Source organism: Bidens hawaiensis, unplaced genomic scaffold, assembly GCF_021521415.1.
Source record: "Bidens hawaiensis isolate Kalapana, Puna unplaced genomic scaffold, B.hawaiensis_p1.1 tig00009451_1, whole genome shotgun sequence".
Taxonomy (NCBI): Eukaryota; Viridiplantae; Streptophyta; class Magnoliopsida; order Asterales; family Asteraceae; genus Bidens; species Bidens hawaiensis.
In genome coordinates, this window is record NW_027491702.1 from 85,682 (window position 1) to 157,770 (window position 72,089).

Sequence of the window (72,089 nt, forward strand, 5' to 3'; positions counted from 1 at the left end):
CGAAAACAATGGCACTTCATGTTTTAGATGTGGAAGTACAAACCACTAGGCAAAGGCTTGTCGCACAGCTCCACATCTGTGTGAATTGTACCAAGCCTCTCTAAAAGGAAAAGAGAAAGAAGTGAACCATGTTGATAACTTTAATAATATCAATGCTGAGCTGAACGTTGAAGACTTTGGGGTAGAACTTTGAAACAAAGTTGCTCGACTACTATAATTAGATGCAATTATTAAGTGTGTTCTCATTATCTTGAATTATGTAGTTCCTCTTTCATGTACTACTTGTGTTTCAATTAAATAAAGTTCTTATTAAAATATCATATGTCTTCGTTATACACTTATTTTTTTTTCTTAATATTTTTCAAGATTTAATATGAAAATCACCGGAGCACAAGATCAAACAAATGAAGAAGATATATGTATAGCGGATAGTGGAGCCACGCATACTATACTTAGATCTAAAAAATATTTTTATAAACTGAAACCAACAAAAGGGATCATCAATACAATATCAGGTCCTACAAACTTGATAGAAGGAGTGGGAAAAGCTAATTTAGCATTACCAAATGGTACAAAGCTCAAAATAGAAAATGCTTTATTTTCCCCAAAATCAACAAGAAATTTGTTGAGTTTCAGAAACATATATCATAATGGATATGATACTCAGTCAAGGACTGTTAGTAATGAAAAATATTTGCATATCATAAGCAAAGATCGAATATTGGAAAAATTGCCAATGCTCCATTCTGGTTTGCATTATACATATATAAATGTGCTTCAAGCACATATGGCAGTCAAAGAAAATTGTTGCGATTTTGGTATCATAAACTTATGGCATGACAGATTAGGCCATCCAGGATCCACAATGATGAAAAGGATCATTGAAAATACACATGGGCATCCACTGAAAGGTCAAAAGATCCACAAAATAGATAAAATGCCTCAATGTACATCTTGTTCTCTTGGAAAATTAATTACAAGGCCTTCGCCATTAAAAGTCGATAAAGAAAAACACCAATGTTTCTTGAAATAATTCAAGGTGACATATGTGGACCAATTCATCCACCATGTGGACCATTTAGATACTTCATGGTCTTAATAGACGCATCCAGCAGATGGTCTAATATCTCTTTATTATCGACTCGTAATGTTGCTTTTGCAAAATTTCTTGCTCAAATTATCAAATTACGTGCACATTTTCCGGATTATACCATTAAAAGAGTAAGGCTTGATAATGCGGGAGAATTTACATCACATGCTTTTGATGATTATTGCATGTCTGTGGGGATTGTTGTAGAACACCCTGTTGCTCATGTACACACACAAAATGGCTTAGCCGAGTCGTTGATCAAACGCCTACAGCTAATAGCTAGACCATTAATAATGAGGACAAAACTCCCTGTTTCTATTTGGGGTCATGCAATTATGCATGCTGGATCATTAATCCGCGTGAAACCAAGTGCAAATCATAAATACTTTCCCACACAACTTGTTTCTGGAAATGAGCCAAATATCTCTCATCTTAGAATTTTTGGTTGTGTTGTGTATGTTCCTATTGCACCACCACAACGCACAAAAATGGGTCCCCAAAGAAGGTTGGGGATATATGTTGGATATGAAACATCTTCCATCATAAGATACCTTGAACCTTTAACAGGTGATGTATTTACAGCACGTTTTGCTAATTGTCATTTTAACGAGACAATGTTCCCGACATTAGGGGGAGAAATGAAAAAGCAAGAAAGAGATATATCATGGTGTGTGCCATCATTGTTACACCTAGACCCAAGATCAAAACAAAGTGAGACAGAGGTTCAAAAAATAATACATCTACAAGAAATTGCAAATCAGTTACCTGATGCATTTACTGATATAAACAGGGTCACTAAATCTCATATACCAGCTGCTAATGCTCCAGCTTGAGTTGAGATTCCAAGCAAGCAAAACCATAATAATGCAACTCATGAATCTCAAAAACGTTTAAAACGTGGAAGGCCAATCGGTTCAAATGATAAAAATCCTCGAAAAAGAAAGGGTTTTGAAAAGGATACTGACCCTAAGGAAGGAATGATTGACAAAACCTTCCCTCAGGAAAGAATAAATGATATAACATTTCCTCAGGAAGGAATAAATGATTCTAATAAAGAATTGTCAATCAACTATGGTCAATCACATATAATGTGGGATCGAGATGAAATGGAAAATATTGATGATATATTTTCTTATTCTGTGGCAAGCGATATCATGGAAGAAAATGATGACCCTGAATCAAAATCTATAGATGATTGTAAAAATCGACAAGATTGGAACAAATGGAAAGATGCTATGCAAGCTGAATTAAACTCACTAAACAATCGAAAGGTTTTTGGACCTATTGTCATTACACCAAAGTCAATGAAACCTGTAGGATATAAATGGGTTTTTGTGAGAAAACGAAATGAGAAAAATGAAGTTACAAGATATAAAGCAAGACTTGTAGCTCAAGGTTTTTCTCAGAGGCCAGGAATTGACTATGAAGAAACGTATTCTCCTGTTATGGATGCTATTACGTTTAGATATTTAATCAGCTTAGCAGTCTCTAAAAAGTTAGAGATGCGTCTTATGGATGTTGTCACAGCTTACTTGTATGGATCACTAGATAGTGACATCTATATGAAAATTCCAGAAGGATTTAAACTCCCCGAAGCAATAAGCTCAAAGCCTAAGGAAATGTATTCCATCAAATTACAAAGATTCTTGTATGGACTGAAACAATCTGGAATGATGTGGTACAATCGTTTGAGTGATTATTTGATAAGCAAAGGATACACAAATAATCTTATTTGTCTATGTGTCTTCATCAAGAAGACAACATCAGGATATGTGATCATAGCTGTGTATGTTGATGATCTAAATTTAATTGGGACACAAAAAGAAATTAATGAAGCAATTGCTCTTTTAAAGAAAGAATTCGAAATGAAAGATCTTGGAAAAACCAAATATTGTCTTGGTTTACAAATTGAGCATATGCATAATGGGATACTTGTGCATCAGTCAAATTATACTGAGAAACTCTTAAAACGTTTCAATATGGACAAAGCAAATCCTTTAAGCACACCGATGGTTGTTAGATCACTCAATGTTGACAATGATCCATTTCGTCCTTGCGAAGATAATGAAGAGATTCTTGGTCCCGAAGTACCATACCTCAGTGCAATTGGAGCACTTATGTATCTTACTAACTGTATAAGACCTGACATTTCTTTTGCAGTTAATTTATTGGCAAGATTCAGTTCATCCCCTACTAAAAGACATTGGAATGGCATTAAACATATTTTTCGGTATTTAAAAGGAACTGTTGATTTAGGTTTATTTTATTCTAACGATTCAAAAGAAGGGTTAGTTGGTTATGCAGATGCAGGTTATTTATCTGATCCCCATAAAGCAAAATCTCAAACTGGATACGTATTTAAGAATGGAGGAACTGCGATTTCATGGCGTTCTCAGAAACAAACACTCATTGCAACATATTCAAATCATGCTGAAGTCATTGCATTGCATGAAGCTTCAAGAGAATGTGTATGGTTAAGATCTATGTCACGACACATATTGATTTCTTGTGGTCTAGAGAAAGATCGAATCCCAACTCCTATCTATGAAGATAATGCAGCTTGTGTCTCGCAAATGAAGGAAGGGTATATCAAAAGTGACAGAACAAAGCATATACCACCAAGATACTTTGAGTATACTCGGGACCTTATTAAAGAAAATCAGGTTGAGATGAGATATGTCAAATCCAGCAACAACTCAGCTGATCTTTTCACAAAAGCACTTCCCACGACAACATTCATAAAACATGTCCATGATATTGGCATGCGCCATGTATGAACAATGTAACGACCTGCAACTTGAGGGGGAGCTATCTACTGCACTCTTTTTCCCTTAGCTAAAGCTTTTTCCCATTGGGTTTTTCTTTAGCAAGGTTTTTAATGAGGCAGTACTTCAAGACCCCGAAGTTTTGAAAATGTGTCATCCAAGGGGGAGTGTTGTGAAACCACCGACGATTTTACAAGTTGTATAACACCTTTTCACATTTGTCAAAAGTCTTGGCCACATGAACACTCTACATAAGTATTATGAAAGTGTCGGTAAGACACATCCATGTGATGGATGCCAAATTTTCAATCCCAACTAATGAACATGTCCCCTAAATAGTATTACCTTTTTGTATATATATCTACCTTTGTAATCTAAGAAGACACCATCAAAAAGTTACTGAATCATACATTTTCTTATTCTATTGTTTTGTTATCTTCAAGTTCTCATATTACACTAATAATATTGTTATAGTTAGAGCTAATATTATAACAATATATAAAAAAAACACTAAGAAAAAGGTAGAATTTTGGTCTACCACAAAAAGTTGTGATAAAGGGGCTTCTTATCCAGAAAGTAGGGATCAATATAAACCATCCATTTAATTCCACATTACAAGAAGAAAAAATAGAAACAAATTTTAATTTTTTTTAACGACAAACAAATAAAAGTTTATTGAACCAACAAAACGATATAGCAAGAAACTAACCGGATCAGGTACACTCTACCTCCCGAAAGAAAAAACACACCAAGAAAGCAAAATAAACACCCCAACAACACCTCATTACAAGTTAAAAGATCTCCAATTCTCCCACGTAATTTCCGTCAATTTTGATCTATTCTGCACCCATAAACAGCCCAAAGCTTTTATATTTCCCACTACAATTAAAGTTAAATAACTATTAACAAAAGTTAATTACTACTCAATGTAAACAAAAATGGAGAGCGCTTAACACAATCATGTTATTGTTTCAAACAATGTTTATAGTTCTATTTGTAATGTGTTTAAACCACTCTTATTGGTAAATTTTTATGAGTTTGTAACACTATTTGAAAAAAAAAATAAAAAAACTTTATTTTACACCAAACCGTTTGTTTGAACAAACTTGTTTGCAAACTTAGTTTTGATAAATGTCAATATATGAATAGATGTATCTTTAATTTCTTTCTCTTTTTCTTTCATAACAAATAATTTTAGCTTAAATCTTAATTTTTTCTAATAATTTAGTTTTTTAAAAAATTTTAAAAACACAATCGTGCTAAGTAATTTTTCATAAATACACCGATATAAATTTTATTAAAAACGAAGCTCGTTTAAAAAATGTATTTTTAATATAAAATAAATATTAATTTTAATAATTCATCTTGTCAGCATTTGTTATCATATTGATATGTATGATTGTTTTGGATAAAACTTATTTGTTTTAAATAAAATATTTTATTTATTTTTGAAATAAATTATTATTTTTGTATTTCTAATTACTTTCAGTTAAAAAGCAACAATTATAAATAATATTTGTTTAATAAAGAATAAGGAAGGTTGAGCTGCTACTGGGTATGAAAAGTTTGGGTTTGATTAGGTTGGATAGATATAAAGAGATAAAAATTAATTTTATAATAAAAATTGGGTTATAGTACCGTATTAAAAACAACGAGATAATTCTAGGATGGTTAGGGAAGACCGAAAGAGGTTGGGTAAAAATATCTAACTTTTCTTTAGATTCTTAGTTAGCACCTTTTCATAATCTATTTATTTAATACAATACCATCATTACTTTTAAATAGTTGTCAAGTAAATTGACTTAAATGAGTTCAATTTAACCTTTTTGTTTTGTCTAAATAGAAGTATCTTTTTTTCAATTTACTTTTAACTCTTTATTTTGTCTGAACAGAAGTATCTTTAGTATAAACTTAATCCTCAATGTCAAGTGGTAGAAAGTTTGGTTTCTTTCAGTAGAGATCCAAGCTTAATCCTTCCTTGTGTCATTTTTAGAGATTATAGCAATGAATGATTTGAGCTAAACCTTTTAAGGTGGTAAATTCGAATCCTGAGGCCACTCGGCTTTTAGTCTCACCGTGTGTTATGCCAGAGAGTTATGCTCTTGTGGTGACACAACGATTGTCAAGTGGCAACTGGCGGTTTGGTTTCCCAGGTAACGCCCAAGCCAAACTTTAAAACCAGCGTGATCCAAGTTAAGACAATATTGTCTGGTCAGAGTAGGGCAACGTGACTTTATAAATTTGGAGAGTGCATTGACCTAACACACAAGAAAGTCGCCGTTCTAGGCAAAAAAATATAATCATAAGCCTACTTTTTTTAAATAACAGGTAAAATTAATTATCATAATTATTAATATACTAGACGGGTATCCGTGCAATGCAGGGAGAAACGCAGACCTTGGTAATCAAGTAATAAGTTTATGGGTATTTATTGTTCGGGTTGAAACCGTAAAATCGCAACAGTTGATTTTTTTTCATTAACTCTTGGCCGGTCGTTTTTCAATTTTCAAAGGTTCTGTTTTGGTTTTCGACAACAAAAAACCGTTAGTAACAGTTTAACTTAAAACCCAAAACCAGACTGCAAACGCTCATACGTAAAATGTTATTTTTTAAACTGAAAAAAACTATAACCATATCATACTATTAGATAAAAATATGTTCGGTTTTTATGGTGTTTTTTTTAATATTAAAGTATAAAAAGTTATTAACGTTTAAAAATCGGGTTGGGGGAGGGGGGTTTAAAAGTGAAAATTAAAAAAAGATATGTGTAGCAATATTTTAACTATATTAAATAAAAGTTGTGAGACAATGACTTTTTTACCCCATTCAAACTTGTTCCATTTGCAATATTGCTTGTAAAGCGTCTTAATTTGTCCACCTCTAGTATATTATATACACTATCTAGTATAATAATTGAAGTTTGGTGCCACTAGGCATCTTATTGGGCCAAGTGGTGGTCTGGCATTGGACAACATTGGTTTTTTTATGTTTTAGTTTCTGTATCGTAACGAACGTAATTGAAACAAATTAAATTCGTATCGTCTTACTGCCACAAAGCCCAAGACCAACAACACTCACGTTTTACCGACTCACCACCGCAACGCCCGGGTTTTACCGACCCTTTTGTTTTAATTCTGGTACCGTAAGTAGCGTAACCTAGGCCGACCGAACTTGAGTGGACTTACCACCACAACGCCCGTGATAGACAACGCTCAGATTTTACCGCCCCTTTTGTTTTAGTTTCAGTATCGTAACGAATATAACCGAGACCGACCAAATTCGCGTCGGCTAACCGCTGCGACACCTAGGACCAACAACGCTCGAGTTTTATCGACGCCCAGATTTTACCGACGCACCTCCTGATACCGGCAATGTTCTGATTTTACCGACCTTTTTTTAGTACTGATACCATAAAAAATGTAACCGAAACAATCGAATTTGCGTTGACTCACTGCCGCAATGCTCGGGACCGACAACGGTGTTACCAATGTTTGGGTTTTACCGACCGAATAAACTTTGTTTTAAATACATATTTTTTAAATGTTAATTTTCAATATGTTAATTTGAAGAATTTATTTTATGTGTTTTAACGCTTGTGCTTCACCAATGTTGTTTATACCGTACCGTAGCAACCATAACCGAAACTGTCTTATTCGCGTCGACTCACCCCGGCAACGCCCGGGACCTACAACACTCGTTTTTTACCGACGCCCTGAGTTCTACCAACCGAATAAATGTTGTTTTGATATTTTCTTTGTTTATATTTAGTCTTTTTATATGTGAATTTGACGAATTTATTTTTTAGTTTTTACGTTTGGTTTTACCAACATTTTTATACCGTAATGAACTATTGACCGAATTTGCGTCGACTAGCCGTCATAACGCTCAGTTTTTACCTACCAGGGTTTTACCAACGTCCGTGCTTCAACGCTTGAATTTTACCAGCCGAATAAATGTTGCTCTTAGGTATTTTAATTTTTTTACATGTTAATGTTTTTATTTCGACAAATTTAGTTTTTTGGCTTAATTATGGTACCAACCAAAACAACATTAGCACACCGCTGCAATACGACGGGTACATGAATATATTCAACAGCCCGGCACAACGCGTCTGGTTGAACACCAACTACATATGGTATGGATATTCCATAATTCAAGAATAAATTCTTAGTGTGACATTGCGGTCGAATTGTCATGCCTTAGCGTGAATTTTTATGAGCATTAGCCTTAGATGATGACTTTCCTCGTATCAGAAAGCAAGTATAAGCCGATATACTGAATTTAGCTGAATTTAGCCGGTTACTCGTTTGAATGATTCAGTCGGCCGTAAAAAGAGAAAAGAGAGAGACCTCCAAATGCTTCTAGAAACACCTGACGTCATCATCTATCCCCCTAGGCCCACGTATAAGACCATATATAACGACAGAACTATTCCATTTATCACGTGTGAAACCGGTGGCGTATATTGTGACATTTGATTAAAAACAAATAACTATTAATCACAGCTACCATCACAACACATGTTCAATAGGATCTATGCATATATATGTGGTTTCAAAATTTAGAGATTATATCTATCTTGCATGGTTTTTATCTCTAAAATTTGAGTTTTATAAATACTAATTTTCTAATTATATGCATTCATTCATCTTTATAAATATTATGAGTATACATAAGAAAAGAAGAAATAATGAAATAAGTGTTTGCGACTAAAACAAAAGATAAAATGAAGCGAGGGGTAAGAAAAGAAGAAATAATTAAATAAGCGTTTATGAGTAGAGTAAAGATAAAATGAAACGAGGGATGTAAACCAAAATTTAGAGAAAAGTTACATATAGTTAAATCATATAAATAGATATGAAACGTGGCATGAATGCGTTTCTGTTCAATACGTTTGGGCCAAATGCCCTGTTTGTATTGTGTTGGAATAATTGGCCTGCTACTGAAAAAAAAATTTGTAAAGCAAAGATGGATCGGATATCAATTTGGGAACCTTTAGTGTCACACCCGGTCCTGAGCGGCGGAAACAGCCGGGCGCGCGCGCTGTGGGGATTGATAATTAAGCACGGGTCATTGCAAACATTCAAAGTAAGATTTTCATTGCGCATGAAATGTTTAATACAAATACATTACATTGTTTAAAAATTACATAAAAACATCCAAGTATAAAAACTGTTGAAGATTTCCACGCCATATCCCCTTGCGCGGCGGGAACAACCACGCGCATCGAAGGGATAGAACTAAAATCTTCCAAAAAGCTAGTTTTAGATGTTCAGCGTGAGGTGCTCTAAGTGTGACTCCATGCGCTACCTAGTTATCTCCTGAAAGACGTAAAAACATTTGAATCAGTATAAACTGAGTGAGTTCACAAGTTTTAGTAACTTGATAAATCGTATCGCGTCATAGTCTTGATAAAAATCATTCTATAACATAATTCTGATAGCATCATTGAAACACATGCTTAGTAAAACATAGTTCTGATAACATAATCTGGTAAAATCGTTCCGCGGGTTACGCGCGAACATTTCTGGGAACTGTGCTCGTCTGTGTAAGTGGCGTTGCCACTACGAGCGAAACAAGTAATACCGTCCCGCGGGTTACGCGCGGACACATCTGAAAAACCGTGCTCGTCTGTGTAAGTGGCGCTGCCACTACGAGCGAATAATACCGTCCCGCGGGTTACGCGCAGACGTTGTGCCGGAAAACAAGGCGCTCGTCTGCGTAAGAGGAGCGACCTCTACTAGCGGGCTCAATCCCATAGTACTGCCCCGTGACACGCTAGGCACTCGTCTGCGTAAGAGGTGCGACCCCTACGAGTGGGTGGATCAAACCAGCAGTCCCTACCCTTAGAGTTCCAATGGTAAAGTGATCACTTACTCGAATTCTAGCGCACATACATCGAAAACCATAGATAACCGTTCGCATTGCTCATCATGAAACATAATTTAAACACATAATCGCTTGCATAGCTTGTAAGTATACCATGATAAAACATTATTTAATTACGTGTCCCTCGCCCCGAAAACAGTTTAAAAGTAGTGAAAACAGTGAAAATAGGGGCTGTGAGACTCACCTGTGGTTCTTGTTAAGGGATTAATCGAGATTCGGGTTTTCTTGGTGTTGGCCTCGGAATTGAAGGTCTAGAACACGATTAAATAACAAGAAGTATACATATTAAGATCAAGAAATAGGAGAATATAAGGGTTGGAAAGTAGATCTCAAGGTTATATTCTCGGCTTACCTAGTAACAGGATCGGAAATGAAAACAACGGATGCTTGGGAGATGATTAGTGCAAGTTTGCAGTTCTTAAGAGAGAAGTTTGAAGTGTGTTTTGGGTGATAATTTAGGTTTACATATTTATAGGCAAACTCAAGGGAACACAATCCCTTGCTTTAGGGGATTGTAATCTTTTCATATCTAGGTGTAATGATGATAAAGTATGGAAATTTTTATTATTTATTTAAAAGTGGAGTAGTGGATAAAAGATTTTGATTTGATTTGGACAGGACATGCAGGTCTGTGGTTGGTGGGAGTAGGGTGGCTGACAGTTGACTTTTCATGTTACAGTGTGCTTTTTCAGGTACTTTTGTCAGTGTACAGTAAAAAGTGGAAAATCTCTGAAACACGCTACTGTTTCCTTTTGGGCGGGAGTAATCTCCTTACATCTGGAGAATAGACTAAGTGTTCTGAGCGTATAACTTTGTGCGCATAGCTTTCTGCGTAAAGAACATTTCTTTGCTGCGGGTAGGTGCGTAACCTTCTCGCAGTCAGGGACATTGAGTTTCATTTGTAGATTCTCCAGGTGGTCTTGGTATTTCAACATAGTGATCAGTTATGTTGAAGTCAATTCCATCTTGGAGCTTCAGACAAACTAGCTCTCAATGTTCCCGCCATGCGGGGAGGTTAGTCCCCTTTCCGCACGCGCATAAACGATTTGGGATGCACCCGCCTTAGCATCATGCGGGACGGTCAACCCATCATAAAGTTAAGTTACATGAAAACATAAAGCCAAAACACTCGCGCATGGCGCATATAACATATGCCCACGCTGGTTCTTATCATGGCGCGCTCGCGCAGGGCGCACATAACAAATGCACGCGCTGATTCTAATATGGCGCGCTCGCGCAAGGCGCATAATTACCTAATATTTAGGTTGATTACTTGGTTTAAGGGATTGAGAAATTACCAGGTGTCACATTCTCCTCCTGTTAAGAGAATTTCGTCCCGAAATTTAGGAGACGTCGCTGGCAGAAGTCATGTTCTGAAAGAGGTGTGGGTATTTCTTGCGCATTTGATCTTCTCTTTCCCAAGTGAATTCAGGCCCACGCCTTGAGTTCCATTGAACCTTTACTAACTTGATTTTGCTTCTGCGTAACTTTTGTTCTTTCCAATCGGTTACGGCTATAGGCTCTTCTACGAAGTGCAGTTGTTTGTCGATGTGAATCTCTTCCAACGGTAAAATCAACGTTTCGTCAGACAAACACATTTTGAGGTTGGATACATGAAACGTATCATGAACTCCACTGAGTTCGGCGGGTAAACGGAGTTTATAAGCAACCGGACCGATCCTTTCCAGGATCTCAAATGGTCCAATGTAGCGTGGATTCAACTTTCCTCGCTTGCCGAAACGGGGGACTCCTTTCCATGGAGAGACTTTCAAAAGTACTCTATCCCCTACTTGAAACTCCAACGGTTTCCTTCGCACATCAGCGTACCTCTTTTGTCTGTCGCGCGCTGTCTTAAGGCGATCCCTTATCTGAAAAATCTTGTCTGTTGTTTCTTGGATCAATTCTGGACCAGTCATTTGCTTGTCACCCACTTCAGCCCAGCACAGTGGGGATCTACACTTGCGCCCATACAAAGCTTCAAACGGCGCAGCCTTGATGCTTGTGTGATAACTGTTGTTGTATGAAAATTCAACCAATGGGAGATGAGTATCCCAGCTACCACCGAAATCGATTGCGCATGCGCGCAGCATATCTTCCAATGTCTGGATTGTTCGCTCGCTTTGTCCATTCGTTTGGGGATGATATGCCGTACTCATGTCGAGACGAGTACCTAAAGCCCCTTGTAACGATCTCCAAAACCTTGATGTGAACCGACTATCTCTATCAGAAATGATGGACACTGGGACTCCATGTTTTGAAACTACTTCTCGAATATACAATCGGGCTAACTTTTCCATCTTATCGGTTTCCTTGATCGGCAGGAAGTGCGCTGACTTAGTTAGCCGATCTACAATAACCCAGATTGTGTCATAACCCCCAGGTGTCCTTGGCAGTTTGGTGATGAAGTCCATAGAGATTTGTTCCCACTTCCACATGGGAATTTCTGGCTGCTGAAGCAACCCTGATGGTTTCTGGTATTCAGCCTTTACCTTTGAACACGTCAGGCACTTACTGACATACGTCGCGATGGCGCCTTTAAGATTGGGCCACCAATACAGCGCTTTAACATCTTGGTACATCTTGTCTGCGCCAGGATGTACGGAATACCGCGTCTTGTGAGCTTCGTTTAATACTTGCTCGCGCAATCCTCCCTTGAGAGGGACCCATATGCGGTTAGCGAAATATAGATTGCCGTTCTCTTTAAGTTCCAAACTCTTAATCATACCCCCAAGGGATTCGTTTTTAGCAAACTCTGGTTTCAAGGCTTCTTGCTGAGCGTCTCAGATGCGGGTAGAGAGATCTGCGCGAATGGTCAACCTTAGAGCCTTGACTCGTAGCGTTTTTATTCGCTCTTTCCTACTTAGCGCGTCTGCTACCACATTCGCCTTTCCAGGGTGATACCTTATTTCACAATCATAATCATTCAACAATTCAACCCATCTTCGTTGCCTCATGTTTAAATCCTTTTGATCCAATATATGTTGAAGGCTCTTGTGATCCGTAAAGATTATACACTTTGTACCATAGAGGTAATGACGCCAAATCTTTAGCGCGAAGACAACCGCTCCAAGTTCCAGATCATGCGTTGTGTAGTTCTTTTCATTGGTCTTGAGTTGGCGCGAGGCATACGCTATGACTTTGTCTCGCTGCATAAGGACACATCCGAGTCCCTGATGTGAAGCGTCGCAGTAAACGACGATGTCATCCGTCCCGTCGGGCAGAGACAAAATTGGCGCACTACATAACTTCTGTTTCAACATTTGAAACGCTGCTTCCTGATTTTCGCCCCAAACAAACTTCTTGTCTTTCTGAGTTAGCGCGGTCAGAGGTAGAGCTATCTTGGAGAAGTTCTCAATGAAGCGTCGATAGTAGCCAGCTAGTCCTAGGAATTGCCTCACCTCAGTTGGGGTTTTTGGCGCTTCCGAGTTTTCGATGGCCTTGACTTTGGAAGGATCAACGTGTATTCCTTTCTCGTTTACAACGTGACCGAGAAAGTGAACTTCTCTAAGCCAAAACTCACACTTGGAAAACTTCGCATACAACTTTTCTTTCCTCAACAATTCCAAAATCAATCTCAGGTGTTGCTCATGCTCGGTCTTGGTCCGAGAGTAAATCAGAATATCATCTATAAATACAATCACAAACTTGTCCAAGTATGGTTTGCACACGCGGTTCATCAGATCCATGAATACAGCCGGCGCATTAGTTAGCCCGAAATGCATCACTAAGAACTCATAATGGCCGTATCTAGTTCGGAAGGCTGTTTTCGGCACATCTTCCTCATGGACCCTAAGTTGGTGGTATCCTGACCGTAGATCTATCTTTGAATAATAACTGGATCCCTGCAACTGGTCAAATAAGTCGTCAATCCTCGGTAAGGGGTACCGATTCTTGACTGTCAGCTTGTTCAGTTCCCTATAGTCAATACACATTCTGAACGAACCATCCTTCTTTTTAACAAACAGCACTGGAGCTCCCCAAGGTGAGAAGCTTGGGCGTATGAAACCCCTATCCAATAGTTCCTGTAGCTGATTGGATAGTTCTTGCATCTCAGATGGAGCTAGTCGATAAGGCGCTCGAGCTACTGGCGCAGCTCCTGGGACTAAATCAATACGAAACTCGACTTGTCGCGGCGGCGGTAATCCGGGCAAATCTTCAGGAAAAACTTCTGGAAATTCGCGCACTACTGGTAAGTCTTCAATTCTTCGCTCATCTCCTTTCTCTACTACATGCGCCAGGAAGGCGTAGCACCCTTTCCTTAGGCACTTGCGCGCCTTTAGGCACGAAATCAGTTTTGTCGCAACTCCCCTTCTTTCCCCTTGAATTACCAAGGTCTCTCCGTTCAACAGTGGGACCCGAACCTGCTTCTCATGGCAAATAACTTCCGCGTGGTTCTCGACTAACCAATCCATACCTATCACAATGTCAAAACTTCCCAAGTCTATTGGCAACAAGTTAATATTGAACCCGTGACCTCCCATGACTATTACACATTGTTCAGTTCTTTCGTTCGCGCATAACTGCCTACCATTGGCTAGTTCTATAGTATAAGGTGTGTCAAGCCTACTGGTTGCTAGGCCTAGGGAGTCTTTAAACTCAGCGGATATAAAACTTAGGTCAGTGCCAGTATCAAATAAGACAGATGCAAAATGGCCGTTAAGCAAAAACGTACCGGTTACCACATTCGGCTCTTCTTTAGCTTCGCCCGCGCCGATCACAAAAGCTCTCCCGCGAGCTTGGTTTCCCCTTTGCGGGCAATCCCGACTGAAATGCCCTGGCTTTCCGCATGCGTAGCAGTTGTCACTGGCTCCAGCTTCCTTAGCACGGCAATTCACCGTTTTGTGCCCTGGCCTGTTACATTTGGCGCACATGACGCTCGCGCATTCACCCCCGTGGTGAAACTTGCATTTGTTGCACCATGGGTAAGGCCCACTGTATCCTTTCCTTGTTGGCTCCGCGGCTTGGATCGCGTAAACCCTTGCGCTCTCCTGCTTCTTGAACGGTGGCTGCTTGGAGTCGGACCCTTGGTGGTGAGAGTTCCATTTCCTCTTGGAGTCAGGGGTTCGCTGTTCGTTTCCGCGCGTAGTCAACATACCCGCACGGACCGTATCCCTTGTAAGGGTGATGGCCCGCGCTACCGCCTCATCAAAGGTTGGAGGCGCTGCGGCGTTGAGCGGAACCCTAACAACAGGAGGTAACCCAAAGATATACCTCTCGATCTTCTTTTCCTCCGTGTTTGCCATGTCTAGCACCAACTGGCAAAGCTCGTTGAACCGGTTGTTGTAGGCGTCGATATCCGTTCCTACCATGGTGTGGTTCCAGAATTCCTGTTGCAGGCTCTGAATTTCTGCGCGAGAGCAGAACTTTTTCATCATCATCTCTTTCAGCTCCTCCCAGGTCCTGTGGAGAGCAACTTCTCGCCCCAATGTCTTCACTTGAAGCTTCCACCAAGACGAAGCTGCTTCTTGGAACATGCAGGTCGCGTAAAGGACCTTCTGGTTCTCACTACATCCGCTAATGGAGAGAACTGTCTCCATCTTGTCAATCCAGTTGTAGAGCCCAATGGCCCTTTCGGTACCCTTGAATGGCCAAGGCTTACAGGCCATAAATGTCTTGTAGGAGCATCCTTTGTCCAAGGCTCCTGATTCGGGTTCTGGGGTCTCATTCTGACGACCCTGACTTGATTCGGCCTTGCTGGCCTCGTGTGTTGCGATCGCTTGCGCGATTATTTCCGCGAGTTCCTCGGGTGTCATGGTAATTCCCTTGGCTCTAGTTGGAGGCATTCTCGCTTTAAAAGAGTGAAAATATAACAACTTAGCGCATGTATTCTGAGCACATAATGTTTTTATCTTTATTTACTAGACACTGTGTGACCCGTGTTCCTAAGTGTGTGTATAGTTTCTTTTGAAAATATTTTCTTTGAAAAATATTTCTTGCGATTTCCCCCAACGGTTATAGTCTAGGTTAAAACTTCTTTTCCTAGTTCGCTATAACCAGTGCTCTGATACCAATCTGTCACACCCGGCCCTGAGCGGCGGAAACAGCCGGGCGCGCGCGCTGTGGGGATTGATAATTAAGCACGGGCCATTGCAAACATTCAAAGTAAGATTTTCATTGCGCATGAAATGTTTAATACAAATACATTACATTGTTTAAAAATTACATAAAAACATCCAAGTATAAAAACTGTTGAAGATTTCCACGCCATATCCCCTTGCGCGGCGGGAACAACCACGCGCATCGAAGGGATAGAACTAAAATCTTCCAAAAAGCTAGTTTTAGATGTTCAGCGTGAGGTGCTCTAAGTGTGACTCCATGCGCTACCTAGTTATCTCCTGAAAGACGTAAAAACATTTGAATCAGTATAAACTGAGTGAGTTCACAAGTTTTAGTAACTTGATAAATTGTATCGCGTCATAGTCTTGATAAAAATCATTCTATAACATAATTCTGATAGCATCATTGAAACACATGCTTAGTAAAACATAGTTCTGATAACATAATCTGGTAAAATCGTTCCGCGGGTTACGCGCGAACATTTCTGGGAACTGTGCTCGTCTGTGTAAGTGGCGTTGCCACTACGAGCGAAACAAGTAATACCGTCCCGCGGGTTACGCGCGGACACATCTGAAAAACCGTGCTCGTCTGTGTAAGTGGCGCTGCCACTACGAGCGAATAATACCGTCCCGCGGGTTACGCGCAGACGTTGTGCCGGAAAACAAGGCGCTCGTCTGCGTAAGAGGAGCGACCTCTACGAGCGGGCTCAATCCCATAGTACTGCCCCGTGACACGCTAGGCACTCGTCTGCGTAAGAGGTGCGACCCCTACGAGTGGGTGGATCAAACCAGCAGTCCCTACCCTTAGAGTTCCAATGGTAAAGTGATCACTTACTCGAATTCTAGCGCACATACATCGAAAACCATAGATAACCGTTCGCATTGCTCATCATGAAACATAATTTAAACACATAATCGCTTGCATAGCTTGTAAGTATACCATGATAAAACATTATTTAAGTACGTGTCCCTCGCCCCGAAAACAGTTTAAAAGTAGTGAAAACAGTGAAAATAGGGGCTGTGAGACTCACCTGTGGTTCTTGTTAAGGGATTAATCGAGATTCGGGTTTTCTTGGTGTTGGCCTCGGAATTGAAGGTCTAGAACACGATTAAATAACAAGAAGTATACATATTAAGATCAAGAAATAGGAGAATATAAGGGTTGGAAAGTAGATCTCAAGGTTATATTCTCGGCTTACCTAGTAACAGGATCGGAAATGAAAACAACGGATGCTTGGGAGATGATTAGTGCAAGTTTGCAGTTCTTAAGAGAGAAGTTTGAAGTGTGTTTTGGGTGATAATTTAGGTTTACATATTTATAGGCAAACTCAAGGGAACACAATCCCTTGCTTTAGGGGATTGTAATCTTTTCATATCTAGGTGTAATGATGATAAAGTATGGAAATTTTTATTATTTATTTAAAAGTGGAGTAGTGGATAAAAGATTTTGATTTGATTTGGACAGGACATGCAGGTCTGTGGTTGGTGGGAGTAGGGTGGCTGACAGTTGACTTTTCATGTTACAGTGTGCTTTTTCAGGTACTTTTGTCAGTGTACAGTAAAAAGTGGAAAATCTCTGAAACACGCTACTGTTTCCTTTTGGGCGGGAGTAATCTCCTTACATCTGGAGAATAGACTAAGTGTTCTGAGCGTATAACTTTGTGCGCATAGCTTTCTGCGTAAAGAACATTTCTTTGCTGCGGGTAGGTGCGTAACCTTCTCGCAGTCAGGGACATTGAGTTTCATTTGTAGATTCTCCAGGTGGTCTTGGTATTTCAACATAGTGATCAGTTATGTTGAAGTCAATTCCATCTTGGAGCTTCAGACAAACTAGCTCTCAATGTTCCCGCCATGCGGGGAGGTTAGTCCCCTTTCCGCACGCGCATAAACGATTTGGGATGCACCCGCCTTAGCATCATGCGGGACGGTCAACCCATCATAAAGTTAAGTTACATGAAAACATAAAGCCAAAACACTCGCGCATGGCGCATATAACATATGCCCACGCTGGTTCTTACATGGCGCGCTCGCGCAGGGCGCACTCAACAAATGCACGCGCTGATTCTAATATGGCGCGCTCGCGCAAGGCGCATAATTACCTAATATTTAGGTTGATTACTTGGTTTAAGGGATTGGGAAATTACCGGGTGTCACATTTAGTTTATAGAAATATCCCAGTTAATACGGTCAATTGTACATTCTGTGAGGAAGGATTAGAAGATGCAAATTATTTCCTTATCTTTGTCATATGGCTAACGCATCTGGCAGTTCATTAGGTCTTGGTGCAAGATCGCCCTCTTCTCCTTCTATGTTCGTGATCCTCTTACAATTTATAAAGTCATTCTTCTTTGCAACAAAAAGAATAGGGTGATTCAAGGTATTATTATGACAATATGTTGGTGCATCTGGAGAGTGAGAAACTAAGCAATCTTTGAAATAAGGACATCTTGGTTTCCAAGATGATTGGGCTCTAGTTTTTTTGTCAGTTTGGCTTGTTTAATAAAAGTGATCAGTCGAGAAAAGAAAAAAGAAAGAATACAAAAGGAGATATGGATGCACATGTGAAATGTGAATGCCTTTACTAGAACAACCTAAAATTGTACCAGAAAATAATAATAATAATAATAATATGAAAAAAAATCAAATAACATAAATAAGTTTGTGAAGGGAAGTTAATGGATAATCAGTATTGACAAGTAAATTAACAATGAAATATAAATTACAACATCATACACCAGTGTTTACATATATACAGTGATCTACAGATTCATAAATTTTCATGAAAGAAGATAGAAAATAGGCTAGACTAATAACTTAAGAAACTAAAAAGTATACTTCTAAATATTTGTAATTAAGGTGATAAAAGTTACTACATATCTTACTATACTAATAAACAAAAATCTACCTATTCTAATAAAGTAAAATAGTTATGGACACTTGTCATGTTTTGGTTAATTATCCACAATTCTTTTCCCTCAAAAACTAATACCTTAATTAACTCTAATATATGTAATAGATCAATAATTATTCATTTTCCTTTTATACTTATTTATATTATATTTATACATTTTTATAAAAATAAATATTAACATATTCTTTTACTATATATTCCAAAATACTTGGTGAAATCTAAAAATCAACAACAAACCACGTTTGTCAAATATTGAAAAGAATATAATTTCAGATGTTATCATTAACATATTGTACTATGTATATTGTAGGAAATTGTAAAGAAAAATAAACTCGAATATGCTTTCATTTTATAAAGTTATTTTATAATCATTAAATTATAAATATATGCTTAAAATTCGATCTATTTTTTTAAAATCAATCAATTTATCTATTATTGTTGTTGTTGTTGTTGTAAATTGTCATATAAATTTATAGATTAAAAATCTATACTTTAAATCTATCCATTTATTTTTCGGTTAATTTAGGAAACTCTATATATGTTAAAATGTAAGGACAGTATATATCAATCACTCTCAGACATAACAAAGTTTATCATATTTAATTTCTTATTTATCAAGGATTGTTCCGGGTTTTTTGTGTAACTTAAATTTGATTTTTATGGGTCAAAAGTTGGTAAATATGTTGTTCGGTACAATTGTATTTAGGATCAAAATTTGTTACAGGTCAGAAATGGGAAATCTGTGTATTTTTAAAAATTTGAGAATGCAAATAGATTTATTATCAAATTTGTTACGGGTTTAAAGTGTTGACTTGAAAATGTCAAACGGATGAAAGTTATAATTTTAAACATGACTTGGGTTTCATAATTACGATTGATGTGAAACTTAGCTCGAAACGGTGATCCAGACGACTTGATTTTTGTTAATTTAGGTTCAAAAACCCGAATTGAAGCATTATTTCGTCGTTTTGGAGCACCGTTTCAAACGAAGTTTTACATCAATCGACTCGTATCCTCCTTTCGATCAAAAACCCTAAAACATTAGTTTGAAATTCGGAAAAAAGTATAACGCCGTTAAGTCATTTTTAACGGGGGACCATTGGGGGGCAACTTTTTTAAATTTGGGACCGCCAGTGGTGATAAAATGAATAGTGATTATTATCGGCCAATGCCAGTCAATAAGGATTATTAAAATCCAATAAACCTTTTGGAAATAATCAAAAGGTTCGAGATTTGGCAAATTGACTATTTTTTTCTCGACTATTAAAATTTAAGAAAAGATTGTGAGCACTTTCGACATGCCACCCCCAGACCTATCACTGCTTCTAACTTTTATCAAATTTGAAATAGTTGTGTAAGCGTTAACTTTTCCTTCAATTGTGATCAAAGCGTTGTATGAAAAGCATGTCATGCAAAACTATGTTCAAATAGAGCAAAATAATCACAAAATTGAATGAGTTAACATGCTACCTTTTTATGTTGTCATTATGACAAAGTCGATATGTTCCCTGAAATTTATTGAAATCTTTTCATGGTGTAGCTCAGAAAAACATAGTTCATAAAAAACATCTGTCGTTGCAACTTATGTTCTCTTTTTCTTTGATGGGTGGTAAATTGATAAATATATCAATAAATGTAACACTTATTTTGCATTTAAGCTAAGTTGTTAGAACTACTATTGTATGAGAACTCTTATTCCTGAAATTAGTTAATAACCAAAATTCTTTCAATTATACATATGTGGCACTGAGAATGAAGTTTTCAATAGAAAGAGCGTTCTCGGATACATTTCTGCACGTGCATTTTTTTTTATTAAGTTCATTAAAAAAATCATTTTGTGATTTAAATAAAATTAATTTATGTACACATAGTATACAGACAAGCATAGATATAATACATTTTTTCATATACGTTATGTAATAATTTGCTTTACTTGTAATTTTATAATTTGGATAATCCCGTGTGTGACACGAGCTTTAAAACTAGTATACTAATAAACAAAAATAATGACAATGATGTGTCATAGCTCGGCTGGCTCAAGGGTAAGCCTACTAAGGCAACTGCTTTGGGCCTCTCATTTATAAAGGCCTCATTTTTTATGGATACTATATATGCATATGTTAAATTGAGTCTCCTAGTGTCACACCCCGACCAAAAGCGGCGGAACATGCCGAGGTGTAACGATTGTCCATAAGCACATGACACTAATTAAAGTGACAATATTTAATAAACTCATTTCATTTCACAACATCGAAAATGTCACATAACAATTATCCATAAAATAACCATAAACAAGATATCACAAAATATGGCAAATTGATATTGTTCATTTTTACTAATATCCTAAGGTCTTTGATGTCGTTTTATTCACAATCATAAATCAACCAAGATGTAAACCTGCAACATTTCATAAAATAAAGTTTGTCAACACAAAGGTCGGTGAGCAATTCATAAGTTTAATCATATTAGTATATAATAAAGATAGCCACAAAACTTGCATACGAAACGATAAATAAAAGTGGTAATTTGGATAAATAGATATCGCTAAACACATTAGCGACACCTAGCTATAAGGAGATGCCAAATAGTCTAGGATTTTATAGTTATCGTTAATTGCATTACGTTAACGACACCTTGCTATAAGGGGAAGCCAAATAGTCCAGGATTTTATAGTTCCACCAACCAAAAGCGATAAACACATAGGCATATAAGCATAGAACACCAAATCGAGCAATTATTTAGGTAAAGTATACAACTACGTTTGTGGTTTAAGATTCAAATATAAAGCATTTTGTTGAATAAGTATGAAATGTCACCCCCAAAATAAAAGATGAAAAATGGGGTATGAAGTACTCACCTTCAAGTGGTAAACTTGAAAGATGATAATTTGGAGATTTGTCGGAACGACGAGTTTAACGCACAATGCCTAATAAGAAAAAAAGTCTTGAATTTAGAAAGGTTGTCTTGAAGGTCTTTAAACAAAATAAATGTTGAGAAATGTAAATAATTAAAGTTCAAGGTTTAAAATGTGACTATTTAAAATTTATAATAATAACCCTTTAAAAATGTAAGTTTGCTCGAAACCGGGTTAAAGTATCTAACCTTAATATTTACTCAACCTATGTTAAGTAATAAGGTGGGTAAAATGCAAGAATGCAAATCCCTTTGGAATAAAGATACTAAAACGAGTTTTTTTTTATCGAGTGTTCGGGTTGTCGGTTCGGGTCTTGATAATTGGTCAAACCCAAAGTCAACTTTCCAAAATATTGAATGTTATGAGATAACTCAATAAAATTTAATAAGACTTAACCAAGTATGTAGTTCCATTGTTTTAGAACTAACAATGCACGTTAAGCGAGTGTTCGGTTTTGTCGGTCCAAACTTTGTTATGAGATCAAGTTGGATCCAACATTTCCAAGTACTTAAGAAAATATTTAAAAATCAATTTGTAACTATTTTTAAAGAAATATACAAGTCTTGATGGCTAAAAAAACACACTTGTGTGTCTTAAGCGAACAAGAATCGTTTTGGTTCGGTTTCCATCTCACAACAAGTTCATAGATGGTTTCCACATGTCCAAACACTAAAGAACTTGTATAATAATGTACAAATAAAAAAATACCAAAAGTTAACAATAAAGTCTTTAAACAAAAGTTCGGTTTTCGGTTCGGATCGTGTTTCGGGTTATGACCGAGGTAAGATTCTACAAACCCATAACCATAGAATTTGTAAAAATGATTTTAGAAACTTAGATCTAACACTAAGTATGTTTAAACAAACAAAACTAGTAACAAAGTTCGGTTTACGGTTTAGAGCTATTTACGGTTAAACCGAAGCATAGACTTTTAAAAACCCATAACCATGGAACTTGTAAACATGACCAACAAACTAAAATAAGCAAGATTAATACGTATGAACAAGTTATATAGATGTATATATATCAAGGACACGAAGTCCTCCATGAAGCCTTGCCTTATGGGGTCCGAAACCTCACCGACCGGAATCGGAGAAGTAACTACCAAAGGTAAACAAGGGGTGTATATTATATATATGTTGCACAACCATAAACAAGTATCAATAAGGCTACATAAACTAATTAAGATGAAAAACCAAAATCCTTCAAGAACACTTAAGAAGATAACCTTGAATATTTGATGTTTGAGAGAGTTTTTTTTTTTTTTTGGAGTTGTAGCAAGGGAAAATGAAGAGGAAATGTGGTGTATATATAGGGTAATGTTGGTGGTCAAATATGGGTGTGAGACACAAGAGTTTTCATGCAAAATGGATTAAGACAAAAACACAAAACAACAAATAAATAAATAATAAATAAATAAATAAATAAAAATAAAAATAGGATGTTTTCAAGCCCCAACAAGTGTGAAACAATATTGTAACATAAATCCATCATTTTGATTATAACATAAGCTTCGGTTTACAAATCGGGTCGGTTTACATAATAAACAAATACAAAAACGAATACAAACAAGACCCGAAATTGACGAATGTCACACATAGTTTTTTTTTTTTTTCAATGTATTAGTTAGTTTGTTGTTTCTTTTGGATTATTCTGTACCTTTGAATAAAAATAATGTTTAAAATAGGTTAACTTTTTCAACTTAACTATATATATTATATTATTTTGTTATCCATAAACATATTTGACTTTAAGAGTTGGTGCAACCAAGTGAGTTGAAATTATTAAGGCAGACTCACAGTTGCGGATTTGAGGTATTCTATATTTACTTTTCACTATCTAGTCGAAATTCATAAAATTAAAGTGTTTATATTCTTGCCCACTATAATCAATATTTTTGAACAAGCCAATATCAACTTACATTTTTACGCTAAGTAAGGATATTAGTTGATTGTTGTCGGTTCTAAATCCAAATAAACAAAGAGGGATTACAATATTGAATTTTTAAAAAGGCCTCGATTTTAAGTTTCGCTTTAAGCCTTCACTACGGTTGAGCCAACCCTGACATAGCCATATTAAATCATAATTTCTAATTTCTATTCTCCTTAACCATTCTATTCATGGGTCATGGGTTGAAATCATTTTGGTAATTAGGTTATAAAATAGTTAATTTTCTATTCTAATATTTCATCTCATTCATACTAGCAATCAATGGGTCATGGGCCAAAACCATTTTGACAATTGAGTTATAAAACAGTCACAAAATTAAAAGTAAAATATTGATTGAAGATAACACAGATAGAAACATGAAAAACAAATAGAAAATAGTAAAAAACAATCTTTTTCTAATGTTGTTTTATTCACTCGATGTCTAGTTTTTCCTCATGAACATGGTCTAAATTTGTTTATATTAGATGACGATTTGTATATCATTATGATAAAACAACAAATGCTGTATATAAAGAGATTTTATCCAATTTATAAATTTGATATTCCAGACTTCTTATTGTTTTTACAATAAATTTCATTTCTTTTTTACCTTAACTTTGTTCATTTATTTCAAATAGCAAACCTTATTTTTTATCATTTAATAAATCCCGTGTAATATATGGGTTCAAAAGCTATTAATCTTTATATATTAAAAACTCAACATAAAAACTCAACGTGTATAACTGTCATTAACACAAATACAAAGAGTAGCACAAACCACTTGCTTTCATGTCAAGTTAAAAATGTGCCAGTTTATTTTGTTTTATTTTATTTTAATTAAGTAGTTACTAAACGCTAAAGTAGATCAATAGTGCACAGTACAGGTCTACAGGAGCCTGCTTGGGCACTGGCCGGTTGATTACTTGATGCCACATATTGGGCTTGGTTATGCATCACACTCGCATTTATAAGATGAACCCAGTTTAGAGGGACAACGCTGTTAAAGTAATACTCTTTTATATTTTTTTGGTTAATGGCTGGCAAATTAGTTATTACGAGCCCTAACAATTTAAGACCTAAATGTACTAAACAACCAAAAATTCAAGCTTAAAGGCCGACGTTTGCTACACATATGGGGTCACGAGGCTTGCCAAAAAATTACTATTTTTTACATGTTTTTTTAATTTGTAGCACACCTAGCGACCTACCTATCACTTGGGCCACCAATGCGTATGGTATGATAATCAATTTGATGATGTGGATGCCTTGGTGATTTCCTTGAACTTATCGACGTTGATAAGTTGTGAGGCCGATCAATATGTTATGAGTGGATTATGGAATCAAGGTGACTTTGGATTTTCTATGAAGTTTTCATATTGATTTACCGGTAACGTTTGTGATGCTTTTCAAAGGAATTTCTTTTAACTCATGATCCATCTTAGTGTTTTTAGGTATGTATTACAAAAGCAAACTAATAGTAAACCGTTCAAGTTAGCTGAGTAGAAGCAACGAGACTAGCTGATTATGAAATTAGTGTTTGTATTTTTAGGAAGCGATGCTAAACATTACACAATTACACACACAAAAGGGGAGAGAGAGAGAGAGAGAGAGAAGAGGTTAAAAAAATACCAAGAGCAAAAAACCATTGGATCCACCAATTGTCCCATTTGTATATTAATAACACGCCATTCTAATAATCTTTTATAAAACATTGTTTGGTAAATGGAATATTTTACTTTTATTAGAAAAACATAATTATTGTTTTGATGATTAAACTAATGAATTATTATGACTTCATGTATTATTGATGCGGTATTTTAGTTAGGCTTTCGAAAAGTATAAACATAAATAAGTTTGTAACATGTCTCAAATAAATTATGCAAACATAAATATAAATAAAAAAACTGCTAATAAATCCACCTATGATACAACTAAAAGTACATTTGTTTTGTTTTTGGAAAGATACAATGCTTCAACACGAAGATTATGGAAACAAAACCTTAATAATGAAGGTTTTGGTAAGTGGTTTAAGATGCTTAGTTTCTAGTTGTAGGGATGAGATGGGTACGTTACCCATATCCGTATCTGATTGTACCCGTACCAAAAATTAATAAGAATGAGCAGCGATACTCGTATCGAATTGATTGGTACAGTACAAATATGAGTATGAGTGCCGACATTACTAATACCACAACCAAAACAAAAACTAAAATCAATAAACTATAATTCCAAAGTAAACCACAATAATGAATATAATGATATGTTCGATACTTTGTAAATCATAATGCGTTCAATGATGATACGGTTTAAGGATTTATTCTATATATTGAATATAGACAGTCTTGGTAAAATCTCTACATATTACATACGGGTACAAAATACCAAACGTACCCATACCGTATGCGTACCTGTACCAAAAATCAATAAATTCGAGTACCGATACTCATCCGAATAGGCTAAATCGGTACAGGTACGGGTATAGATACAGGTACGATACATGCATGAGTAATGAAAATATGAAATTAAATCGATCTAATCAAATGGCCTTCTAGTCTAATGACATGAGGGTGGTGATTAAAATTTGAGATTTGTTTGGTCTCTAAGTTTGAAAAAGGGGGGGGGGTGTTAATTGATGGGTTTCCTCTTTGATGATGAGCTTGGTAAGTCAGATCTAGATCGTTAAAATCAGTATGAGCGTTTGACATCACGTCTCAAGATAATTCATTTGGGTATTAAAGATAGTTTCAAATGCTATTAAGATTGATTTAATCTATTTCAAGGTTTTAAGCAAAATTATAATGTCAAGATTATAAGATACCAACCATCCCCTTCTAAAGGAAAATCATGAAAATAATCTATTCATTGTGTTTACCATATATATGATTTAAGAGTGTTTTCCATCAGACTCAAACTAACCAGACACAAACACATATTAGTGGTGAACATCGGGTACCGAGTACTGACACCTTATTGATACCGGAATCCATATCGTACAGGTGCTTACAGAACCAATAGATTCGATATGGTATCCGGTACCCATTTTTCTTAAAACTCGACATCGATATTCAGTATCAGTATCAGGCTGGTTCAATACCAAAATCATATAGATATAAACAATTTACAGCGAGTACCAACACCGTACCGATAAATTCAATAAAATATTCACTACCTATTTTTTCTTAAAATTCGATACCGGTAAAGTAGCATATGATACTCACAAATACTCTTGTGTAGACTAGAGTCGTGACCACTCTCTCTCTCATACCCTGGTGACTGAGATGAAATGAAATCCATGATGAAAATGGCGGTTTTGTTTTCCCTCCCATTTTAAAAATAAATCTAAAAACCGCGTTGAAATTCACTCCAACAACAACAACAACCCCACCCCCAATTTTATTTTCATTTTTCCCTCTTTTTCATTTCAACCAAAATTCAAAACCCTAAAATCTCAATTTTCCCCCAATTTCCTCCTTCAACCACTTTCAAAACCCTAATTTCACTTCCCGATGGCAGAATCAATCAATTCACGCTTCTCTGCACAAACCCTAGCCCCGAATTTGAGCTTCCGGAGTGGTAAAGTGGACACGCACGCCACTGCACGCATGCTGTTTGATACTATAGCACAGCAATCGGATGATTCAGAGGTAACTGAATCGGTAACTGAATTGAATAACGAAGCGGTTGATACGAGTCAGCCGTTGATGCCAACGGAAGTTCTAGAAGATTCCGACGGCGTTGAAGCTAATACTTTATCTGAGCCTTTGAGTCCTGTTGCTGATAACGGTAACGGTGACGGTGACGGTGACGGTACTGACGATGAGACTAATGCGTGGATCTCGTGTAATCAGAGTGAGTCTGACGGTTATAAGTCGAGTTGGTTTGAAGATGTTTACGAGAAGCCGTCTATGGTGGTATGCTCTAGTGTTTAATGTTAATTGAAGTTGTAATGATTATTACTTGTATGTGTTGTATGCTGCTGCTACTGAGTTATAAGTGAATACTTGAATCGATTTGCTTAATTGCTTATCTATTAGTCTACTAGTGTTGTTTGTATATGACTTCCATATTTATTACAGGCATGACGCGGTCGAGGTGATTTGAAAAACGCCTTATTTTACGTAAGGTGACAGAATACGTAGCAGGGGCAGATTTACTGTTTATGAATATTTGAATTAATTTGCATAATTGCATTTTTGTTATTACATGCATATCTATTAGTCAACTAGTGTTGTTTCTTTATGACTTGAAAGCTCTTTTTTTGTTTAGGACTCTAGGTTTACTGAATTGGAATGTTATGTTTATAGGAAATTATAAATTCAACATAGAAGTCAAGTCACTACACTAATGGTTTTGAAGTTGTTTGATTATTTCGATTTTGTTGAGGTTTATTACATCATACATGATTTCCTTTTGGCTTATTAGCTATTAACCAGTCAGTTGCTTCTAATGATTTGTGTTTTTAGTTAAAATTATGCTTTTTTGCTTTGAGGATGTGGAATAGTTGTTTTTTATTTGCTATTTATACTATATAGTTAGTACTAGATGGGTACGTTCTTACAAGTTACAAGCTATGTCTGTTTGCAGTTACTAAGTCTCTTGCAGTCTTTAAAGTCGGGTAATATAAGTTATAAAATTGCAGGATGCAGGGCTTGAAAACTTGGGCAATACTTGTTTTTTCAATGCAGTTATGCAGTGTTTCACTCACTCTGTGCTACTTGTTCAGGGTCTATATTCATGCACACATCCGACACCTTGTGAATGTATGTTCTAAATCTTCATTACCTTTTATTTCAGTTTACTTTATTTCAAGTTACAGTTATGTTGATTATGGGGTTTTTTTTTTAAATTTGTGGCTGACTGCTTATGAATGCTATATTTTGGCTTTGCAGATAGCCATGAACAGTTCTGTTTGATTTGTGCATTACGCGAACACATTGAACTTTCATTATCACCAAATACAAAAAGTGTCTCTCCTTGGAAATTTGTCGACAATCTGACTTGTATCCTTCTGTCTATTACATACTATAGTTTTTGTTTCATGAACTGTATTACCTGGTTAACATCTGTTCTCTCCAACCTGTTTTAAATATGTAATCCTTAATGTAATGACTATCAGATTTTTCATCATCATTTCTGAGATATCAACAAGAAGATGCTCATGAATTCTTGCAATGCTTTCTAGACAGACTTGAAAGCTGTTTAACCAATATAAAAACAAAAGATGATAATTTCGTCAAGCAAGTATTTGGAGGCCGTGTTATTAGCAAAGTAAGAATTCAATCCTCATTAATTTCTCTACATTTTAAGATACTGATTAATTAATTATCTAATTCTTTACTTATCTTTTTTCTTGTTATATGATTTTCAGTTAAGATGTTGCAACTGCAATCACATATCTGATACATACGAGCCATCAGTCGACCTAAGCTTGGAAATTGAAGATGCAAATAGTCTTTCAACCGCCCTTGAATCTTTTACAAAAGTCGAACACATTGAAGATGAAGAAATGAAGTTTACATGTGACCATTGTAAGCAAAAAGTGTCGGTTGACAAACAGCTTATGCTGGATCTGATCCCGCCTATTTGTGCTTTCCATTTAAAAAGATTCAAAAATGATGGATCTTATGTGGAAAAAATTGACAAACACGTGGAGTTTCCTCTAGAGTTGGATTTGCAACCGTTCACATCTGGCAGTCAGTGTAATAATGTGAGCTCATTCCTTAAATGTTTATTTAATGGTATATGTATTATAAGCAGAGAGCCCAAGCGCCCGGTCCCGCAACACTGAAGCCTAAAAACCGCAACCAATTTAATTGATAGCCAACCAATTTAGTTTTATCACAGAACACATTTTTAAAAATAAAATAAAAATTAAACGTGCTAAATGGGTCAACCCACGAACCTGCCTGGTTTACCTGAACTAGGCAAAACGGGAACCCAAAACTGATGCAAACTCGTTTATTTCAAACTAAACTTGCGAATTTCGTGTTAGGTTTGTGTCGTCAGAAATTTACAGCCCCAAAATTTATGTGCATATTTACTTATTAGATACCACAATTTATGTTGGCAGTTGGATTTCACATATGAACTGTATGCAGTTGTTGTACATGCTGGCTTTACATCCAGCTCGGGTCATTATTATTGTTACATTCGTTCCGCACCTGATAAATGGTGCAAGTTTGACGACAGAAAGGTAATGAATATGTAATTTACAGTATAATGTTTATAATATATAAGCATATGTAATTTGGAATTTGACTTAATTATTATTGCATTTTGATAGGTTACTTATGTTTCAGAAGCATGTGTGTTATCAGAAGAAGCATACATTCTATTCTATGCAAAACAAAGCACACCTTGGTTTTCAAACTTTCTAGAAACATTTTCATTTAGCACAAACTTTTCAAACACTTCACCTAAATCAGTTCTGGAGAATGTGGACCCACCAAGTATTCCCCAATCTGATGACATGGCACCACTTACGCCTATTAGTAACCTAATAAAGTCAAACTCTCCATTGACCCTTAAAGAATACGGTTCTAACCACCGAACCGAAGTTGAGAAGAATACACGTGTCATTTCTCCAACGACGCCACCTAGATCTCCTGAACTTGATTCTTCTGATGATGACATTACAGGTGATTTAAGTTTAAACATATGTTTTAGAGAAACTTGCACAAATGGTCTCTGTAGTTTGACCAAATTGCAAGTTTGGTCCCTGGATTTTTAAAGATTGCAAACTTAGTCCAAATATTTGTGATGGGGTTGCAAATTTAGTCCACATCGTTAATCTCAGTTAAAGCTAACTGGGATTAATGGTGAGGACTAAACGCGCAACCTTTTCACTAATGTTTGAACTTGCAATATGGTAAAACCGCAAGGATCATTTGTGCAATGCCTTCCAAGTTTTAATGATCTGATTTTGATATTATTGAAACTGTTAAAACTTGATTATGATGATGTGGCTTACAGGTGTGGTGTTTGCTGCAAAGCCGGAGAAATTGAAGCTTGTGAAGAAAGTTACGAGTAAGAGACCGAGAGATAATGAAGTCGATGACTCAGCAAAACAAGAGGCGCTGAGAATATGTAGGAGGATGCCGGGCTCAAGGGGGAAGTTATTAATGTCCGCATTGTCTTCTGGTGGTTCAAGAAAGAACTATACTAAGTCAAGCGGCAGTTATTAAGTATCAATGTATCATAACCTGGTAAGTTGTGGATGTTTAAATTCGGGTTTTGTAGGCTTTTTTTGTAGTGGGTGCTTGAAGTTAAAAGTGTTTTAGGTTGTAGAGGTGTTAAGTTGTTAACGGCAGACTATGTTTTCTTTGTTGTTAAATAAAACTTGTTATAATGTTAAACTTCTTGTCTTTATTTGCAACAGATTCTATAAAAGTATTATATAAGGGTGATTGCATATTTGCTCTTCCAATCCCTTCTTTATTGCATATTTTACTACAAGTTGACCCGTAGTACAACTTTTTTTCCCCTGTCATTTATGATTTCTGATAAATGTTAAGACAACTTTTTCATTTGGCTAATAGCTGTTTAGTATACAGTTGGTGATATACTTAGTTTATCCCTGGACACGCATAATCACGTAACATGTATAGGAACCAGTTTATGCGTATATGCATGAACAGAACTGATGCAGGATCCGGTCCATCATTTGGCCCGGCCCAAATGTTTCGTTTCTTTATTTATAATTTGAGTCTTAGGTCTTTTTGTTTAGTTAGTTGATTGATTTTAATAAAGAATTTGTAAGCTTTAAGCTTGTTAACCGAATGATTCAAGAACTATGTATGCATTTTAGAGAGAAGTATAAGCATAACACATCAGTTTGCTCAACCATTTGAAGAGCATGCTGAAACTGTAAACGATCTATTGGATTCGTGCAGTTTTGTCCGAGAGAGATGGCCAGATGGGCGTGAATCAGCAGATGGTGCAGGTCTGTGGTTAATACATCAATACAGTTCAGTAAGTTCCAAGCAGGAAATGAGAGCACACAATCTAGTGTTAATTTTTATTTATGATGATTTGGCACTTTCTAATGTGTCTAATTTTAGCCTTTCTTTTAAAGTCTTCAATATACACGTGTTTTTTTTTTAATTTTTATTTTTAATGTAGATCGATTAATCTTCTCCCATTGCGATTTACTCTTCCAAAAATACTTCAATCTTTTTATTTTTGAACGGCATAAATACTTCAATCTAGGTTTGTTGATTCTGCCTCGCTGCTTCTGTTGGTTTTGATGCATATATAATCCACAGTTTATAATAACAAGATTCTCTAGTTGGAAAATAAATAAAAGTTTGGGAAACAGCAAAAGCAAACTACAAAAACATTCTCTAGTTGGGTATTTCTGAATGGATCACTAAGTCATGAGGGCCTTATCTTTTGCATGTGGTTAGACTACTTGGTGCACTGCTACTACAAGCCAAGACCTCTCCAATGCCTATATATATATGCCAACAATCTCATTCAACAACAAACAACTCACTTCCTTTCACTATGGCCGCTCACAAATTTTCAAGTGTGGTTTTCTTTGTGTTTTTAGGCTTAGGCATTTGTGCGGCCACAAGAGCTCTCTTCACTTTTGAAGAGAGCATTCCTTACATTCATGGTGGTTTAGCTGCAGGTGGTGGTGGAGGTGGTAGTGGCAGTGGGGGTGGTTATGGGATAGGAGGAGAACATGGTGCTGGATATGGTGGCGGTGCTGGCTAAGGAGGTGGTGCGGGTTATAGTGGTGGAGTGGCAGGAGGTGGAGGTATGTGGAGGTGGTGGTAGTGGAGGAGGTGGTGGTGTAGGAGGAGGGGGAGTTGACGGTGCAGGTTATGGTGGAGGTGAAGGAAGTGGGAGTGGCAGTGGACACGGTAGTGCAAGTGGTTATGGTGGTGGAGTAGCTGGTGGTGAGGGTGGTGGTGGTGGTGGTGGTGGTGGAGGAGGAGGTGGTCATGGAGGAGCAGAAGGTGCAGGGTATGGTGGAGGTGAAGGAGATGGGAGTGGTGGTGGGTATGGTTATGGTGATGGAGCAGCCGGTGGGGGTGGAGGTGGCGGTCATGGAGGAGGTGGTGGTGGAGGAGGTGGTGCCGAGGGCACAAGGTATGGTGGAGGTGAAGGAGGCGGGAGTGGTGGCGGACATGGTGGTACCTCTAATTATGGTGGAGTAATTGGTGGGGGCAGAGGAGGGGGTCATGGGGGTGGTGGAGGAGGAGGGGCTGGGGTAGGATCAGGAGCGCATGGTGGGGGTTATGGTGGAGGAGAAGGAGGCGGGAGTGGTGGTGGACATGGTGGCACATCTAGTTATGGTGGTGGAGTAATTGGTAGGGGTGGAGGAGGGGGTCATGGAGGTGGTGAGGAGGGACAGGGGCAGGATCAGGAGCGTATGGTGAGGAGGAGGGAGTGGTGGGGGATATGGTGGTGCTGGTGGAGGTGGACATGGTGGTGGCGGTGGAGGTGGTGGCATAGGAGGTGCAGGAGAGAGCGGACATGGTAGTGGAGGGGGCATTGGCAGGGGTGCCGGAGATCATGACACGGTGGATATAGCGGGGGAGGTGGTTCAGGAGGAGGTGGCGGAGGTGGTGGTGGTATGGGTGAGCATGGAGGTGGCAGTGGAAGCGGAAGTGGTGAAGGTGGCGGGCATGGTGGCTATATCCCTTAAAGAAAATCAAGACTATGTATCAAATGTCGAAAATGGACAATAATTCATTTCTTGAAATTAATAAGATGAACGTAAGATGCATGCATGCACTAGTTTGTAATCTTCTTGTATAAGTGATTATGAAATGATATATTCGTTATAACTAATCCATTCTTACCAGCTTACATATATATTTTGTTTTTGTTTACTCTTAAGTTACATATCAACCTATTCTAATAAAGTAAAATAAATGTGGACATTTGCAATGTTTTGGTTAATTCTTATAATTTTTTCCCTTCAAAACTAATATACCATAATATATGTAATAAATCAATAATTATTCATTTTCCTTTTACACTATATTTATATAATATCTATATATTTTTATAAATATAATTGTTAACATATTATTTTACTATATATTCAAAATACTTGGTGAATTCCAAAAATTAACAACAAATCATGTTTCTCAAATAATTGTTTCGGGTTTTTTTGTGGAACTTAAATTTGATTTTATGGATCAAAAGTTGGTAAATAGATTGTTTGTTACAAGTTAACTATATTCTGTTCAAAATTTGTTAGGGTCAAAAATGAAAATTTTGAGTATTTTTAAAAGTTCGAGAATGCAAAATAGATTTATCGTCAAATTTGTTACGAGTTAAAAGTGTTGACTTTAAAATGTCAAAAGTATGAAAGTTAACTTTTTAACATGATTCGGGTTTCAAATTTATTTTTAAGGGCATTTTTTGAAATAATCGAAAGGTTTGGGATTTGGCAAACTGACTATTTTCCACTCAACTATTAAAATTTAAGAAAACATTGCGAACACTTTCGACATGTCAACCCCATGCCTAACAATATTCTTAGCTTTTATCAAATTTGAAATATTTATGTAAAGATTAATTTTTCTTTCAATGGTGATCAGACGAAGCATGACATGCTAAACAATGCTCAAATGAAACAAAATATTCACAAAATTGAATGGGTTAACATGTTTTTTATGTTGTCATTACGACAAAGTCGAGAAGCCCTCTGAAACTTCTCAAAATATTTTTCATGGTGTGGCTCAGAAAAACATTGTTCTTGAAGAACATCCACTTGCTATAATTTAATGTTCTACTTGTCTTTGATGGGTGGTAAATTGATAAATATATCAATAAAGGTAACGCTCATTTTGTATTTAGGCTAGATGGTTAGAACTACTATCGTATGAGAAGTCATATTTTCGAAATTAGTTCATAACCAAAATTCTTTCATACATATATGACACCGGGAATGAATTTTTCAATAGAAAGAAGCATTCCCAGGTACGTTTTTTGCATGGGCATTTTTTTATTAAGTTTATTTAAAAAAATCATTTTGTGATATAAATAAAATCAATTTATGTACACATTGTATAGATACAAGCATAGATGTAATACATTTTTTTTCATATACGCTATGTAATTATTTGTTTTACTTATAATTTTATAATTTGAGTTATCCCATGTGTGACACGGGTTCTAAAACTAGTATTCTAATAAAGTAAAATAAAGGTGAACACTTGTCATGTTTTGGTTAATTCTCATAATTTTTCCCTCCAAAACTAATATACCCTAATATATGTAATAAATCAATTATTATTTACTTTCCTTTTACATTATATTTATATAATATCTATATATTTTTATAAATATAAATATTAATATATTATTTTACTATATATTCAAAATACTTGGTGAATTCCAAAAATCAACAACAAATCATGTTTCTCAAATGAAAATTATTTCGGGTTTTTTTGTGGAACTTAAATTTGATTTTATGGGTCAAAAGTTGGTAAATAGATTGTTTGGTACAAGTTAACTATATTTTGGTCAAAATTTGTTTGGGTCAAAAATGAAAATTTTGAGTATTTTTAAAAGTTTGAGAATGCAAAATAAATTTATCGTCAAATTTTTTACGGGTTCAAAGTGTTGACTTTAAAATGTCAAAAGTATGAAAGTTAAAATTTTAAACATGATTCGGGTTTCAAATTTATTTTTTAAGGGCATTTTTTGAAATAATCAAAAGGTTTGGGATTTGGCAAACTAACCATTTTCCCCTCAACTATTAAAATTTATGAAAACATTGCGAATACTTTCGACATGCCATCCCCATGCCTATCAATGCTTAACTTTTATCAAATTTGAAATATTTATGTCAACATTAATTTTTTTTTTTCAATGGTGATCAGAACATTGTATGGGAAGCATGACATGCTAAATAATGCTCAAATGAAACAAAATATTCATAAAATTGAATGAGTTAACATGTTTTTTATGTTGTCATTATGACAAAGTCGAGAAGCCCTCTGAAACTTCTCAAAATATTTTTCATGGTGTGGCTCAGAAAAACATAGTTTTTGAAGAACATTCACTTGCTATAATTTAATGTTTTACTTTCCTTTGATAAGTGGTAAATTGATAAATATATCAATAAAGGTAACACTCCTTTTGTATTTAGTCTGAGTGGTTAGAACTACTAACGTATAAGAAGTCTTATTTTCGAAATTAGTTCATAACCAAAATTCGTTCAATTATACATATATGACACCGAGAATGAATTTTTCAATAGAAACAAGCATTCTCGGGTACGTTTTTGCACGGACATTTTTTATTAAGTTCATTTAAAAAAATCATTTTGTGATATAAATAAAATCAATTTATGTACACATTGTATAGATACAAGCATAGATGTAATACATTTTTTTTTCATATACGCTATGTAATTATTTGTTTTACTTATAATTTTATAATTTGAATTATCCCGCGTGTATCACGGGCTTTAAAACTAATTAAAACAATATAACAAATCACACGACAAATGTTAACACATGTGTATTCAAAAACATATATAACTACACAACCAGTCATGATTGTTACAATTTTTATTCCAAGACCTCAAATAGTCTATCCGCTTGTGTACATTATGGTTAACATATTAGTGATTGTCTACATTAATTATGCAAAGTTCATCGACTAAAGAGACATGATCCAAATAATCCATGGGCCATGTATAACTTGGCTCATCGATCAGTGGCAACCAATCTCGTCCTTTAAACAATAGGAGGGTTAATACAATAGATTGTTCACGTGTCAGCAAATTAGAGGGTCGACACATGTGGCGTTCTTAACTAAAGGCTAATCAGAAACGAGGCGATCACTATGATGAGGTGGTTATTCTCAACGTAATGGGTCCCATAAGGTGAAATGGACCTATACCATCATCACCTACAATAACGGGCTAGAGACGGCAAGGTATGAGATCATCTTTAATCTACGATTTTCACTCTCACTTTACTCTTATCTCTTCGATCGCTTTATCGATTTATAGTTGGAGCGTGGTCACGAGGATGACTCGATTCTTCATAATGAGGCTCATTATTCAATCATTATTCTGCTCACAAATTCTCCTTTAAGAATCCAATCAAATAGCTTGATTCAATAACTATTTCAGTTTGTATTTCAGACGTCTTTGCATTCTCCCTCCATTTGATTTTGTGTTTTTTTATTTGCAAGACCTCAACCATTTTATCCGCTTACGTGAATTTTGGTTGAATATTTATTGTTTGGTTATGTGGCAATTTGTGATGGCGAACTTTGATTATTGTCAAGGTTCATTTGAGATTTAAGATAAGGTAACATAAAAGAGTGGTCAAATTGGTTATCATCGAGGTCTTAGGTTTAAAACCATGATAGTAAGGCCACACAACTCTCCAATAATGAAGAGCTTTACCTGGTTCAAGTTTCCATGATGGTGTAATAGGACCTCATGAATTTACTCGATAGAAAATCAAACACCTTAGTTAAAAAAAGATCGATGAAAGTTTTAAGGACATGACTACATAAGAATTTAGTGGTATTGGTTCAACTTAGACGTTCATGAGGGAGAGAGAGAGAGAGAGAGTATTTAATGAATAGGTGTGACTGGTATTCTTTTATTGGTAATGCTCAAGGAGCACCAATAACGTGTGGTTAAGGCGTTTTTTAGCATTGACAAAATGCACATCATTCGGTTTTATCACCTTGAAGCTCGTTTTTGGCACTCATTTTGGAGGGTAGTTCTTGACTAAGAACTAGAAAAAATGGATGATGGTGAGCTCCATATACTTTTCTGGTATAAAATATACTGTATATTAGTTGTTAAAATTAAACTAAAAAAAAGTGGTAAGATGTGACAATATTTTTGGATTTTCTTATTGCATTTTTTAATATTTTTGTTTTTAGATGCGATAACTGACTAGACACGCTTCTAAGCTTTTTAGGGTTTTCTTATGATGGATGGTTTATGTAATGTATGTTATAGCTTTTGTGTCTTATAAATTTTTGTTAAGATAGATCATTGTGATTCAAAGAATGTTTAACCTATGTTTGTTAGATTGATCTACGCCTAGTCTACCGTTCGTTAAGATTGGTCATTTATCTATGTACGTGAAATTACTTCTTTAAGAATAATAATATTCGACATATTAAAGAAATATTTTGAACCATTTAGCCCAAATACATGCTAGGACCAATATTTGTGCCAAATGTGAAGAGGGAAGTAGAAAAGGAGGCTCGAAAACATATATAATTTGGTGATTACAGCAGTGCTCCACGAGAATGAGAAAGGGACGACAACATGTGGGAGATCACATCAACATTTGTATGTATATATTGGTTTGGTTTCATGGGTAGGACACGGAAAGAAACCATCACTTTTAACTTAAGCTAAAACTTAATTTTTCTACAAAAGCTACAAGTTAATTTTTTGTAAGTTTTGTAATTCATAAAGGGAGTGAATGAATCTCTCTAAGAATCATGTATGGATTATTGTTACATTGTAATACTTTGGTGGAGGTGCACAAACCGGTTTTTTAACCTAAACCGGTTACGGTTTAAACTGAATTGGTTTCAAGTCAAAGCCGATTTTATATTAAACTGGTTAGGAACGGAACCGAACCGAATTGAAGCCTTGGAAACTCGTAACTGATAAAGCGTTTTGAGTTGTGAAATGGAAAAAAAATTACAAAGAGTATAAATGACATTTTATAATGACAGCTTTACATTTATTGGCAGAAACCACTTTCCATTTGTGTAATAAAAGATTAAAAGTCCAGCTCTATATTTAATCCGATATATTAGTAAATGATTTAATCAAAACTCTAAATGGGTTTACAATTTTTAAGGGATATTTGAGCAGTTCACATGAACAAAACTGAAAGTTCACTCATTAAAGTAATTGATTTCTAATTTTAATGCACACTTTGCATTAGGGAGATGGACTATAAATGTAAATGTGTGCTGTCAATGAAATTTGTAACGAACATATAGGCAAACTGGTTTATAATCGGGTTAAACCGATTTTTATCTAACCAGCTTTAAATAGTCAGGTTCAAACCGGTTATAACTTAAAAACTCTAATTTAGGGATGTTTATCGAATCGAATAACGAATTTTCAAGTCAAGTCAAATCGAATCGAATAATCTGAATAATTGTTTTTTTTTGCCAGTATTCGTATTCGATTCGTATTCAATTAAAAGTTGAACTATTCGATTCGTATTCGTATTATATGCCCAATTTGAAATTCGATTCGAATTCGTATTTGAAACTCGAATTCGAATAAATTCGATTTTAATTCGAATAAATACAATCTAATTCAACTTTACCTATGGCAAAAATTCGAAAACCATAATCCTAATTGCAAAAGAAACATATAAGTTTAAAGTAGCTACAATACCACATGATAATAAATTCAAAACTAAACTACAAATAGCATAAAATTCAAAATATTCAAAACGAGAAGTAAATAACACTATTAGTAAAGGCTAGGAAACAATAATATGGCATATTGGGTTTAATAATTTGTAATAGACATTTATTATTTATGAATTTGACACAAATAAAAAATAATTATATATATACATATATGTATATACAATCTGAATCCGAATTTCGAATCGAATCGAATAATAAATCATAAATTCGTATTCGATTAATATACTTGAATATGAATCGAATCGAATTCGAATTCTTTAAAACCGAATTCGAATCTTAATAATCGAATTCGAATCGAATCGAATTTCGAATGCGAATCGAAATCTGAACACCCCTACTCCAATTTGGTCGAATCAGTTCGGTTTATAGCGGTTCAAAACCAGTTCTTGTCAAATCACTTTCAAACCGGTTCAGTTACGGTTCAGTTTTCTAGTCGGTTCGGTTAACCGGTTTATTTGCACATCACTATAATACACAATCGAAAATTCAATAAGATAATTCAAAAAGAAAATAAGAATTTTTTAACATGCAATTTTTTTATAAAAAATATAATTCTAGAAATATGCCAAAGTCTTTTTCCTTCTATTATTACTACGGTTAGGTAGAAACGTCAAAATTATTAGAACCGGGACAAGATTAAACATAAAACTTGTTTCATCAAAAATCCAAATATACAAAAGACCATGAACCGATTTTAGATTTCTAACATAACTTCAAGATCTCAAATACCTATATCAAATGACTAACAAAGAATTCGAACTCTATGAAATCATAGGAAAAAAGAATCAATATAACTCAAAAGTCTCAAGAACAACATAAGAGACATTATAGATAAGTAGATGAAGCGACCTTTTTCCTTTTATTATCACAAGTCACGACGGTTAAGTTGAAACGTCAAATTATTATAACCCAATATTAATCTTAGAACTTGTTAAATCCAAATACTATTTCGATAAAAAAAACACCATGAATTAATCCTAGATCTGCCACATAAGTTTACCTATATAAAATGACTAAAAAAGAATTAAGACGACTCTATGAAATCATAGGAATAAAAATGAATATAACTCAAAAGTCTCAAGAACAATAAAAAGGACTTTTTAGATATGTGAAGATGAAGTGAGAACATGATGTAGAGATTCAGACGCTTTTTTTTTAAGTTGTTTCTTTCTCACATTTTTATATCATTTCATCCGGCAATCTCAGCACACAAGAACACAAAATAAACATATAAGATGTCCAAGTCTTTGCTAGCTTTTCAGAAATCCTTGCAGCTCAACGGCTTTGGCTTCTAAACTTCTCGTATAATATGTAAGCAACTACAATTCAACATTTTTCGATATTAATACCAAGATTGAAAAACGAAGCAACTATTCATTAAATAGTTGCCAATTAATGGTTATAAGTTATAACTATGGCAGTTTTTAGTTACGTTAGCAGTAATTTCTCCAGTACGATAAAGCTTAATTAATAGTAACTTAGGTATGTCTTGATGATTATTTACCATTGACCACTAGGTACCATTGCTCTCCGTTGCTGTTGATTGGTCTAATGAGAACCCCAGAGTCAAGGTCCGTTGCACTCATGGTATTGAATGGGGATATGATGCTATTTTTTTTTGCATCAACTTTTCATACAAGAACAACAGCTTTAAATTCATGTCTTGGTTCAAAACTTATTTATCATTACATTATTAGCCTTGGTCCATGACACTCTTTCAAGGGATATAGCCACCATGACCACCACCTTCACCACCACCGCTACCAGCTCCATATCCACCCGCACCACCACCACCTCCTCCTCCTGAACCACCACCAGCTCCTCCCTCCACCTCCTACGTGTCCACCATGTGCTCCTCCGGCACCCCCACCAGCACCAGATCCACCTCCACTACCAAATCCACTTCCTCCAGCTCCACCTCCTCCACCACCACCATGTCCACCTCCACCTCCACCACCTGATCCTCCAGCACCACCATATCCACCACCACTTCCACTTCCGGCTCCTTCTCCACCACCATAACCACCACCATGTGCTCCTCCTCCTCCTCCACTACCACCACCTCCTCCACTACCACCACCACCTCCTCCACCTCCAGCAGCCCCACCACCATACCCTGCTCCACTACCTTCACCCGCTCCACCTCCATATCCGGAACCATGTTCTCCCCCAGCCCCATAACCACCTCCTCCTCCACCACCACTACCACCTCCACTACCACCACCGCCTCCTTCTACATAACCACCATGAGTATAGGCATCCTCTTCATAATTCAAGAGAGCCCTAGTCGCCGCACTAATGCCCAAACCTAACAAAACCACACTTGAAAGTTTAGGAACAGCCATGGTGAATATGAGTTGTTTGTAATCTGCATGGAATGGTTGCATATTTATAGGCATTGGGTAGGGTACAGCATTACTTCAATTTCTAACCTTCTGAACAGAGAAAAGCTCCATAGTGGTCCACGTCAGAAATACACAACTACAGAATACGATTTCTAGTAATGTTTTGCTGTTTTCCACGATATCATCATTCTATAAACTAACAAATTAATTATTACTTCTTCGCCTGAATTGTTAGGCCATGTACAATGTTTTTAAGTTTTAACTAGTTAGCATAGTTAAAATGCACACAGGCGCCTAGTAAGCATACATTAATTCATTAAAAACTCTTTTAAATGGTGGTTTTAACAAATTATATTTATTACTCAATTATATTTTTATTGGCTTAATTGTAATTATTTAATAAACACAATAATTTAAATAATTGAACCACAAACGAAAATACTAGAAAACAACAATAATAATTAATAATAACAATGATAACTAATAACCATACCTTCACAAAAAATGTGAATAATATCTCGGGACGTTTTTTTTTCTGATACCTTCAAATACTCGTTTCATGAATCTTGCGAAGTTTCATACACTAGTTGACGGTTTGCGAAAGTACATTTTTGAGTAGGACTAAATCCTAGCTTATCTCTAGTGTCTTCCTTTAATTGGAAATATTGAAACTTGCGCTCTAAAACCACTGGAAATTCGTAAAAGTAATCGGCGGCTCATACAAAAATGACGTTGGAACGTAACATGATCATGGGAATATCTTTCCATAAAATAATCTTGCACCAACCGGTTATGAGCCTTCACACGATCCCATTCTAGTGATGGCCGTTGTCTAAGTTGCTCCTCTATTTTATGTTTGGCCGGCGTGCTCAACTAAAAGTTTTATTCCCACTCAAACAACTTCAATTATCACCACCTCATCCACCTCCCAAGAAGATAAATCACTAGGTAGTTGAAAGAAGTATGAAGAAATAGAGAGTGAATTATGAGTGAGCATGGTTAAAATTAATACATGAAGGTTTATATATTATAAATTTTCTCTTTGATTTAATATATAGGCAAAAACTTTTTCATTTTAACGTTCATTAATGATTAATTCTCACCGAGTAACACCGTTAAGGGCATGGCGGAATAAGAAACTAGCACTGTATTCTCGGGTTTAAAATACAAGAAAAAGAAATGATAAGATTGTATAAGGGAAGAAAGGAAAAGATACTAAATCCTTAAAAGACATTCTCGAGTTAAAATAAATAAAAGAAAAGAAAGTGTTAATTACATTATTGAGTTAGATAGGAAAGAAATGATAGTAAAAAAAAATTGTAACTTTATAATTATGCCCTCATTATTGAGTTACGTAGGAAGGAAAAAATGTGTAAATTAGTAATATATAAACTTTTTCTTCACAATCAGGCAATATTTGGCTGGAAAGTTTTGGAGGAAAAAATGCCTAACTTTTCTTTCCATTCTCTTTCTTTTCTTTTAAAAAAGAAACTTAAGAATGAAACAAAAAATTTTTTCTTATTTTTATTTTCCAAACCCTTAAATAAGCCCAATTGTCATATAGCGTAACAGATTTTGACGGAAATTTTGAAGCCACATCACCGTTTTAACAGAGGATTAATTTAGCACTATGTACAGTCTTAGTATTAATTTGTAACTTAGTCATGTAAGTAGGTTAAACTTAATTTGCCATTTCATCTATATGAGATTAATAAATCTAACTGGTATGATAATCCTACGTAGTACATACATTAACCAGTATGAAAATAAATCTAAAATATACAAAAAAAATAAATGATATTTTAATTTAATTACCACTTTATATTTAGTTGACCTTCAGGTGGACAAATTAACGTACAGCGTTTAATCCTATCTCACTCCCTACTTTTAGCTTCTCAGTTACATATCTTTTTGAGCTCCACAAGACCTAGCTGGCTTGGAGATATAGAAAAAAGGTGTTCATTAGGTTATTATTATTGCTTGTTGGAGAATATGGAAAGCGAGAAACAACAAGGTGTTTAATGGTAAATAGGTTAAAATGGAAGATACTATTGTGGATATAAAAACGCTTGGTTTTCTTTGTTTCAAGAATAGGTCAAAGTATATATCGTTAGATTCGTCGAATTGGTGTAATTTTGTTTTCATGTAATTTGTTTTTTTGTTTCTTGTGGATGTTCTCTGGGTTGTGGAGGTATAGCTACCTCTTGGTGTTAGTGTTTTGTTGGCAACGGTTGTTTATAGAAGTTCATATATAGTTCGAAAAAAATAATAATAATAATAATACTATCTCACTCACCTCTAACAAACCGGTCTTAATTTCTGTAATTCCTTTGCCCATATGCAATTATATGTGTCTATTTCCATCCACATTAGACATTTGGAACACTTCTATCATATCTTTTCTTTTATTGTTGGCCAGCGAAACGAGATAAATATATTAAACACTAAGGCCCTTAGCAACATAACCGGAAAATCCTTTTTGTAAATCATACACTAAAGCTAAAAGTACACCAATGTTTCCATGATAGATGTTGGATTCTCGACCTGCTTTAAACCCACAGATATGCTTTATACTTCATTTGTAATAATACATGCGCACTATTTTTTTATTTTCTTTATGTATATGTTATGTTTATACTGAAAGATCGCACTACTAGAAAATCGGGTATCAGTGTATATATCACCAACCAAAAATGTCCGACGGAGATAACTGTCAAAAGCTCACTAATAGATTAGTAATGTACACAGCCAAAAGCCATTTTTAATTTAAATGGCTGACAGTGATACGTCGGAGATCTATTATGGTTTGATACATGTCATTGATTCATTGGTGATAAGAGGCCAATTAATGTCTCCTGATAGACTTTTTAAGGATTGATTCCCGATTTGTCCGGTATTGGTTATCGACGCCCATCACTCGGAATCCTTATAGTCCCCAAGAAAAATGTAGTAACTCATAAATAATTAACATTCTAGGAATGGCTCAGATTTTTGTCTCTCTGAAGATTTTGTCACTCATAAATAATTAACTTGTATTTGTTGAAATTTGTTGATGGAGAATGCTTTTAAACTTTATCAAACAATTTAATGAAAAAATTATAATCACGAATTAATAAAATTGTCATCTATATAAATTGAATTAGAAAATGATTAGTTTTTACTGATTTTACGAAATTTTAATTTCCAATGTGATGATGATACATATAAATATATGCATGTGTGGATATCCTACACAACCCATTTTATGCACCCTAATTATTTATTTCAATCTTTAGTAAACGAATAAACGCTTCGATAAGGTGAGTTGAGAATGCTTTTACAAATGGTCTACTTAATCTAGTGCTGTCTTCTTAGTGGTATGAGGATATACGATCGATTTGGTGTAAATCTTCCTACATCACTATAGCATCTCCATTGAGAATTTCCAATTTTAAAAATCAAGAGAAAGAATGTAACAACTTAAAATATTCATGTATCATTTTGTTCAGAAAGCAGAGACGAATCTTAGGAGGGGCCAAGTCAGGCCCTCCAACTTTTTTGCTCTGTAGGGTAAATTTTTTTGAAAAAAAATTATATGCGTATTGAGTCTGGCTTATATATTATTTGTGTCTAGCCCGTGCTTTTTTTTTTTTTTTTTAATAAAGGGTTTTTATTAGATGGGAAATGAAAACTATTAGGCCCACATGAAGTTTGTGAATAAATGATTGTCTGATAATAAGCAAGGAATGTCTATTTTTTTAAAGTCCAAGAATAAAAAACCGTTTACCTAATATACTTAAAGATAGCCATAAGCCCATTTTTTCAAAACCAAAAAAGCTCAAGCCCAAATAACTTTTAAACAAAAAAACACTAACAATAAGCCACACTCCCAATCTAATTGAACAACTAAAGCAGAAGAGTTTTTGTCTAAGGGCTAAGGTGTGAAAATTAAAATCGAATGGAATCAGAAATAGGTTGTTCGAAGAAGACTCATATCACTAGACCAGGGACGGGTTGCGAATGCTCACGAATCACGATTCAGACATTAGGCAAGCAACAGGTTCAGTATTTGTTTGTTTTTTTCAATTTGATATGTTAGGGGTTGGGAATTATCAGAAGAATAGGTGTTTGAATTTGGTCTCCTTATATGAATTAGGAATAGATTTGTTTTGATTATGTGAACTTGGTATTTGAATGTGAATTTGATGTATTTTGATTGTAGATTAAAACTTAAAAGCAATGGGCTATGTTTTCATTTTTCTAGTTTGTGGTGTTAAATGTGTCAAAATTATAAGAATTTTTGTTTATTGTGGTGATATGTGTTAAGTTAATTATCATGGAAAACCTGGTGATTTATATCGATAGAGAACTTGTTGAAATTTTGATTCAACATCCATAATTGATGAGTTTAAAGATCTTAAAGGTCGCTATGCTGAGTTTTGATTCTTTTTCAGGTACTCATCTTTCCCATCGCATCCAGTTTTTGTTTGTTTAAAAAATTGATTTTTTATGTGTAAGAATGGTATGCTAATGTTGCATTTAGAGTTGAATGATTGAACTAATATTTTCGTTAAATGATTGAATATATAACTTTTATTGTTTGGCCCGACCCGAACTGGATTGCCGACCCGAAACTTAGAAGTAGAAAAAAAATTGGGTATCGTAACTTTCAGCCCATCCATCGTAGATGTTAAAGATCCGTCACTGTTAGAAAGAGATACTATCGTTAGGCCTCTAGTCTGGTTGTTGATCAGGGAGATCAAAAGTCCTCAGCAAAGGTCATTGAATCCCAATGAAGACGAGAATGAAGAGGGGTAGGGCCCTTTCTTACATATATACAAATAGGTTTGTGGAGATTTATCTGGAAGAAAATTTTGAAGGATGTATGAAATATTAGGTGGAGCTAATATGACAATTTATGAAAGTTTGTTATCATGGATGTTCATTCAAAAGAACAATTTATAAGTTATATCTTTTGTCATAATTTAAATTGTATATATTAGATGCAACAAAATGCTTTATGAAGGAAAATAATGAGTGTCATTGTCATGTGGATGGACATATAACCTAGACATATATAAGTTAGTAAAATTCAAAGTTCTCCACTCACTAATTTAATTTAATGATTACTAAAACGCGGTTGATCCACATGACATACCATTATAACAATGTGAAACCAAGTATACGATTTAGCTCCCATAACATTATAACCTCACATGCCGACTTTTTTTCTTTATTTAATGTTTATTTTGATATATAAATGTTTAGTTAATGGAAAGTAGAATAATCTTAGTATCTTACAAACAAATATACAGTTTTGCCAATTTTTTTTCGTGTTGAAACTATGTGGGATCTCACGAAATAGTTATTGTGTATACTTTTAGATGATATATACACACACACACACTAAACATAATATCAATCGCGCCTGTTCGTGTAACAAAACTTTAATTGCTTAAGATTCTCTAAATGCGATATTAGCTTTCATTTTCTATAGACTGTCTTCCGAAGCAATTGATTTTAATCTAGGTTTGTTCATAAAATATCAATACTTTATAGGGAAATCATGAAACTGGTAAATTTTTTTATGTTTAATCTAATTTATAGCAAAGACATAAATAAATCACCACTACAATCAAGTGCTACATAACAACATGATCGTGTATCACATTTTATTCATGAACTTGATAAGGCGCGCATTATGATGTATTATGCGAATATAAAATATGATAGACCAAAATGTCTTTCTAATATGGTTATTGGATATATCACACACCAAATATACAAGTAATTTGTGATTTTTTTGAATACAAAGCTCAGAAAAATAGTTGAAGCTTTTTACCTTTTGAGTTAATGCTGTGCATCAAGTGATCATTAGTTCATTGGATCTTATGTTCTTTTAAAAATAATTCTTAATTAAGTGTTTTGAGTTAACGCCTCACGTTACCCCCCACCAAGACACCAACCATGCCGTTAAAAGTAGAAAAGAAAATACGATTTTTATATTTATATTTGAGCTCTTTTGGTTAAACAAATTATAATTGTTAAAATTCAATACTTTCACTCGTTTTTGATTTCATTATTATTCGGCACGGTACCAGTTTTATTCGGGCAACTCCCCTATGATCTCTTTCATTTTGAAGGTAGTATCTCATTCGCCTTTGCTACATGTTGAACACAAATAAACTATTTATGAAGCTCCCGTTAAAGAAAGCACAAAAGAATAAATTATTACATATATTTTATTTTTATAGATTAATATTACTATTTGTCTATAAAGTCAATGAAATTTATTTACAACTAGAATTTCCCAACCAATGTTTGAAAACAGGTCATTGACTCATTGTTGATAAAGTAACAAATTTAATTTCTATCATTAACTTTCTTAACTGAAATACGAATAAATATAAGCATTGCAAAACAAATACAAATATAGACATTAGATACGTTAAATCGATGGGTTAACACTTAACACAAACAAACAAGAAAGATGAGCTAAAAGCCTAAAACCTGAAGGCCATAGCCCATAGCGAAGCACTAAAATACGGGATGAAGCCCACTAAATATAAGAATGATGGGCCTTGCCCTTAAGGGCTTACGGCCTTACGTATTAGGAAAAAAAATAAATTAATGAAAAACTTAAATAACAGCATTTATTAATTTTAAAGAAAAATTGAAACTATTTTTGAAGCCAGACAATAATATTCATGAAAATCAAACCGAAACACAAAGTTAAAAAGTGCACCATTTCTCCTAATCTAAGTTTGAGAAGTTTGCTCGGTTTTTGATCTATAGGAAGGAACACGCCTTAACCTCCCCAATTACTTTTGCAATCAGAGTTTTGTTGTTGAAAACTGTCATTCCTTGCTTTCCATATAAGCTAACGCGCTGTGTATACAATTGATTGCATATCATGATACTTCTCCTTGGAAACTTGTAACTTTGTCAAGAAGGCCAATAGGCCCAGAATTCACACATTGACTTGACAGTTGACACTAGAGGCTTTACCCACATGAAGATCTGAGACCATATCAATTTTGCAAAATCACAAGAAACTAATAAGTGAAATGGCTCCATAGCAACGATATAAAAAAAGCAAGGGAGAAAGCGGGCCTTGTTGTCGGCTCCTCATTTTTTTTGGAAATCCCATTTGAATAAAAACAGAGTCAGAAAAGTCCCTAGCAGAATGTGTCAAATGCCTTCTCATAGTACACCTTGAAGATAATCCATTTTTGTAAGCCAAGATACCAGTTCATTAATAATGAGAGCACCTTTCACCTTATGTGATGTTCCTTCCCATGATAAAAGCCAGTTGAACTTCATTGACCACGGACTTGTTAACCAATTTCAATCTATTACTCTATTAGAGAGTGCCTTCAAGATTACCTTTGTAATACAACCAACAAGAGATTGATGGGTCAGAAACTTGCAATATCCAATGGGTGATTCATCTTAGGAATCTAGGCAATAAAACTTGAATGGCCCCTTTTATTAATATTAACATGAATAAACAAAATAATCGAAAACCCTTTTGAAATCTTGTTCGAAGAGTCCCCAAAATCCCAAACCGCCCTTTTAACCTCGTCTTTAGTTTATAGGCATCTTCAATTCTTCATGGCCTCATGGGACTGTTTCGAAGAATTTTTTAATGTTTTACTTTTTTTCTCAAATAACTTACACGTGCTTACTAATTTTTGTTCTTTATATTTACCTCATACGTGGGTCGAAAACAATTATTTAATAGTAACCACGTTCCTATATACAATTTAAAGTCCTTAATTTTTAAACTTATAATAGTGATAAAAGAAATTTCAGAAAAGTGAGACAAAACTATTGGAGTTGTTTTGATGTAAGAAAAAAATATATGCAAGTGATTTGTTGAAAGCATGAGACTACTTTTACTGTTATTATTGGTGCAATATTTCCTTCACGATATATAACATAGATGCCTAAATCTTTAGCTAATTAGAACATTAACCGAAGATTGAGTTTTTAAAAGATTGAATTTTGTAATGTAAAATGGTGTAGATGTGCAGCTTGTTACCCACTTGTCTTCTGTTTCGATGTAATAATTACTTTGTTTATTTATTAAGCTAGCCATCAACCAAATTATCTTAAACTTTTTCCATTCTTTGTTAGAAAGCATCCTAGTTCCTACAAATGTAAACCTATTGATGATGTATTTGTAAAGGTTCTTTTCTTTCATTGTTTCTCTTGATTTTCTGAAATAACCTAAAACCATAATTTCTTACATTCCATACATGCATAAAAATTCCTTACAAGCAAATGCTAATGATTGAAGATTGACAATTATCACATCATTATTCCAAATATTCTTATTAAAACGAAGAAAGTTCTTATTACTTGTCGCAAAGTGAGTTGTTTCGACACCTTTGGGGAGCAAGTGGCATATTGTAGAGAGCTTTCAGGGTTCAAGTACCGGCATTATTTGGTTAGCGACGCTTTTTTTGACGTATTGCTGCGCTTGCTGAGATTTCTTTTAAGAAAGAAACACATGCGAGACTCGTTGGTAGGAAAATCAACCCTCATACCATTTTACTCTTTGAATGGATACGGGGGAAACACGTGTGTGAATTTAAAAGGATCTTTCCCCTCTTGTGGTTTTGTGGTAGTGTTTTCTCATTTGCTCCATGCAAATTGACCGAATAGTAGAAAACATGCATTGACAACCAACACGTTACCATTTACATTTGATATTTTTGGTATTCTTTCGCCTAGACAGGGCCGTCTCCGAGAATCATGAAGAATTTCGGGACGAAGGCGAAAAAACATGCGGGCCTTAAATTAGTTGAGTAATTGGGTTCAAATTAACATTAAGAATACATATTTTTTATTTCAAATATATAATTTAAAAAAAAAAATAAAAAATCAGGCCTATCAGGGTGTCGGGCCAGGATCCATCGACCACCTGACCCTACCTCATAGCTGCCTAGAGTTACTTAGTCGACTCCAATAAGTCATACACACATTACATATGCAATGGCAAATCAAATAAAAATTCTAGTTAATCTTGTTTACAAAACAAGCTAATAGCATCTCGAAAACTCACATGATCATTTGGCCTCCAATCCCTCCTAACATACTCTTTAGCCAACTCCTCAGTATAAGCCTCATACCCTTCTTCTCCACTCTTCCTCCACATCGCCTCCGCGAAACTCCGGTGTCCATAATACGCCTCCGCCTCAGTCACTCCACCATCTTCCGATCTCAAGGTGACCGGAAGCCTTTCATAATGTCCACGTGCAATACCTTCAAGCTCATCCAGTCTCACCAGACCCGAATCAGAGATAGCATATAACTCGCCTTTAACCCGATGTCGACTGCACCCGGGGAGGTTGAGCATGAAAGGCACGCCAAAAGGACCTAGAACGAGTGGGAGGTGGTGGTCGGTGACGTAAGAGCCGATGAAAACGGCGTCGTTGTGGGATATTAAGTCTTGCATTAATGGGTGATTAGGGAAACCTCGTTTGAGAGTGCCATATGAGAAGATTAAGGTTTTGCTTGGTTTGTGTGACGTTGACATTGTGATTGGGTTTGAAGGTTTGAACTTGTGTTGCCGAAAGAGATGAGATGAAAGTTGGGTGTTTTGTGGTTATGGCTTCTTGAATCATTATCTTGTCTGTTACATAGACGTTACGGCATTTCGAAAAAAAAAAAATTTATATGATATAAATAACTTTACGTGGATATGAGAACAACTTGCGACCCCATTTTTTATAATTTTGACATCAAATATGTAGCAGATTTCATGTAAATACCTTTTTAAGCATTATAATTTAATACGTCTTTATATAGAAATATTCTAATAGTTGCAAATCTATCTACCTATTCTAATAAAGTAAAATAATTGTGGACAGTATCCTAATATATGTAATAAATCAATAATTATTTACTTTTCTTTTACACTATATTTATATAATATCTATATATTTTTATAAATATAAATATTAACATATTATTTTATTACATATTTCAAAATACTTGGTGAATTCCTAAAAATCAACAACAAATCATGTTTCTCAAATGAAAATTGTTTCGGGTTTTTTATGGAAGTTAAATTTGATTTTGTGGGTCAAAAGTTGGTAAATATATTGTTTGTTACAAGTTAACTACATTTAGGTCAAAATCTTTTACATGTCAAAAATTAAAATTTTGAGTATTTTTTAAAGTGACTTTAAAATGTCAAAAGTATGAAAATTAGAATTTTAAACATGATTTGGGTTTTAAGTTTATTTTTAAGGGCATTTTTTGAAATAATCAAAAGGTTCAGGATTTGGCAAGTTGACTATTTTCCCCTCAACTATTAAAATTTAAAAAAAAATTGCGAACACTTTCGACTTGCCATCCCCATGCCTATCAATGCTTATAACTTTTATCAAATTTGAAATATTTGTGTTAACATTAATTTTTCCTTCAATGATGATCAGAATGTTATATGGGAAGCATGTCATGCAAAACTATGCTCAAATGAAACAAAATATTTACAAAATTTAATGGGTTAACATGTTATTTTTTATGTTGTCACTATGACAAAGTCGAGAAACCCTTTAAAACTTATCAAAATCTTTTTTATGGTGTAGCTCAAAAAAGCATTGTTCTTGAAGAACATTCATGTCTACAATTTAATATCCTAATTTCCTTTGATGAGTGGTAAATTGATAAATATATCAATAAAGGTGACGTCTCTTTTGTATTTAGGCTGAGTGGTTAGAACTACTACCGTATGAAAATTTTATTTTCGAAATTGGTTCATAACCAAAATTATTTCAATTATACATATATGACACCGAGACTGAAATTTTCAATAGAAAGAAGCATTCTCAAGTATGATTTTGCACTTGTATTTTTTTTATTAACTTCATTTAAAAAAATTATTTTGTGATATAAATAAAATCAATTTATGTACACATTATATAGATATAAGCATAGATGTAATACATTTTTTTTATATACGCTATATAATTATTTGTTTTACTTATGATATTATAATTTGAATTATCCCGTGTGTGAAACGGGCTTTAAAACTAGTTTGTAATAATTCAATAAGTTTGGAGCACACGCTTATTTGAAAGAAATCTTCAAACTGTTAATTAATAATAGCTAGCATTTATCAGCACATTTTAAAAAGATGGTAAACAAGACGATATTTAAGGATGGTTTGGTAAATCTTATAGGGTAGCTTAGAGAAGATTTTTAATAATAATTCATTTATTATTTATTAATTAGTTAGTCTTATCCTAAATTTTATTTCTGTTGGTATCAAATTGTGTATTTGAATACGAGTAAGACGAGAATTAAGGGTGTTATATAAACCCTTGGTTCACATAGGTTTATTAAGTTTTTTCGTGTGCCATTTTCTAAATAATAATGTTGAAGTCTTTTTGTTTGCCAAAAAGAAATCCATTGTGTTTGCAATTTATAATAGTGCAGCCTAACCAAAGTGAAGTTTATGTTCTGAGCATTCAAGATCAGTTCTTGATTGTCATCGGCTCCACTTGTTTTGGTTTAACACAAGAATGATAATTTTCTAATAGCAATGAAAAAGTTTCTCTCACCATCAAGGTAGGTCACACGTACGGTAGGTAAATACTAATTATAGAGTCCGTTTTGTTTATTTAATTTTTTTTGTATTTACTCGTTTATTTCACGATGTAGTATGTTAGCTTTTGTGTGTATTGTTTGTACATTCGAGCTTGACCCATTGTAAACAAAAGTCCAATAAACTGTGAATAATGAAAGAATGATGCATGGAACTTGCACTATAAACAGTGCAAGCTTCCATGCATACAAATAACCTTTTGCTAAATCACCAACTCTCACCTAGCTACTCTCCCTCTAAACCTTATCCTCTTGTCTTTCCATTTCGGGTAATAATCAAACCAAACGAGATCTGTTATATGGTTATACCCAGAACGGACAAACCAGTTCGAGTCACGGGTCAAAATGGTTTAATGGCTTGTGTATATATAGTTGTTTAATTAATTAAAACGAAATTGAAAAAAGACTCACAACAATCGTTTGAAAGCTTCAAGTCTTCAACGATCACAAAAAAGACAATGGCATGTGTGAGCATCTCTCTGCTCATTACACGGTTTGAATGCTTCATTCTTGTACCTTGTTTTGAAATGCGCACCCAAGTGTAATGGGGTGTGACGGGGGCGCCACTCCTTGTCACATGACCACCACTCCTTGTTTTGATGAACAAGAAATTCATCATCTCAGCAGCGCAATCGTTGTAGTTTGTGTCGTTAAGTAGCTCGTTTACGTGAAGTTGTTTAGGGTAGTCGGAAGCATGTAAGTAAAGGGGAGAGGTATGATCGATGACCTCTCCAAGGCCCAAATCAATTCAACATAATATGCCAAAATAAACATCCAGCAGCCCAACGTATTTAAAAAAGCTTAATAGAAACTGACAACCCTTCTTAATTAGCAAGCCTAAAAAAAATCAAGTTGGACCATGTCTTCGGCCCAAATTAGAAGACCTAAGCCCAAATCTGGAACCATCTTTGTAGCCCATTTAACCAAGCCCAACACAATTTAAACTTTAACCCTAGCAGCCTCATTATTGAGCCGACACCCCCATTCTGACCTGACATAAAACGCGTCGGAGTTCACCAGAAAACCGATAGTGTTGCCGGAATTTGTCATTAATTGGACGTCCATCCTCAATCTCCAAGTCACCATTTGCTGTCTCTCCTCTTTCACTCCACCTCCGAATATCAAGAACAAAGTTGAATCATAAGATTCGACCCGCTCTGATACCAATTGTAGGTCCCGAAACCAGATCCGACAATGAACGGATTTGTTCTTGATAAGTGCTCGAGACAGGTGCAGTAAATCAAACGACCGAATATATAAATAATATAAAGATAAAATAAATGAACGATCTCGTTGTCGGTTAAAGATTTGATATATTAATAAACGAACCAACCCACCCAAGGTGAGCTCCCCTTGGGTGGATGACTTACACCATGAAAAACACACACTTATATATGACAACAAATGACATATATATTGCAAAATAAAAAACATAATATAGAAGCTTTCTCGTTGAAGTTAAACGCGTGTCGAAGCTCTCGTCTCGTGTCTGGATTTCTCGTCGACATTAATTAGTATCTTGACCATGAATATATAACGAGTTTTGAACTTTGATATTGCAAGTCACATTTTTGGCCTTAGACAAGATAGTGCTAATCACGCGATTCCCGGGTCTGTACTCGTTAGAAAATAGCAAGACGTAGCCAGGTTGCGGACTGCCTGGTTATGTATGATTGAGAAATATGTGGGGTGTGGGATTGGATAATAAACCCGGAATCGACAGACGAGATTGAGGAGCTTAGAAATCTGTTGAGTATTTGTGAAGGTATTCATTTAGGCAATGAGGGTGACAAAGTGTGCTGGAGTTTAAATGAGAGTGGGATCTTCACTGTTAAAAGCATTAAGGTAAAGGTGGAAGAGATCCAATACGTGATGCCGGTAAACACATTCACATGGAATAATTGGGTTCCAAAAAAGGTATCTCGCTTGCCGTGCAGGTTTGGAGATGCTACCAACTTTGGTGGCTTTAGCGTAAAGAAATATTTGTTACGGGTCGGTTCTTTGTCCGATATGTGGGGAAGTGGAGGAGGCCATGGAACATATGTTAAATTTGTGTTGATTTGCACAAGATGTATGGCAGGCGATATCGATGTTGTGTGGGGCCCATTTGGTTTACGCATTTTGTATGCGAGATCTTCTAGATCTATTCAAATGTTCGGGGTTTTCTTCATCTAAAAAGAAAGCGTTCCATGCGGTATGCCTTATAACCGTGTGGAGTATTTGAAAATTAACAAATCATGTAGTGTTTAGGAGGCTGATCCAATTAGCAAGTGTGGTGGGCGAAATCAAATCTCTTAGCTTTCTTTGGATTAAGAACCGCTAAAAAAGCTTAGCATTTTGTGAAAAGATTGGATGAGGTTTCATTTATAGTTTTGTGTAATATTTGTTTGATATTTTTGGTGAGCTGGTGTTTTGGTGGTTGTAAACTTTGGGCCTCCGGACGGTGTTTATATATACATATTTTAGTTGGTCATTAAAAAAAAACAGGGGGGGGGGGGGGGCGGAGGGAAATTCACATACCAACTATTAGAGCATTCTCAGTCCATTTCCTTAAAATATGTGAGGAGGATTTATAAATTATATGGTATGGTTATGAGTGGTTGTGAGTAGAGGAGAGAGAAAATGTTATATGGGAAAGTTAAATTTGAGGATTCACTATTCATACCTTATAATTTTTTAATATTTTTGAAAAGTGGGTGTGAGTGGAGGAAAGAAAAGATAATGATAAAGGTATAAAAGTATTATTTAATTAAACAGGTGAGAGAAAAAACAGTAATTTGTAGTGTAATTATATGATATATATGAATATAGGGTAGGAAATGAGTTGGAAATACTCTTATATACACAATTTCATGATGTTAGACTGCAAACTTTTTGATATATCATTTACATTGGCCGCATTATATTTTTAACTTGATTTTGGTATTTGAGTTTATTAACATAAAATAGATAAATAAGAATTGAAATAGCTACTTCTGATCAAAACAAAAGGAACGAAAACCGCACCATTAACTTTTCTTTTATTATTGCTAGGAGTCTGAAATTGTTTTTTATTTACCATGATTTAATGTTTCACTTAATTATTTCATCATCGTTTCAATAATGCATGGACCATGTTTTGATGTTTCATTAACTACTAGATAATTTCGTTGGTTTAAACTTTTCATAAGCCATGTCTTTTTCTTAAATAATACAAACGACGATTACATTTAATTACATTATAAATCATTTGACTTTGATTGGTCGTCGTTAATTGATTAGCGTAGAAAGGGGCTCATTCACCCTTTGGCACACTTAAATTGAAAGAAGTTATGGTTTAGGCTATCCGCTATGGGGCGTTGAAGGGGGAGAAACGGGGCGCGGTGGGCGCCGTACACCGTCGCGGGGCGCCGTCGATGGGGGCGTGAAGGGGACGGCCGGCGCGGTGAGGGCTCTCTCTCTCCTCTCTCACATACACACATACAAATATATATATATATGTATATATATATTGGGGAGTCCAGGGGGCATTAAACCATAGCGGGACGGGCTTCGATGCCCCGTTTTTTACGAGGCGATGACTTGGCGTTTACGTGGCACGATGGAGGAGCTTCGATGCCCCCCACCATAGCGAATAGCCTTAACATTAATTTGGTGGTCATGTGACAAGGAGTGGACATCCCCATTACACTTGGGTGCGCATTTCAAAACAAGGTACAAGAATGAAGCATTCAAACCGTGTGATGAGCAGAGAGATGCTCACACATGCCATTGTCTTTTTTGTGATCGTTGAAGACTTGAAGCTTTCAAACGATTGTTGTGAGTCTTTTTTCAATTTCGTTTTAATTAATTAAACAACTATATATACACAAGCCATTAAACCATTTTGACCCGTGACTCGAACTGGTTTGTCCGTTCTGGGTATAACCATTATGAATTACAAGGTTATAATTTCAATATTCTCGTCGTAGAGTTTTCATCTGGGTTCAATCGCATTCGCAGGTAAACAGCGTTAGGTACGTAGGTTGTCTTCTTCTTCTGTTCATCTTCTTGTTTTCAGGTTCAAGTTTAACTTAAATAAATTAAACCCAAAATTGTGCTCTATTATTATTATTATTATTATTATTATTATTATTATTATTATTATTATTATTATTTTCGTTCATCAATTGACGATTTCGACTATTTTGCAAATAATAGTTGTGCTATTCTAGTGTTGTTTGCAAACAAATTGTTAAAAATTAGAAATTGTGCTGTTTTTAGTGTATTGAATATATGCCTACCAACTGTTTGATAAAATGTCTATGAGCTTTAAGCATAAAATGGGCTTCATCTTCGGTTGTCATATACTACATATATGTTTAGTTTGTTAAACAAAACTTTATAAGTAATATATCGTTTAGGCTTGCTAGACCATTCGAAGTTCAAGTTTTTCTAAACGTTGAAGTCTATCGGTTTCAGCAAGTCTCAATTGAATTTTTCTGTTTGGCTTTATTCAGAAATATGTTTTAATGGACCCGAACATATTTCTTCTGTGTAGCATATATTGTTTATCGCATGCTATTATTATTTATTGCAGGTTGTAGAGAATGCATAATGTTAATGGTTGGTGAGAATGGATTCGGTACGTATTAATAATACAACCAATGTGGAAGACGATAGACTAGGTCGTTTGCCAAATGATATTATCCATAAAATTCTCTCTTTTATTGATTTTAAAGATGCTATTAAGACGAGTGTTTTGTCGTCTAGATGGAGGTATATATGGACGTCAACGCCCTATCTCAATTTCTCAAGAAATGATCTCTTTACTTCAAACGAGCCCTCCAAGTTTGTTACGGATGTTTTGTCACACCGCAATAATCTGACCGGACTGTTTTCGATCAACCTTAGTTGTGATCCGTTTGTCTTTGAATGGTTTGAATGGGTACATATCAAAAACATTTTGAACTATGCATTTCGTTATAATGTCGAAGAACTTACACTTCAATGCTTTCATATCAACAACATTAAATCCTCTGTCTCTCTCTTTAGTTCCCAGTCTCTGAAACATCTTACTTTGAGCGGATCTTGCGAGAGACAATTGATCATGCCTCCATCAACATGGGAACTCTTGGCTTTAACAACATTGCATCTTTGTTATGTCACATTTTATAATGACAAAAATGATACGCACATCAGTCTTTTCTCCAAGTGTGTGAATCTCAGGAGTCTCACCTTAAACGAGTGCATAATGAAGGGATCCGAGGGTTTTCGTATTTGTTATCCTTGTCTTACAGATCTAACTATTATAGATAGCAAAGGGAAGCTGTTTAAAGGTGATTACACTTTGCGGTTCTCTGAACAAAGTTTGCGTTGTTTGGAGAAGTTGGATCGTTCTATCATGTTTCCTCTTGGGGTGGATGGGAATAAAGTGTTTGGTCTACTTCAACACCTACATGGTGTCAAATTTCTTACACTCAATTTGGAACTGATTGAGGTATACATCAACAACATGGTATACTTTATTTGTGTTTATATATAATTATGTTTTGTGAATCTTTGTGCAGTTGCTTTCTTCGTCCATGGAAGAACTAATCTCACGTCCGCCTTCTCCATTTGCTAATTTAAAGAGTTTAGAGGTTTATCCAACATATGCGTATATGTATGAGGATGAAGAAGAAGAACAACTACGACCTTTGTCTAGTGAAATAAAAATGTATTTTCTAAATAGTTCTCCAAGAGCTTCACTCACATTGATTACTTTTGAGAAGTATCTAGGGTTGTGAGAAAAAGAATGCCCATACATTGTGAAAGGAATAATCAAAATATTTTCATAAAGTAGTATTGATCATAATATGAGTTTGATAAGAGAACTAGCTCTGTAACTAATCGTCATTTTCTTTTCCTCTTTTCATATGACTAAGATATTCTTTTACTCTTTTCATATGATCATATATGACTAAGATATTCTTTGTAATTGTAATTTGTTTATTTCTTATTTCTAACAAACTTCTATAGACTATTAATAAGGTGGAGATTTGTTAATGAAAAGGAAATAAATTTTGATATATTAATCTCCACCTGATATAATACACTTGGGATCCTATTGTCTATAAAAATGTTACAAATAGGAAACAATATCAATTATACGTACAAATAGAATCTTAGTCATATTATTAGAACCGATTTTCCTCTTTTAGTTTCTTGTTATTTAAACATGAGATTGATCTTCAATATGACCATTCATTCATTCGTTCATCATAATTCGTTCCTCTCATCTGTTCTTCAATGTCTTCAACAAAAACCTATCGAGTTTCTGCTTATGACATCAACAACATCAATATTAATAATTCAAGTAAGTGACAATTTTTACTATAACTAGATTCGTTGATGCTGCCATTGACCTTCTGGTCGAATGGCATTGCGGTGATAGTTATTAGTTAAGACTTGAGATCTTGTGGTGTCACATTCGAAACCTAACTCAATGAAGTTTTCTCACATTTGTTCCTCCTTGATAGTGTCCTTGGGTGAGTCAGGTCGTCAAAATTAGTATGGGCAGTTGGCATCCCGTCTCATAAAGACTCACTAGGTTATCGGGGTAGTTCCGGTCTTTAGAAAAAAAATAATAAAAAAAATTCTTTGATGCTATTCAAGTGATATTGTATTCACAAAATAAGCAAATCAAAGTTTGTATACACCTAAATATACCGTTTTGTTTGTATATGTATTTGTTGTTTGTGATATCTCACATAAACTATTATTCATTAGATAAACTTGTCATTGAAATAGTTCGCGAAGCAAGGCGCATAATAGGCAAGAGAGAGGTAAGTCACTAATGCATACATATTATAAAAGAAATGACAAATATGTATTAAATTAATTATAATAATATAATATTAAAAAAACAATTAATAGGGCTAACATGTCGTGAAAGACATGTTAGAGGCTAACATGCCGTGAAAGACGCACGTTGGTGTTTAACAGGTCGTTAAAGACGCGTTAAGGCCTAACACGTTGTCAAAGACGTGCTCGTAAAGAATATTTCTGAAAACTTTTATTTAATGAAACAAAATTGAAATCTCCAATTATAATTGATACATTTTGAGAATTTTCCCCTAAAAAAACAATGATTTTCAACATGACTACTAGTTACTGACTACATGATCAACTTACATTTTAAAAAGCAAAAATATAGATTAAAGAAACAAAGAGTTAAATACAATTTTAGCCCATGTGACTTAACCAAATATACTTTTTAGTCCAAAAGTATAAAAACATCAATTTGAGTCCAATATTTTTAAAAATCATCGTTAGGCGTCAATTAATCCAATCAATCCCAATTAATTGATAATTCTTATCACAGCGACTGACTAACGACTAACGATTACTACAATACTAGTCACAGTCTGCTAAGGCCATCGATTTTATATTAAAATTACTATAACCAATTATAATGATAAAAAAAATCTACCTAAAAGATTAAATAAAAAATAAATGAGCTATAGTAAGACAAAAAGCTTTAAGACTAACTATTAAAGTAAATATAAAGAATTAAGATAAGATTAGTAACGTATTCACAAAGGGTGAACAATGATTGGTTAATTTTCGAGCATCAAAGTATGAATAATTATATAATAGTGCATCTTAGAAAGTACAAAACAATTACAATTTTATGAAGAAAAATTATACCTGGTTACATGTTCAAATACGTAATCTCATAGAAAAACTGACAAGTGACTAAATGTCAAATCTTGACTGTTTTCATAAATTTTATAAGTGTTATCATCTGAAAATATACCATATAAGTATTTTTTAACTTCATAAATTTTATGCTAACTTCATAAAATATATTCTGTCACTTAAAAATGGATACAAATACACCATATAAGTTTTTTCTTTTTTTTTTTCAAAGTACACAACCCAACAAAAATGGTTGTAGTTCTAAGTTTGTAAATCATTAATTCAAATGTGAATGATACATTTTATCCAAGATTTAGAGAACTAATAAACTTATATTTGTAACTCTTAACGTTATTACATTTAGAATTGTCAGTTGTATTGCCACGTTAAAATACTATGATTTCAAGTTAAATATAACACATGATGATCAGCATGGGCCTTTTAATTGATATTGATGGTATTACTCTTGTTCGAACATCAAATCTACAATTTATTTTACTATAGCTTTGAAGATAGAGTGCTTTAAGGTTGGTGAAACATTATAGTAATTTATTGACTTTCATCCAGAAAACAGCAATAACTTTACTTAACAGTGATGTAAGAAATTTAAAGACATAAATGTTTGAAGTACAAAATTCAAAAATATGACAAGACTATCTTATCTTTTGTTGTTGCAACTATTTTATTTTATTTCATTTTAGCATTTATATATTTACTAGGCTAAAAGTGTAGATATATGTATAGCTGCTATAAGAGCCTTCTTATTCATCATCTTCTCCTTTATTTTTAAATTAAAGAAAAGCCTATTAAAAACTAACTCCGTCTCATCTATTATTTGTTTACTGTAACTCTAAATTATAAAAAGTTATTATACATTATTCATCATTTTTTAAATTATTACGAGTGTATAAAACGAGAAATATCAAAAAGTAATTGTTTGTGAGTAAGACAAAAAATAATTCCCGTGAAAAGTAGGCATCCCGGTCTAGGGTCCATTTTGCTAAAAAAAATCCATTAATGTGTCTCGTATAGAACTATACGGGACCTCCGTATAAACCTATAAAAATTGTATTGAGGGGTGTGTGGGGGGTGTGGGTGAAGTGTTGATATAAACATTCGATTGGACGAAGGGGTAGACGACGTGTTCACGTGTGTGCGGTCTGATCACGTGATGACCCTACACGGCGGCTGGTGTGTGCATGTTCTGGTGGAGCCCACCCACCCATTCATTTTGTTTTCTGCTTACCTCGTTTGTCGTGTCCCTTTCCTTGTGAAACTTACGAAACAATGAAGCATCCTTTTCAATGTCACACACAACTAATAAATTTTTGGGATTTTATTCGAAATGAAATATTTTATAGTTATATATATTTTTTCCTAACTACCGACTTAAGGAATTTTATTATTGTAACAACCACATTACATCAAATATATATGACTATAACAAGAGACTAGTTACAAGCCGATCCAAACAAAATCAAAGCACCTAGAACATAGCCCGCAGCCCACTTAGGCTAAGGGTAATGGGGCGCGGATGGGGCTTGGCGTGGCCACCTGACTCGCGAACACCGCTACCACCTTGGCGCGGATGGGGGCGCGGTTGGCCGGCGTGGGGCAGTCCGCGTGGGGTGATCGTTGGGGAGAGCCGTTGGGCTATTAAAATAAAAAAAAAATTCAAACTTATTATAAATATCACAATTCATTTTCTTTTAAAATCACCCTTCTCATTATCTTTCTCTCAATATTTCTACTAATATCTCTCATTTAATTTTCCAAAGTTTGTTAAAAAATCATGTCGGGTTCGGGAAATTTCAACTACAAAGCTCAATTTCAAATGCAGGGGTTGGGCTACATATCTGACGAGGCCTTTCAAGATCTAATGGCATCTCAAAACGCGACTTTTTTCAACTCGGATACACAACTCAAGTTTTCCGTTCCGGAGACACAACCGGAACCGGATAAACCCACAAAACGCTCTCACAAAGGTAAGAAAACGAATAAAACCGGAGAAGCGGGCGGTTCATCGACACCGGCTGTGATGAAGCGAAAGTCTACTCCTTGGAAAAAGGATGAAAAATTAGCGTTGGCTAGAGCTTGGATTGAGATATCTCAAGATCTAAACGAGGGTAATTATTTTTGGTGCATTTTTTTAATTTAAATTTTTAGTTTTTGTTTGCAATTTACTAAAGTTGTGTTATTTTTTTTATAGTCGACTTTCATAAACGTCGAGTATTTTGGAGCAAAGTTCGGGAATTGTTTTATGAGCAAGTGGGGAGTAGGGACCGAACCGATAATATGATATCGGGTCAGTGGTCCGATATTCGTAAGTTTGTAGGATTATTTACCAAACTACATAACCGAAATGCAAACCGAATGCGACAGAGTGGGTCCGATGATCTTCAAGTTTTTCAATTCACTTGCGACGAGTGGAAAGCGGAGGTGTTAAGGAAGTACGGGATGGTGAAGACGTTTGACGAGCGCTACTTGTGGGACGTGCTCAAGAAGTGCTCGAAATGGATTATGTTAGTTACTCAGGATGCGGGTGTCGGAAAAGAATCGGCTAAACGTACGAAAACTAGCAAGTCCGGCTCCTACGTCTCTTCTAGCGGCTCGGAGACTCAAATTAACTTCGACCTAAACTTGTCCGAGGGCGATTTGAAAGAGCAAGGCTCTAGCCGCCCCCCGGGTAGGGAACGTGGGAAAAGAACGCCGATCACGACTTCGGAAAAGAGATTGCTAGAATGTCAATTGGTCTCGAGTCGATTGGTCAAGCTAAACATAATAGAAACCGGATGAGGAGTTTGGAATTTCTAGCCAAGGACTTTAGCCACCTACCGCCATCCTACCAAGCGATAATGGAGGAAGAAAAAGATCGCATTCGGAAGGAATTGACGAAAAAAAATTAAACACGCTATTTTTATATATTTTTTTAGAGGTTGTTGCATTTTAAATTTATGTTTTTATTTTCCTTTTTATTTATGTTTTAATGAAATGTTTTAATTTAGTATTATTAATATTTATTTAGGATATAGTATTAAAAAAAAAAACCTCAACCAAGCCCCGGCTCACCTGGACCATTACACCCTTTGAGGCTTGGTCTGGGGGCTTGGTTGGCATGCCTAGTTAGCGCCACGTGTCATAAAGATGTTGGTTCACTTGGGGATCAACCAAGCCCCATTACCCTTAGCCTAACATCTTAACCCAAAGATAGTTAAGAGTTTTAAAGTCTCCCATCAAATTCACTACCGAGACACCAAGGCCATCTTGCCATTAAAGACCATATCGTTTCTTGTTTTCCATAAATACCATATTGAAACAACGCATATAGCATGAAATATATTTGTCTTCCTTGGAAATTTACACCACAAAAGATATTGTTTGTCAAGCTGATTGAGCTAACCCACATGACACGAAACAATGCTCAGCTGTTTTCTCCAAATCCCCACAAACTTTAGGGGTGCTAACAGTCCGGTTTTCGCGGTTTTTAGGTCAAACCATGAACCAAACCGTTAGTAACGGTTTTTGATTTTTGTAAACCAAAACCGAACCGTTGAACTCTTAAACCGAACCAAACCGAACCGTTAATAACAGTTTAGTTTCACGGTTTGATCTTGTTCGGTCTTTATACAATATGTCCAAAATAATTCATGATATGTAAATATTTTACAACTCACTATATTTATATAATATAACAAACAACTTATTTTTAACTTTTTACGATCACATTTAAGAAAATAAAAAGCCAATTAAAGTTTCTTGCATTTTCGATTTGGACTTAGCCCATTTTTTTGTTTGTTATAAATATTTGTCAATATTTAGTAATGTATATGTATATACACATATATATAATATAAAATACTATATGTGTCTAGTTATAAATTTATATACCCATATATATTATGAAATATTTTAAAAATACATATAAATAAATATATCATACGGTCCGGGTCCGGTTTATGCGGTTAGTTTTCGGTTCAAACCGTAAACCAAACCGTTCACTACGGTTTGGAAATTTTCAAACCAACCGACCGAGAGTAAAGCAAAAAAGCCAATCGCGAAACCAAACCGATGGTCGGTTTGGACGGTTTCGCGGTTTCAAACCAAACCATGAACACCCTTACGGCACAAACCGGGCGCAAAAGGGAATTCATACCAATATTTCACCTGGTCAACTCGGTTAAAACGGGCAATCTTTCCAACTCAGATCTCCTAGTCAATAGAGTACATATTGCTCGAAGATATGGACTTGGGGGATTTCAATTCCAGACGGATTGTAAAACCATGTTCTTTAGAAGGAAGGTATCAAGTATGCACATTAGTTTATTAAAATATTGCAGGTTTTATGTAATTTTGTTACCCAAATATTTTAGAAATACAAAAAAAGAGTTGTTAGTGGGTGACTATATTACCAAAGAAAGAGGAAAATAATTTAAATAAGAAAAATATCAAAGATTTGGTTTGGGTATGTTTGTTTCGTCTATAACTTAATGTCGTATTTGTTCCCGGTCAGCACTTTTAAAAAAAAGGGCGTCATACCCTTATATCTGTCATACTGTTTCGGGTTTCAGGCTTGTCCTTCGAGTTTGGTTATTTATCATCACCAAGTGAAATTCAAGTTCATTAATCATCAATATAACTAAAGCCTTTCTCTAACATGTGATATTAGTATGTTGTCTTAAATAGTTAAACGTATACTGTTTTCCTTGAAAAATACACATCTTTCAAGGAAAGGTATGACGATTATCATGTATTCTATTTGTTTATTTGTTAGGCTATGTCCCGTTAAAAGAAAAATCAATTTTATCTTACATAGGCATCTCGTCCTAAACTTCTTAAGTCTCTTGCTCTGCCGTTGAGTAGGGTTAAATATTTTTTACATTCACTTAGTACTCTCAATTCCAAGTACTTACAAGCAAATACGAATAATTAAACATATATGATTCCACATCATGCATGGAACGTGCATGATGCTTGTATGAGTGTGTGACCCTTTTAGACAAATTAGCATGCTATATCATTTGATGATTATCTTTTGTATAATATAAGCATGCCATTTAAATAGCATACAAATATGTAAATATTACTTATAAACGTACTAAGTAAATCATTTTAAAAAACATCGCATATTTATAAGTATGTACCACGCATATTATGTTCACATAATGAATACCACAAGAACAAGAGTAAAGTCTATTAAATCTCAGCAAATCTTCTCATCTAACCCTTTAATCTTAGATGAAATAGTACAATAAATTGTACATGAATAAGATGGTGAGACAACAATACTCACACTCTATTAATTGGTGGCATTTTTGAAAGATTCTTGATGTCCTTTGCGTACTTCTCTCTAGTGCCTGAACCACCCACGAAGATGGATGAATGAATGAATTTTACACATTCATATATGAGTTCCAAATGATTACATATGAGTACTTATGAAGTATAACAGGATAAGAAACATTTTTGCGTATTTAAACGAATAATATCACTATATAAAGGAAATATATACGAGTTATGTCGTCTTGAAAGAAGACTACGTGGCTTATACCAAGCATAAACGAGTAGCGCCATACCCTAAAAGAAGATTATTTTGTTTAATTAAACAAAATTAACAAAGCATTAAACCATATTTTACATAAAACAATCGGTTACAGTCAACTTGCGCAATCCTTAATGGAGTTGAATTTGCTTTACAACCTGTTAATATGTCTATAAAAGACCTTTGTTTACTTATGCAAAATTTCTTTGATTTGATATATTTTTGGTGTTTGGTCATAGTTACAGCATGTAGATCTATGACGTTCTCAAACATGTTACATATTTCTTACTATTGCTCTAGTGTAAAGTTGATATTTATATAAATATATGTAATTAAAAGTTTAGCAACTTGGTTGAACTCTTTATACTATATGCCACAATTTCATAGAAAAGAAATTAAGTGTAATATGTTTGTTTTTCCAAAATGTGTCATTTTATCTTATTTGTTTGTTTTTAACAGTCATAAATTTATATATTGTCATTGATTTACCAAGCGGGTCGATTTATTTATGTGATTGCAACCAATTAACGTTATAGCAAATCTTTAAAAACGTTAGTACATCTATAGAAATCATTCTACTGGTTTGTTAAATGTTTAGAAAAATGCAGTCGATCTTTTTTATGTTCTAAGCGGAAGATCGAACCCTTCAATCACAAGGAATTTCATAGGTTCTCACGTTCACAATTTTGATTTCACATGAGGAAAACACTTGCATGCCCTAAAGTTTCATTTCATAAAGAAATAATTTCTAAAGTTCATAACTCAATTTTATATTTTTATTAAGGTTCGTATTTTGATTTCACAACTTAAAACAGTTTCGAACTAAGTTTTACATCAATTGATTTGTATCTCATTCCGATCAAAAGCCCTAAAACATTATTTGAAATTCAGAATATATATATATATATATATATATATATATATATATATATATAATGTCGTTAAGTTCTTCTTAATGCGGGACCATTGAGGGCCAACTTTTTTAAATCTGAGAATCCCCGTCATTGATGGATCCACCTCTTAAATGGGTAGTTCCCAGGAACAATCTTGAGTTTTGAAATAATAGTGTATTGATATATAGAAAATAATATGGTGAACCACCTTATAAATTAGAAGGGAACCATTTAGATAATAATATACGTTGTTGGTCTGGTGGATAACTCTTTAAGTTGGTTACTGATGGTCATAGGTTCGAATATGTATTACACAACTTTTTTTATGCAACCTTTTAGGGTTTCATAAACCAATAGTTTTAAACAAGTACACAATTACAAACGTCGTTCTTTACCTTTCTCCCCTCCCCCCCCCCCTCCACCACGATTACAAAGGTGCCACACCTCCTTCCTCCAGTAGTCTGGTCATCCGGCCAACCACAGACCACCACCATCCGTCACGGGCTCGTGCATTTCTCCGACCGCCTTTCTCCAGCCTTGCTAGTTGCTACTCTTCCTCGAATCATCCGACCGTGACAATGAGTTTAGATTCATTTGCTAATTGTTCTTGATACTATTTATTGTTTAGATTCATTTGTTAATTGTTAAGTTATTTGATAAATTTCAGATTCTAATTAGCAAATTAAACCAGTGTTAAAGCATTATTATGTAATGAACTGACCCCAATCGTCAAACCGCTGAAATTTTTTTATCCGATTCCATGAAATTGAAGCATTTAAAACTTGTGCACGACCTGAAAAAAATTTCGAGATCCGCCACTTTCGTCAGCGGCAATAAACTGACTTGGGATTATTATCAGTGCCGTTAATATGGATTATTAAAATTTAATAAAACTAAAAAAAACTAACTTATAGTGATTTGTGAGACCGTGTGAAAGGAAAAAAGAAAACACTAAATTATTGGCTTTTAAAGAATTTTTCCAAATTATGTCAGTTTTTTTAATAAAAAATTATTAATAACACACAAATATATATGCAATCTATTTTCTTTTTTTGATGTTTTTAAAAAAATAACAGACAAATATATGTGTTAGGGGTGTTTGGGATTCCTTATTTCAACCTCCGTTTATAACTTGTTGCTATAAGTTATAAGTTATAAAAGTGTAAGTTATAACTTATTTCTATCACAACATTCAATTTTGAGAAATAACTTATGACTTTTTAGAAAAATTATAAGTCCTACATACCCCTTTAATTGTTATCTACTTAAAGAAACAAAAACTACGTATTTTACATAGAAACCTCCTTTTTTTTAAAAAAATGCGTTCAAATTATCTTAAAACAGGATATTAAACGTCCATAATGATTTTGACGCGCGTCTGGCTCGGCCAGGAACAACATCAAGATGAAAACCCGTCGCTATAGAGAAATACCATTGAGTCAGGTTTCGAACCTAAAACCTTAAGATCTTAAGTTTTATCATAAATTACATGCCATTAGGCCAGAAGAATAACTGTCTTGTATTCGTTCCGTTGCACACCTCAAAGGTTGAAATAATTCAATTTAAATATCAAAATTAGTATTAAATATTAATGAAATACTTAAGAATGTATCTCTAGTAACTTGCAATTTGCATATACCAATGACAGAAATTATAGTTAAATGTTTATTTATTGGGATTAATCAAGGTATCACCATTTATTTTAATAATAGATTATTAACTTAGTATAATAAATATTTCATGATAGCCTTTTATTGTGTTACGATACTGTGTCAGTTTGATATTTAGTTGAAAAAAAATGTTCAATTTTTTTATAAATGTCAAATTTTATAAAACATAATGGACATCTAGCAAGAAACCTAAAAAGTATAATGAAAAGTCCAAAAGAGGCTACAACCAACAACAATTATGGGTGTGCCTAACCAGGATAAAATATATGAGACCACACAGATCAGACCAAGTTATATTATAACAAGGTTGGTTCTTTGGTGCAGGTCAGGTCCGAATGAGGTAAGACGAGTAAGACCTGTTTGCTTCTATAGGGATTAGCTTAAATCAGGTAAGACCCGAACCGATTAGACCAGGTTATTAACCAAGCCCAAGTTGATATTGTGGGTAAGACACACTTGCTTGCCCCTACCAACAAACCAACAACAAACATGTAATTATAAAAGAAAAATGATAAAATTATGTTCACTATATTTCGTAGTCGACACCTGCCCTTTTACTTCTAAGTTTCACCTGTAAAAATAAGTAAGCCTTTGCATCATACACCATGTTGGTAACCTAGCAACTTCATTTGAAAAATGAAAATCCATTCATTCACTTAAGCTAAAGAAAAACCGTCATTAGCGATTGAGTTATCACCCCCTCATTCTTTTCCCAACAGTTATTTTAGCGGGTGCTTCAGGATTGAAAGAAAATGCTAATATGAAAGTCAAGCCATCAGAATAAAGTATATTTGGAGGTGAACACTCTCCAACCAACACCAAATTGGTGTAAATGTTGTTCTACCACCACTTATTTTATTAGTTTACATCAAAATTTTCTGTCACACCCGGCCCTGAGCGGCGGAAACAGCCGGGCGCGCACGAGTGGGGATTGATAATTAAGCACGGGCCATTGCAAAACATTCAAAGATTTTTATTGCGCATGAGAAGTTTAGTACAAACACATTACATTGTTCAAAGATTACAAAAAGAAACATCCAAGTATAAAAACTGAAGATTTCCTCGCCATATCCCCTTGCGCGGCGGGTAACCGTGCGCATCGAGGGGATAAAACCAAAATCTTCCAAAAAGCTTGTTTTAGATGTTCAGCGTGTGGTGCTCTAAGTGTGACTCCATGCGCTACCTAGTTATCTCCTGAAAGACACGTAAAAACATTTGAATCAGTATAAACTGAGTGAGTTCACAAGTTTTTAGTAACTTGATAAAATCATTCTGAAACATTTCTGGCAACCTCATTAACATCTGCTTGGTAAAATCGTATTAACACATAATTCTGACAATATTCTGATAAAAATCGTTCCGCGGGTTACGCGTGAACAAATTCTGGATACGGTGCTCGTCTATGTAAGTGGCGCAGCCACTACGAGCTAAAATAACGTAAAACCGTCCCGCGAGTTACGCGCAGACGTTTCTGGAAAACTATGCTCGTCTATGCAAAGAGGCATTGCCCCTACGAGCTAAGGATACTGTCCCGCGGGTTACGCGCGAACAATTCTGAGAAACTGTGCTCGTCCATGCAAAGAGGCATTGCCCCTACGAGCTAAGGATACCGTCCCGCGGGTTACGCGCAGACGTTGTGCCGGAAAACAAGGCGCTCGTCCATGCAAAGAGGCGCGACCCCTACGAGCGGGCTCAACCCCATAGTACTGCCCCATGCCAGGCACTCGTCCATGCAAAGAGGTGCGACCCCTACGAGTGGGCGGATCAAACCAGCAGTCCCTACCCTTAGAGTTCCAATGGTAAAGTGATCACTTACTCGAGTTCTAGCGCACATACATTGAAAACCTTAGATAACCGTTTGCATTGCTCATCATGAAACATAACTTAAACACAATCGCTTGCATAGCTTGTAAGTATACCATGATAAAACATTATTTAAGTACGTGTCCCTCGCCCCGAAAGCAGTTTAAAAACAGTGAAAACAGTGAAAATAGGGGCTGTGAGACTCACCTGTGGTTCTTGTTAAGGGATTAATCGAGATTCGGGTTTTCTTGGTGTTGGCCTCGGAATCGAAGGTCTAGAATACGATTAAATAACAAGTATATATATTAAGATCAAGAAATAGGAGAATATAAGGGTTGGATAGTAGGTCTCAAGGTTATATTCTCGGCTTACCTAGTAACAGGATCGGAGCTGGAAACAACGGATGCTTGGGAAAGGATTAGTGCAAGTTTGTAGTTCTTTGAAGTGTGTTTTGGGTGATAATTTAGGCTACAAATTTATAGGCAAACTCAAGGGAACACAATCCCTTGCTTTAGGGGATTGAAATCTTTTCATATCTAAATGTAATGATGATAAAGTATGGAAGTTATTATTATTTACTTAAGAGTGGAGTGGTGGATAAAAGATTTTGATTTGATTTGGACAGAACATGCAGGTCTGGGGTTGGTGAGAATAGGGTGGCTGACAGTTGACTTTTCATGTTACAGTGTGCTTTTTCAGGTACTTTTGTCAGTGTACAGTAAAAAGTGGAAAAATCTCTGAAACACGCTACTGTTTCCTTTCGGGCGGGAGTAATCTCCTTATAACTGGAGAATAGACTAAGTGTTCTGTGCGCATCACTTTGTGCTCATAGCTTTCTGCGTGAAGGACATTTCTTTGCTGCGGGTAGGTGCGTAACCTTCTCGCAGTTAGGGACATTGAGTTTCGTTTGTAGATTCTCCAGGAGGTCTTGGTATTTCAACATAGTGATCAGTCATGTTGAAGTCAATTCCATCTTGGAGCTTCAGACAAACTAGCTCTCAACGTTCCCGCCATGCGGGTAGGTTAGTTCCCTTCCGCACGCGCATAAACGATGTAGGATGCACCCGCCTTAGCATCATGCGGGATGGTCAACCCATAGACAACATAACGTTTAAGTTACATGAAAACATAAAGCCAAATCATTCACGCATGGCGCATATAACACATGCTCACGCTGGTTCTTAACATGGTGTGCTCGCGCAGGTTGCATGTAACAACTGCACGCGCTGACTAACATGGCGCGCTCGCGCAGGGCGCACATAACAAATGCACGCGCTGACTAACATGGCGCGCTCGCGCAGGGCGCACATAACAAATGCACGCGCTGACTAACATGGCGCGCTCGCGCAGGGCGCACATAACAAATGCACGCGCTTAATATTTACAATCACCTAATTATTAGGTTGATTACTTAGCTTATGGGGGTTGGGAATTTACCGGGTGTCACATTCTCCCCTCGTTAAACGAATTTCGTCCCGAAATTTAGGAGACGTTGCTGGCAGAAGCCATGTTCTGAAAGAGGTGTGGGTATTTTGTGCGCATCTGGTCTTCTCTTTCCCAAGTGAATTCAGGCCCACGCCTCGAGTTCCATTGAACCTTTACTAACTTGATTTTGCTTCTGCGTAACTTTTGTTCTTT

The 72,089-nt window shown here is 35.2% G+C and overlaps 2 protein-coding genes and 2 pseudogenes across 2 annotated transcripts; 2 read left to right on the forward strand and 2 right to left on the reverse strand.

The window, feature by feature from the left end:
- Positions 1-27,415: 27,415 nt before the first annotated feature.
- Positions 27,416-30,883, forward strand: LOC143532512 (ubiquitin carboxyl-terminal hydrolase 20-like). Its single transcript, XM_077027549.1, has 8 exons — positions 27,416-27,465; positions 28,194-28,314; positions 28,444-28,554; positions 28,671-28,822; positions 28,923-29,261; positions 29,625-29,747; positions 29,838-30,192; positions 30,527-30,883. The coding sequence occupies exons 1-8, from the start codon at positions 27,460-27,462 to the stop codon at positions 30,736-30,738; spliced, it is 1,419 nt and encodes a 472-aa protein (XP_076883664.1). The 5' UTR covers positions 27,416-27,459; the 3' UTR covers positions 30,739-30,883.
- A 1,176-nt stretch (positions 30,884-32,059) lies between these two features.
- LOC143532528 (uncharacterized) lies at positions 32,060-33,252 on the forward strand (annotated as a pseudogene).
- A 7,335-nt stretch (positions 33,253-40,587) lies between these two features.
- LOC143532513 (uncharacterized) lies at positions 40,588-41,307 on the reverse strand. The gene has a single exon (XM_077027550.1). It carries the CDS (start codon positions 41,305-41,307, stop codon positions 40,723-40,725), a length of 585 nt encoding a protein of 194 aa, XP_076883665.1. The 3' UTR covers positions 40,588-40,722.
- An 8,933-nt stretch (positions 41,308-50,240) lies between these two features.
- On the reverse strand, positions 50,241-51,018 carry LOC143532529 (putative gamma-glutamylcyclotransferase At3g02910 pseudogene; annotated as a pseudogene).
- Positions 51,019-72,089: the final 21,071 nt, after the last annotated feature.

Excerpts from the sequence above, each read along its gene's own strand:
- LOC143532512 (XM_077027549.1), top strand. Across the intron at positions 28,555-28,670 it reads ATTTGTCGACAATCTGACTT|ATTTTTCATCATCATTTCTG; the intron begins GTATCCTTCTGT and ends AATGACTATCAG. Across the intron at positions 29,262-29,624 it reads CTGGCAGTCAGTGTAATAAT|TTGGATTTCACATATGAACT; the intron begins GTGAGCTCATTC and ends TTATGTTGGCAG.
- LOC143532513 (XM_077027550.1), bottom strand. The coding sequence starts at position 41,307 with ATGGCTGTTCCTAAACTTTCAAGTGTGGTTTTGTTAGGTTTGGGCATT.